A 72089-nucleotide genomic window follows, 5' to 3' on the forward strand; every position below is an offset into this window, starting at 1 on the left:
CATACCTGAATTTTTGTAGAATCTTGAAGCCTTTTCCATATTTCTCACAAGGTATATTGATCTGATCTTGTGTGTCCTCTTCAATGTCTTTGTAGAGCATTTTGTACAAACCTTCCTCTTCCAGTTCGCCCCATGTTTGAAAGGTAGTAGGATCCCATTTGAATACTATGATGGATATTTGCTTGTTAGGATGTGGCCTTCCGTATTCTTTTGGAGAGATCATGACTTGTCATAAATACATGGTCTGATTTAAAGTGTATTCTCCCATGCCTTTGTCCTGAAATTTACCTTTAAGTTCACCCTGTTTTGATGTCGAAGGTTTCAATGACTCAGGGTCAATATATGCCGAAGAAGGAACAGCTTCACGATTACTGGGAATGATGGTCTTAGTATGTGATCTCAGGTTATTGCAATATATGAATGGATTAGGATCACCGTTAACTGTTACCTCAACTCCATTGTGAGGAAACTTAATGCATTGTGATATGTCGACGGGACTGCCCTCATTTCATGAATCCAAGGCCGTCCTAGCAATATATTATAAGTGAGATCTAAATCCAGGACTTGACAAACCACATCCTTTGTAACTGGCCCAATTCTTAGAGGTAAGGTGACCATGCCCTTGGATGAGTACTCTTCATCGTCATATGCCTTGATGGTGATTTGATTTTTTGAATTCACAGCTTTATCGGAATATCCCAATTGTTTAATGGTGCTCAAAGTACAAATGTTTAGACCAGCTCCTCCATCTATCAGGACTCGCTTTATTCGATGTTTGTGTATGAAGGCTTCAATATGTAATGGTGCATTATGTGGCTGACTTACGGAGGCGTCATCGGCTTCTGTGAATGTAAGGGAATGTGGAATGGAAAGGTATCCCATCATGGCTTGAAACTGGTCCATGTTCAGATCAGTAGGAATGGCGGTGTCTCTCAAGATTTTGTCAAGAATAGCTTTATGAGCGGGGGATATGCGTAAGAGCTCAAGGATGGAGATGAGTGCGGGTGTCTTCCCTAATTGTTCTACAAGGTCATACTCAAGTTTGGTAGATGAAGAAGCGGTGTTTTTAGTTGAGGCACCTGGCAAAGTAATTTTACCTCGACGGGTTGTAACATGACATTTAGAAGTAGGTTCGGAAGAAGATCCAACACCTCTTAGGACAATCTTGGGCCGCTGAGGAGGATTCTCAGGGTTTTTGTTCTTGATGGTAATAGTAGAGATATGATTGTCCATCGAGATATGATTGATAGTTGAATCATAGTTGTAAGGTGCTCTAGTATAGTTGGCTTGATCATCTGTGACTTTAGCTTTTCCCTTGTCGTGCTTTGGGAATGGTTCCTTAAACATCTCATGTTCTTGATTGGATGAGTGTCCCTCAATCTCAATGTCACCTCTATCAATGAGATCTTGCACAATATTCTTCAGTCGATGACAATTACATGTTTTATGACCCTTGCTTTTATGAAATTCACAATACTCATCATCATTCCACCACTTTGGTTTAACCTCTGGTTCATATGGAGGAAAATCTAGAACTGTGGTCACCTTGTTTGCCACAAGCTTTTTGAAGACTGATTCAAGTGGTTCTCCCAATGGAGTGTATTTCCTTCATGATCTGGAAGTTGTTTGAGTATTCACTTGATTGTTCATAGAACTTGATCCTGAAAAGATGAATTTGGGTCGCACCGTGTTGGCATCAACAACACCATCATTGACTGTGTTCTTGTTTTTATTCCAAAATCTTGGCTTGTCTTTTCCTTTAAAGTCATCTTTGTTTTCCTTGAATAATTTAATGACTCCTTGTTCAATTAGGACCTTCTCTATTGCTAAGCCCTTTTCAATGACATCCTTGAAGGTAGACAAACAAGCTTTCCTTAGATCATAGCTAATGTCCTTGTTAACATTTTGTGTGAACATTTCTACCATTTGTTTTTGGGGAATTTCACAAGAGCATCTGCTGGCTAGATTTCTCCATCTTTGTAAGAATGATGCAAAAGATTCTCCCTCTTTTTGCTTAGTATTACACAAAGTAGTGACTGATATGTTTGTCTCTATGTTGTAGGAGAAATGTTGAATAAATGCCTCTGCTAGATCACCCCATGACTTAATACCAGGTGGGAGCTGGGAGAACCATTCCATAGCTTGATCACCTAAGCTTTGTGGGAATAATCTCATTAAATATGTCTCTTCTGCTGCTACCTCAATGCAAGCTGTGAAAAACTGTCTTATGTGTGCCTTAGGATCCCCTTTTCCTCTATACTTATCAAAGTTAGGCGTCACAAAGTGTGTGGGAAAAGGAGGCATTGGAATGCTCTTATCAAATGGATAAGGACATATGTCTCTCATTGTGTATGTTGGCTTCGATGCATTTATGTCCTCCATTTTCTTTTGTAAGTCTCTGATTTGTTGCTCCAAATTGCTCTTAGGTGGAGATCGACTTCTTGAACCATACCCCATGTTTGAGACACCAATTTGAGGAGGAGCTTGTTGCATATATGGATGATATTGATCATACACATGTTCATATGGAGGAGGTCTATATTGATGTGGCATATATGGAGCACTTGGTATAGATTCATGTTGAGGAACCCCATATCTATTTTGCGCATGTATACCATATTCTACAAGTATGTCATGTTCCATTGTGTTGCCCCCAAATTTGACATGAGGTTTCCTTGTGTCCAAATTTTGAGCATGCTTTTGAATATCCAATTGTTTTGGTGGTTGATCCTTAGCATTAATATGTGATTGAGCATATCTGTCTGCATAAGACTTCCATAATGGTCTACGAAGGTGAGTATCATATTCTTGACCATGTGTATGTGGGATCTCTGGTTTTTGAAGCAATGCTGATGGTGATTCAGGTACCATGTGTGGTCCTCTATTTCCTCCATTATTAGGTCTCCTTTGATCCATGTTGGAGTGAGTTTGTTGCAAAGGCCTATTTTCCATTATTTGAGACATGTCAAAATCATGAGGTATCTTGGCTCCACTTTGTGCCATCATTTGTAAGAAATATTGTCTATCCCTCCTCATGATTTCCTCAACCAATCGATTGAAATGGGGATTCATAATGGATTCTTCAACATCTACTGAATGTATTGATAAGTTGTCCAAATTGTCATTTTGTGTAGCATTGTTGTTTATAGTGTCCATGTTCTCCACATTTGGAATGTTTCTATAGACATCCATGTCCGGCAATGTAGTGTGATCAGTATTGAAAAATAAATCATTGTCATACTCATAAGAACTCATGTTTGCGGACTCTTGAGCCTCTTTAGTTTCTCTCCTAGATTTTTGAAGATGGGTTTCAACCATGAACTAGGTATTGACCAAGATGTGTAAGACTAGATGAAAAATGGAAAGAGTATGGAAGACCAAGAGTTGAATGGAATGTAAATGAATCTGAAGTTTACTTGCAATGTCCAAAGTGTAAGACCAAGTATGTATGTAGTAGAGTAGGTGTGACTTCCAAAGAGAGGATAGTTTCTCTTGATGAGAAAAGCTGACCTTGACCCTAAGTAAGACCAAATGAGACCCAAAGGTAAGAAATCTTGATGAGGGACCACTTAGCAAAGTGTTGTTGTATGTAGTGTGTTGACAAAGTATGATGAGGACAAGCAAGTGACCTTTTGACCCAAGTTTAGACAAGTATGAATGTAAAATGAGATGTGAAGCAATGATGGACTATGTGAGACCCAAAGATAGGTTGAATGCTAGATGAAACCTGGAGAAACAACCTAGGAAGCTCAAGTATTCCGAAACTGATTTCTTTTGTTTGCTGGACTGTGAAATTTTCTTGCAATTTTTGAACACAGCCGCGGCTGTATACTACACAGACGTGGTTATCCGACGCAGACGTGTTTCTATTCAACACAGACACTGTTATAAACATAGACGTTATTATGCCCTTCATAGACGCGTTTAGATGACCCAGACGCGGTTAAAACAGACACAGATGCATTTCTGTAAAATTTGTGCAATTTTTCCAATCTGTGAAGTCGTTTTGTTGTGACCAAATCTGACTGTTTGACTATTTTTCGTGACAAGAGGACACAATGTTGCTGAGGACTCAATGTTTGCAAGTGTTTAGACTCCAAAATGACTCCAAGAAAGTGTGTTGTTTGATGTAAAATTGTTTTGCATACACTTGAAGACACAAAAGACACAATGTTTTGTTGTTTAGTCTTGAATGTTTGAATGTTTAAAATAAGTCAAGCACAATTCTTATGGCTGGCCAAGACAATAGTTGTTGATCCCACATGGGGTTTTACCCCCGAGGCTACGCTATTCAGAGCGGATACTTAGATGCTTGACCTCACTGGCTCCTCCCTCGGCACTCACTTCTCGGGTCAGCCAAGCATCAGTCCCCATGAAAACTCCCCATGGCGAACTTTGTATCTCTACTAAGAACCGTATGTGTGTGGGCCGCTACCAGAGGTCCGACCTCCTACCCCAACAACTAGAAGGATTTGGGCTTCTAAAACAAAATGGTGCTAGTAAGGGCATCCTCTCATGTGGCCATACATGCGGCACTTTCAGCTCTGTAAATACAGAAGGCTCCTAGCCAGTAGGGGTTACGCCCTACAAATGATCAAATAAATTTGATCAAACGGGTTTATGGGGAGACATAATGTCGGTATGAACTAATCAGCACACGTTATTCATAGTTTTCACCATGAATACATTTGATTATAGTGGTTCAGATGAGGTGGGTTTTCCTCGCTACCACTTGGGTCGTTCTCTTCTCACTAGTAGTCCTAATGACCACATGGGAAGACAGGCTCTCTAAAGATTAAACAAAAAGAGCCTATTGCTCAAGACACAAAAGACAATGATTCAATTTTAGTGCACCAATGGAAGTGTTTGCTAGTCTATGAAAACAAGGCACACAATAAAAATCAAAACCCTTGCCAAGGACCTGCAACAAAGAGTTGTTAGTAGTTTGGATTTGTTTAAAATAATCACCCCTTCCTGCATGCACACAAGTTAGGTAAATTTTAAAACCCAAAAGACTTTGTGAAAATAGGGGCCTTCAACCAAACGATTTTGCTTCCAAAGCAAGCTGCACCAATTGTGTTAGTTAGATCTGAAAATGTTAGTCCAAAAATAAACCAGATCTGAAACCCTAAATGCAAAATCCGAAAACCGAATCAATAAAATTTCCAAAATTTTGAAACAGGCAATACACAGACATGATTACCGCCTATGCAGACGTGACTCTGCTATAGAAACGCAGTTCTGTGAGACACAGACACGATTAAAAATCACAGACGCAGGTAAAAATGACATAGACGCGCCTCCCTAGAATCTGCAAAATGAAATATTGCCAAAAACACAGACGCGGATCCAGTTGTCTTAGACGTGCCAGAAAATCAAAAACGCGATCCGAAAGTGCGCAGATGCGAAAATACCAAAAATGCTACCGAAAATGTCCAATCTGCAACTTCAAAAACACAAGATCTACAACAAAGGGGTTAAATGCAAAGGGACAAGTGTCCCACCGGGCGTGCCAAAATGTATATGGTGAAAATGGATAACAATAAAAACAATATTGAAAGGCTAAATGAATTCAACCACAAAACCCTAGCCTAACAATCAACAAAGATCCACCATAACATATGAAGATTACCTAAGATAATGCAAATCAAATGAAATCACAAAGATTATACCATCAAATGTCCAATAGGGTTTTGATCTCCATTCTTCCTATCTCCATTGATCTTGCTTGATATATTTGCTCTCAGATTTTATGTGCACAAGAGCTCAACAAAGAACGGAATGTGGTTGCAAGTAGGATCGTAGTGTAGCCAAGTCTTCAAGATTGTCGATTAGCCTGAGTGATTAGGGTTTGATAATGAAGGAAGCATCTCCTTATATAGAAGACACAATATGAAATGGAGGGATAAGATTGAGAGGTGTAAAAGGAGGTCGGCTATGATTAGAAGGTAGGTAAAAGAAATAGTAAAATAATGAAAGGGGTAGGTAGTGTATGAATTAAGAGATGAATGACATGTGTCATGGGTAGAAAAGGCTAATGAATTAATTAAATAAATAAAGATTTATTTAATTAATAGAAGAAGTAGGATAATTAAATAAATAAGAATATTTATTTAATTTAGGAAAAGGATAATTTAAATAAATAAATGTATTTATTTAAATGAGAAATAAGGCTAGAAGAGGATAAATGAATTAATTAAATAAATAAGAATTTATTTAATTAATAGAAGAATTAGGCTTAGATAATTAAATAAATAAAATATTTATTTAATTAGTCTAGACAATTTTGGGTGTCTACAATTTCAATGACCTTATAAGGTCATTCATGCTTTCTCGTGAACTATCTTCTCAACCACTTATTTGGGAATTCAGTTAACTATATTCCAACTATATACTAACAAAAACGCACTCACATGTTAATAAGATACTAACACATATACTAACTGATGCAGGAGCATCCTCATGCGATGAGCAATCTTGCATCAGGGTATGTGCAGGATCATGGTGTGCCAAAATAGGCCCTTAAGTGGCAATGAAATTTCAAAAAATCAGAGCTATGCAAATTGACATGAGAAATTGAATAAGTTATGAACATTATTTTTAAAATATGTAAGAAGAGAATCTATAGAAAATTGAATGTAGTTTCTAAGCTATTAGTTTTTTTGTTTTTTTTAATCCCTATTTGATGAAAATTTCAAATTTCAATGTAGTGGTACAAAAATTTCAGGAAAAAGTTAAGAAGTAGGTGTATGTCTGACCACTCTAATCACAATCAAATCATAATATTTTTTTATAAGATTTATAATATAAGTATTAGACTCATGTCCGGATGTGACACATATTTTTTTATAAAGTAAATAATTATTTATGATTTTTTTACTACAAGTTTTTAGAAATTTAGAAACTCCTAGGTCTGACCACCTTAACTTGGTCAAAACCTTATCTTTTTTATTTTATTTGCCCTATAGTAGACGAAGCATAGGATGTGACACATGTTTCAGATTCACAAAACGTTATGCGGTTTGAAAGTTATGAGTGTTTTTCAATCAATTTATCAATCAGGACTTTTGTTAGAATTCAATTAGAAAATAAATAATAATTATTTATTAAAGTTGAAATAAGACAAGGCTTATATTGTTGGAAAGCTGAGAATGTCCTTAAAAAACCCTTTTCATTTTATCAATTTTGGCTATAAAAAAAGTCGTTAACCACTAGTGTAAAGTCTAGAAAATCAAGGAATACTGAAAAACAAGTTTTTTCAATTGACTTTCCAAGCTTGTCACTTCCAAGTCAAATCCCAAAGCAAACCCGAACGAAAAGATGGAGGGAAAAATTTATGTTTTAAAATTGGATATCTGTTAAAATCATCAATTAGAGAAAAGATCATAGTTTTTAAACTCGGATTGAGTTTGTTAATGTAAATACAATGATATCATTGCTTACAGGCATACTATTCAATAAAATTGCATGTGCATGATTATTTTCTACTTTAAAGTTAATTTTGATGGAACATTAATTGATAGAAAACTACATTGAAAATAAAAATGAATGAGCACATAGAAATATGTTATGCCAGATTGTTTTGTACATTTATTTCAATAACCTTTCTAAGGCCATTCATACTTTCTCGTGAACTATCTTCTCAACTACTTATTTGCGAATTCAGTTAACTATCTCCCAACTATATACTAACATAAACTTACTCACATGTTAATAAAATACGAACACATCTACTAACTCTAAAGGGGTGCCCCACAAAGGAGAAGCATGCCTTCAGAATGCACATATAAATAAAACCCAAGGCCCAACAAAACCCCCTTGTTCCAAAGTGGTCTAGAAATGATCCAGAACATATGATTGTAAAGTTATCCAATAGTCTCTTTCATATTTGCATATTGGCGGGCACACACATCTTGTTATTGATCAATTGGTGCCACTTCACACAAAAGGCCATTACCCCATGAGTTGTGACATGAATGAGGAACATCCTACTAGCATGCTCATCCCTTTGACCATTTTGTGCCCATACTATTGTATAACTATATCAACCCACTAAGCTAGCGACAATTTAATATTGTATGTGGCACAACTAGCCGATTCCCTAATAACACTGACCTCACATTGCACAACACAGTTGGTGCTAGCAACTCTTGTCAACTTATACAATAATTGATGATTGAATGAATACCAATATAGTGTCTTGGCCCTGATCAATCAAGAGGCGAAGAGTCCTTTAGTGAAAAAAGATCCAAAGAATTCACAAAAAAAACAAGCCTTCAACAATACATGAAAAATAACACAACTCCTTATTTTGTCAAGAGAATCTAACTTTTCACCCTTTTTACCCACTCTAAAGAAGAGTTTCTACTTAAAAAGATTATTTCAATTAAGAAAAATATTTAAATTCTAAACCGCTTACTTTCAGATGGAAACTCTCACCAAATCTTCTACACGATGATGTTTGTATTATTTTCCAAAGCACTAGAATATATTACACTAACAATTCTTATCTTTTAATTCGAAACATATATAATCTTTAACCAACTCACTATCCTCAATATATAAGAATAAACTACCCTTCCCTATCACATAAACATTACCTACACCTGGTACACACCATTTACGGTCCCAAATACTTTATAATTATTTTAACTCGAACATTCTCTTAAACGTCCTTATCATGCCCTCAAACTAGTTAACTATCCAAATATTTTGAAAATATAAAGTTTTATGCCTATAGATGAAAGAGATTATGGTTGTTTTTGTGATAGCATTATTTTGTAAACAAACGAGATGACATGATCCAGATGGCATGTGGTTTGCACAAACATTTATATTGAATCAATCTGCATGTCGACAATGATATGGATCTACTAGTTGTGGCCTTCTGTTGTCTCAAACCAACAAGTAATACTCTTTGAAATGACCTTGTTCAATAGATGCAAAGAATCTGTGATATAAAAGGGCCATCTTGTTGCTATTGATTGCTTGAGCATCTGTTATCAATCAACACAATGCATTGTTCAATAGCTCCTCTTACCCCTATCTTCCTTTGGTACCTGCTTTGCTGTGGGAAGTGAGGATTTAATCCTTCACCCTACATTGCACTTGATAATTTGCTTCTTCTTACCAGGCACTTCTTGACAGGTTCACAAGATCAAAAGCTCTGATATCATTTGATGGAACAAAAATTGATAGAACTCTACATTACAAATAAGTATGAAAGAAAAATAAAATATATTATGCTGGATTTCTATGCACGTTGACTTGATTTGAGAAGCATAGCACTAACAAATATTACTATTATTTTGAAGTTTCATGATTATGAGATTGCAAGTGTTGGAATATTCACTTAGAGACCCTTCCAAATAGTAAAAATTTAATTCTAATAAACCACATGCATATGAGAAGCACACCAAAAACCAAGTTCAAATAGATAATAACTCTCACATAAAGTTATGTCACAATTGACAGTTATTTTATCTATTTTTAAGGTCGGTCAGTGCATATAATTGACGTAAAATGGAATGTATAAATGTGAGATAATTTCATTTATATGAAAATTTTACTACCACTATAAGATTTTCCTTCAAATTGAGTAGTGCTCATTCTTTTAAGTCCAGATGTATAATAAGAAATAATTATTCTGAACTAATTTTAGACTTAATATTTCTCATATAAATGATAAATTTTGATGCTTGCTTATTACATAAAGAATGTAAGGATATGTGACATATCTTGTTACAATTGAGTGAATAACATAGTTAGGAGAGCACTTAGAAGCGTAGACAACCCATGAAAAATATTATATGTATATATATATATATATATATATATAGTGAAGGTGGATTATCACTTGCATATAGATGTTAAGGCCACCTAAAAACACAACAATGATGATGTTTATTATTGTATTATATATCAATTATTGTGACAATTATTGCATGTGCATACTTCTAAGATGAGGATTGATGTTTAAAATTTATTGTAGCATTGAAGAAAATTTATGGTATTATTTGAACATGGATGCAATTTAATATGAAACACTTTATATTATTCTTAATAAAGCATTCCATAATTAACTCTTACATATAAAGAGGATCATTCAATTAAATATGTCATATGTTAAATAAATTGATGTCAAGTATCGTTGTGTCATGTTCTATGCATAATATCAGTAGTTGATATTAAATCATAAATATAAATAATTGTAATTCATCTTATATGCATTACTAGGAAGTGAAGTAAAATAAATTAAAGCTAGGAGTTATATCATGGTGTATAAATCATAGAAAGTTGAAAAAAGGTAGAAAAATCAATGTTCTCAATTATATAATTAGATGTTACAGATGTTACCTTTTAGGCTTTGAAGTAGCATGTATAAAAAGTGTAGTGTGTTTATGTTGCTAAGTAAAGGATTCCATTACAACCTATAATCATTACTAAGTTATCTAAGAAACTATTTTTATAGTTGTTTATATTACCATTTATCCCTTCACAATCATAACTAATATTAGAAATATAAATTGGGTCTTTCTATTGCTCTTCTAAGTATATGCTTTGTAAATTTTGTCATTATGTCTTGTTCTTTAACCATGTGCTTAATTCTTTCCTAGATAGTGTCATTCAATTTGATTACAAATTTTGAAAACATGAGCTTGTATGGTTTTCATTGATATCAAACTTGGTTGTTTACATGGATTTTGGTCTGGATACGTTCCTTCTTCTGTTTAGTGTTGCAGTTGAGTGTGATATTTTGGTGTTGGTAGTGACAAAATGCAGGAAAGAGTTTGGATTGTAGAAGTTAGTTGATACTATTCTTTGACAGTAAGAGTTTCTATCAAAATAGTTTGAAAAGTCTTTGGTGGCCTCTAGATATGCTGAAGTTGATGTTGTGGATTAGTGAACATGATTGTGTGACTCAAGTAGTATTTGTAGTTTGTTTCTCTAGTATTTTTTGTTTTGCAAGAGAGCAATGATGATTTGTATTTGGAATATTCAGCTATGTGTTGGTTCGGTGTGTCTGGATATATCATATTGTTTGAATCATGTTCTTTGGTCTAGATATGCATTATAGAATGAGTTAGAAAGTTGATATGGGTCTCACTATTGTGTGTGGAGACCTGCATGGCATAATTTGCATTGGAAGATGTCTTTTGGCCGATTGTTTGACAAGCTTTACTACCTATCTACATTATGTTAATGGTGACTTTGGAGGATGTGTTAACATAAGAAAATCATTGGATTTATCTTGAAAGGATGTGTTATGATGTATTTGGGTCCCCTCTTTCTCCTGGAGTGGACCACCTTGACTATTTTTGGTCAGGTGGCTTATTTTGTGCAATGTTATTTCTTCGCATTGTCACTAACCCTCAATTAGGTTTTTAATGATCTATCTTATATTTAAGGAGTGTGGTTGTATGAGTTGAGTACATGGATAGAGTTTTAATTGATGATTCTAAGCATATGTGAATGATATGCAAGAATATTTGAGAGTGCAAATGTGCAAAAGACAATAAAGAGCTAAGTTGAAGGTGACATATTCTGTGAGATAGTACATTAAGATAGTGATAGTGGTTAGATATGTTTCCCATGATGTTGGTCATTTGATACTAATGTTCAAGGATAATTTCATCATTAAAATATTCTTCTCATTTCAATTTTGCTATTACCTTTATTGCTGATTAATAGTGGGTCCTTCGAAAACACCTTGTATCTTTCCTTGAAGTAGCATGCCTCAATTGTGCATGTCCTTGTATTTTTCCCCAAGGTAGTGTGGGTTAGTTTTGCAATTCCATCAGTTGCATGTTGCCCCATTGGAAATAAGCCTAAAACATTATAATCATTTCTATTCATATTGTGAGTTTGGCTCCCACCATGGATTTTCCCTATTTGGGTTTTCCACATAAATCTAGTATTTATGTGTTGATGGTTGATGTGTTTTCCATTTTTTTTCAATATAGTTAATTGTTGTTTAAGATTGATTTGTTTTAACATTTTGTACTAATTCACCCACCCCTTAGTCTTTCCTTAGGTTCAATTTAATTTGTATCAGAGAAAGGTTCCTATTTGGGAAGCTTAACCTATTGAGGTAGATACAAAATGGTGTAGGAACTTCATATTAAAGCATTGTTGTTTGATAGAAAAAAATTCTCTTATTAGAAGGATAGGATGAAATCCTGGTTGGAAACTTTATAGAATGTAATCTAGGATACTATCAAGACTAGTTATACGTCTCCACATAATGGACCTCTGACTTCAGATGAAGTTAAGAATCATGATACTAATGCAAAAGCTAGGACAATAATATTGTGTTGCTTGAGTGATGTAGTATTTGGTAAGGTTAAGGGATTGAAGGAAGCTAAATAAATCTAGAACAAATTTTATTATTCATATGAGGTTGATCCCACTAAAAAGCAAGTCAGGTTAATGAATCTAAAATAAAAATATAAGTGTTTAAGGATGGCCAATGATAATGGTGTTGAGAACTACATACATAGATTGAATGTAATTACAAAAGTCATCAGAGGTGTAGGTGGAACATAAGTAGAAGAGAATTTTGGAAAAGGAAGGGCTTGTTTTCTAACTAGGTCTAGAATCTATGTTCTCATTTTTTATACTATATCTTGGGGTCTACTGGCTTTCTGTAGGGTGTTTATAGATAGAATTGTAGGCCCAACATGGGTTGTGACCAAAATAGAGCGGATCACACTTCATATGAAAATTGGAGAAACAAGATAGAGGTTTGGGATGAAGTGTTGGGGGAAGGAATTATGCCCTACATCAAAAGATGGAGTAATGACACCCTATAGGTTTATGGGTGTAATTTCATAGTGGATGAGAGCCTCATTGTTGAGGTTACTGGGATGCTTATGAACGGGAGGAAATTTAATAGAGACAGGAAAGCTATGGAGGAAGCTCTTGAAATATCTTTCTAGAAGAACGAGAAGGATAAAGTCTACCACACTAAAGATGGAGGATACAATTGTGAGGACCTTAAATCATTCTGGGTAGATGTTGTTGAAGTTATAATGAGGTACATAACCCTTGATGGTCCCTACAAAAACATTTAACCATTCTGAACCATTTTTGGAATTATAGGTGCATTTCAATTCCTTTTTATTTGCTTTCATCCCTATGCAAGAGTGTTAATGCCCACCTAAAGAAAAGGAGATCCCTTGTTATTCATTAGGGATCAATTATTTTAATTATTAAACATTCTAAATCCCTTGAAATTAAGCCTCACCCCTCATCCTCTAATAAGAACAATATCCACTATGCCCAAAATGTCCATTAGTACTACACTGATGAATCCATGGAGTCTGAATCTTCTTATGAAGATACTTTCCACCTAGGTAACCACAAAAAAAAGACCTCTACTAAGGGAAAGGGGTTTGATTCTAATAAGGAATTATCTAACAAGGAAGACTCTGATTTTTTCCCTTCTAATGAGTTTGTCCTAGATTCCCTAAGCCCTAGCTCTACCAAAAATGGCAAGGACCCTATGCCCATGTGATCCATTAGTAATAATAGGAATTTCAAGTTAGGCTCTATTCCCAGTGTGAAAAGGAAATACCCCCAGAGGCCTCTTAAGGCAACAAAGTTTCCAAGAAAAATGTAAAAGGAAATATAGATAGTTGTATTCCTCTCAGACTTGATGAATAATTTGGACTTCCATATTGAAATTCTAGTTGAAATGGATAAGACTACCCCCATTGGTAAATATACAGGTTCCTAGGACAATACAAACAACCTACTTGACCTTAGCAAGAAGTTGGTGATAGATATTAAAGCCATGAAGAATGATCATGAAGACAAAATTATGAACCTATAGGTGGCTTTGGATAAGGTTAGAGAGAAGATGAGAGTTGTTATTACAGTTAGCAGAATAGCCATGACTAATAGCATGAAGGGTCTTCAGAGACTTAATGAAAATGCCTAATCTCTCAATGTCTCCCCCTCGACTAATCATGATTCCCCCTCCATCTCACTCTATGACAAGGGTAAGGAGAAGGTGTCTATTCTAAAAGGTGATACCCAGATGAATTAGGGACCATCGACTCACACATGCAATAGTGGTGTAGTCATAGTTAGGAGGGTCCTCAATGAGATCTATCCGGACCATGCAACAAGAGTAAACACAATGAAAGAAAGAAAGGATAATGGAGGCAATGCATAAGTGAATGAATTAGATAATGAAAACTGATTACAAATAGTCGGTAACATTCAAACTACAAGATTCGTCTCACTAGCCTAATACATACATGCTCAATTACAAAATTGATCAACTCTAGACCTCTAAATCTTAGGATGTATCTTCTACTCTCTCCCTAATGAATTATGATGCTTAATTACATTGATTTATATGCTAAAGAGAGATCCGCATCAGCCCAAGAGGGATCAAATGCTGAAGAACAAGATCAAACGTGCAAAAAGCACTAGGTCAACCTCCACAAATGAAAATCCTTTGGAAACTCCAAATGAAGAAGTGCAGATCGGAGGGAAGGTCGGCCACACACCAAGGAGCATAGGAGTCAATGAAAAAATGCTTTGAAAGATATGAAAAGGATCCGCAAGATTCACCAATAGATCCAAGCAGTTTTGGTGTTCTAAGCTAGAAAACTGTCATGGAATCCAGAATCGATAACTTTCCGGAAAAAGATCCAAATGCCCTATGGTTCAGGAATAAGGAGGATAATCATGATTACAAGAGAAATCCAACTCTTCAAGATCTAGTGAGAAAATGCAGAAAGAAATGTTGAAATTGTAAAACAAAAAACAAAATGAAAAGAAATATTTTTAGTTGATGCAAGATTGCTAAGAACTAGGGATGCTCCTATATCAAGTACGGATAAAGGTAAGCAGGTCGATTCTAGTGATATGGAGGATCTTGTTGAGATTAATAGGATTTAATTGGTAAGAATGTCAAGACTATTCAAATGCTGAACAATATTGTACATAATCTCTGGATTGCTAGACCCTATTTTCTTTTGTTTTGTGGCTATTGGTCTATCATGGCTTGGCATCTGGTTTTTATTTGCTAAATGTTTATTTTATTTCAGTTTTGGGTCTTTGTAAAACATATTTTACTCTAATCAAACCATTCTTTGCCTTTGAAATCAGAGAGATAAAATAAATAAAAAGAGAAAAGAAAGAGGGAGCATTTAATGTTTCAAAGCTAGCAAAAGATGAACTAGAAGCAAGTGAGAAGATGGATGAGATTGAAGTGAACTTTGTAAGAAGACTTAAGAGAGGAACTATAAAGTACAAAGGTAAGTTGTAGTTCCTTGAAATTATTAAATTGTGGTAAAATTGGTCATTATGCTTCTAAATGTATGTATAAGGAGGATAACAAAAGATCTGATCATGATGAAAAGAATAGTTATAATATAGAAGACATGACTTTAAGAAAACGATAAATGATAAAGATAGAGGGAAAATAAGCCTATTTTCTATGGGGATACATTAATCTAAGGATGAAGAGATTGAATATGGTGATGACCGGTAGAATGGTAAGAGCTCCAAAACCACCAATAAAGGTTCCCAAAGAAGACTCTTCATTACTCATGATGACAACCCTTTAAATATCTCTACAAAACTTGTAAAGACATTCATTTAGCTTCTAATACCTTTTGTCCAACATGGACACCTATACTTACAAGATAAACATTGCATTAAATATAATATATGACTAGAAACCAAGAGGCACCTATTGCCTCTTCCATACTCCCACTTGGATAAGCCCATAGGTCACTCTTTTTCCAATTTCTTAAGTTATTAAATATCTTATTCTAGACATCACAAAGGAAAATTAATATTAAATATTTGTGTTCACAACCCACTTTTACCACTGCTATTGTAACCCATCACCTCCTATGAAAGTATTACAAACAATGGTGAGAATAAAATATTACACATTATATTCCAAACACATCTTATGTACCTTAGGATACTTTCCAAGGATGTTGGACGTATGTCATAAGTTTTTCAAGGTATATGGCACCTTAATTCTAATAGAGTCATCACAATCTCCTTCTTCAATGGAATAGGTCTCCATTGAACAAAAGATCCTTTTAGGCTTATCGAACTATCATTTTTGCTTTTGTTTTTGTAATCTCTCCTATAATTATCCTTTCTCTTGTTATCATCATCTAATCTATTATAGTTATCATTACTAAAAGTAAATCTAGTAGTCTAATGACGAATTCTTTCATAATTAAAACATTTGAAAGGAAATTTACCTTTCTATTTTTTAGATCCATTCTTTAATCTCCTCAAAAAAAGCTTCAGTATCATCTGGATCATCACTTTTTTTAGCTATGATCTTAAATATTCTTTGTGGCTTTGAGCACAACTTCCTTCTTATCACTGTGCAACTCCTCAAACTCTAAAATCTCAAAGGTGGAGAGTGGTCCATAAATCTGATCCAATATATATGTATCCATGTTATGACTTTCTTCAATAGGATAAAACTTAGGTTTGTAGGATCTAGTTAGTGTCCTTATATTTCTCACGAATTTATTTTTCTTCCATTCTCAACCAATACCTCTAATTGCATTTACTATTTCATTCAATTAGTGCAAGTAACCTTCAATGTTCTCATCTTCATACATCTTCAGTGTCTCAATTCTATACATTAGATTCTGCATCTTGACTTGCTTGGTCTTCTCATCTCCTTCATAAATGTTGCTCAACTTATCCCAAATTTTCTTTGCATTTTTGCATCCAATTATCTTGAAGAACTTCAAGTCACTCAAACTAACAGCAAGTATATTGCTTGCCTAAAGACATCATTTTCATGATTCTTGACCTCATCTAGAGTATTAGTAACACCAATCAAAGAAGTATAATCAAATTTAATAGTATCTCATATTCCAAGCAGTAGAGAATTGAAATGATCTTCCATCCATGTGTTCCAAGCAAAATAATTTGTTTCGATCAAACTTTGGTGCTTTGAAATTAATCTCCTACATCATCATGAACTTTCCTCAAGTGGTTAAGATTATCTTGGAATAAACTCACTCTAATGCTAATATTTAACAGACCACAATATTAAGAGGGGGATAGGTGAATTGGTCTAAACTTGAAACTAGTTTATCTTTAAGCTCTTAAACTTCAAACCACAATAATCTTATCATTGTAATAGTGAAACATGAAACCACAAAACACCATACATAAGAAAATGAGAGATTTGCGTGAAAAACCCTAACCAATGAAAAAACATAGTGAGAAATGCACTCACAATATGAATAATTTATTACAATGTTTTAGGCTCAAGGTTAAGGTAGCTCATTGATCCTGATATTGACTTGCAAGGCTAATGTGCACAACCTTGGATCAAGATATAGTGGACTTGCAAACTAACATACAATCCGAGGAGAAGATACAATTGACTTGTGTTACTAAAGCTCACTACTTGAAGGCAAGATACAAATCTACACAAGGTGCCAAAAGGACACACTATCTTCTGGTAGGTACATGGAAATGATAAATTTGTTGGCATTCTACACTCTAGTGAGAAATGATGGTGTTGTCATTGATGGAAACCTACCGGCAACCTACCAGCATCCATTTGGCAAACTACTGGTAGGCACCAGCAATGGTAGACACTTCACCGACAACGGTTACAATGCATACCGGCACTCCAACTAACAGGAATAAACTTTTGTTTATTGTATTTAATTGTAAATATCTTTTTGTAAATCCAACATGACATATTGTAATAGACTCATATATGTATGAGATCTTGTAAAATCATTTTTATATGAGAGAGGATATAGAAGATGAGATATATGCGAATGCATAGGACAAATTTTGTATAAGGTTTATGGTTATAGTATGAGCTTAAACCAGTACTAAACCTCGCATAGTTGATGTTGATTTGAAGCAGTACATTGTATTGGATTTTCATAATCCATTTAGTAAGTCAGTGAGACTTCCATATTGTACATTGAGCAGTGAGCTCTAGGCAGTTGGCCTTCCTGCATGTGCAAGCCCCTCATTGTAAGTAATATTTATTCATTGGCTAGTGAGTGAATATTGTGGGTCATAAATCCCACCGAGGTTTTTCCCACACCAGGTTTCCTCATTAAAGATCTTGTGTTATGGTGTGTTTTCTATGCTATCTTTATTGTTCATGTTTACTACATTAATTCTTGTTTACTGGTACATTGCTTTGGAATACAAAATACTTAATAAGGTTAAAAATTATGTTAACCGATTAGATATTGATTCACCCCCCCCCCTCTCAGTATCTTTGGGACTATCATTGATCCTAACAATTGGTATCAGAGCCTGGTCCTCTATTTCCAAAAGCCTAACAACTTGAGGAAGATTCTGACACCGGTACAGATGGAGAACTTAAGAAAGCAATTGGAAGGAGCTATTGTAGACTATGATTTAGAGAAGTTGAAGAATATCAAACTTGAAGATGATTTGAGGACTGCACAAGAATTCATTCAAGAACTTCAGGAAAATATTACTATTGCTAGAAATAAGAGAAAAGAACTTCATGAGAAGATGCAGAATGACAATGATGAAAAGGAAATTCTTAATGAGCTTGTTAACAATATGAGACAAGAAAACATGACTATGTGGAATGAAATGCAAGACATGACTATGAGATTTTGTAAAGACATTGAAGATAGAAAGAATAATGAAGATGACTTGACTAGGAGACTCAATGATGTTGGTAATGAAAATCTAAGACTCAGTCATGAAAATGATATGTTAAAGACAGATCCAATTCACATGCAACATGATCAAATTGAACTTATGAGGCAGATGGGAATTCTGGAAAATGAGTTAGCTACTGCAAATTAACACACAGAGAAATTCAAAAAAAGTTCAGAAGAACTTGATGATATGCTGAAAAGTCAAAAACCTAATGGAGATACTAATGGACTTGGTTTGAAATTGGTGAAAGTTTCGATACTGCAAACAATCATGATCACAGTAAACCAATAAGACAACCTAATGCTTACAAATTTAATGGGAAATTCTTTAACTGTAACAAATGTGGTCATAGAGAAAAACAGTGTATATCTAGAAACAGTCTGAACATTAATGCACCCACCAGTCAATATTTCAAATGCAACAAAGTTGGTCATAATTCAGAAAATTGTAGAATGAATGTGAGATGTTAGGTTTATGGAAGATTTGGGCACTTATCTAATCGATGTAGAACACAAACCGGCATAGGATATGGAAAGGCTATTCAGAAGAATAATGTGACTTGTTATGCTTGTAACAAGATTGGACATATTGCAAAATTTTGTAGAAGAAAGACTTCATCAGAAAACAATAAAGGACCCAGTTTGAAAGGCAAAGAAAAGATTGATGAGGTAAAGAAAGAATTTTCAAGACAATGGATTAGAAAGACAGATCAAAATGTTGATGAGATTATTTCTTTACTGGTAGAACAGAGTATTACTCCACCGGCAGGAAATTCTTCATCCAACTAAGAAGTAACCCTTTGGGGGTATTGCAGCAAGTTGAACATCATGCAGATTACCCTCGGTAGATGGTGAGAAGATATATTTCTTCTTTACCGGAAGATGTGTTAAGTTTTCACTTAACCGATGAGCATTTATTGTGGTTGTTGAATAAAATTTCATTATAAATCATCGGTTTTCCCTATTTTTTGAATCACCGAGCATTCAAACTAATAGAGAGCATGAAAATATGAGTGAAGGCATTAGAGGCGGAGAAGTGAAGCGATTCCTTTCAAGCACTCAAACATTATTAGGTAGCTTAAGGTATTTTTTAAATGGCTCCCAAATTTATTGCAAACCCTACTGTTGTGGAAATTGTAAAATGCCCTAGGCCCATTTTCAAAATTATTCCCAAGATAGCTAAGCAAGATGATTCCATAGGTGCATTCTCAAAAATTCTTAAAGGTGTAGCTTATGCTGAAGACCCTATAATTTATATTCACTACAATATTGAAGAGTTAGGTTCTGTGGAAATACTAAAGATGTTTGAAACAATAATTTGTGATGAAAATTAAAATGTCAAACCCGAACACAAGGTTATTGAGACCTTAGGTTTTGTAGAAATCTTGAACATCCCTCAATTTCCAGTGGAGGTAGTGAGAATTGTCCTAAGTAGGGCACATGGAGAATTTCTTTGCTTAGACTTTGTCTGCAAATTCACCCGACAAGCAATTAGGGTAGTGACAGGTTTACCCTCTACCGACAACAAACCAAACAAAACAAAGAAGGTACCTAACAACATAGTCATGACCTTAACCGGAGCAACATTTGATAGTAGATCTCCGAGAGTAAATGACATCAAGGATATCAATGTAAGATTCATAAGTATGATTTTAGGCTATAAGACCACACATGCAAACTGACTTAACTTAGTTTCTAGACTTTTCATTAAAAGTTCTTGTGATATGGTAAATAATGATGCAAAAATAGATGTATGTGAATGGCTTAAGGATGAACTAGTTGACAATTTGAAGAAGATAAAAGGAGACAAGAAAGGGATATTTCATTTTGGTAATCTTTTAGTATGCCTTATGTTGTATTTTTCAAAATAAATTCCTGGTATTGGACACAAAGATTTTGGATATGACATACCGGTAGGAAAACAGTTGCAAGAAGCCTTCACCGGCATGGGTACTACTAGGGAAAACAATATAACTAAATATTTCAAAGCTTTCCAAGCCAAAATGAAAACAAGAGAGAGACTACCACAAAGTATAGTAGACAAATATGATAAGGAAATCTGCTTTGTGATTAAGAAGGATGAAATATGGATGGAAGCAGTTCTTCCTAGAACTGTATGGGTAACTAAAATGGGGTATGAGGCTGATGTAAATATTATTGAAACTTATGCTAAATCCCTATTAGAAGCACCTAGAGAACCAATAGAAGAAGTTTTTGGCAGTGCAAAAACAATTGAGAGTGGTGTACAAAAATTGAAACAAAGGAAGAGAAGAGAAAAGTATATAAGAGATACATCAAAACAAGTAAAGGAAATAAAAGAAAACGTCATGAATCTTACTAGAATAAAGGAAAGTTAACTGGAAGGATTACAATCGGAGGCACATCATCTGACAATGAGATACCTGTTGAGTTTAAGAGAGTTGATAGGAAGAGAAAACCTTCACTGGTACCCTCTCCTTCACCCAAGAAAACAAGAACTCTGAGACAGAAGAAACAAGTGATAAGACAACCAGCAAAAAGTTGACACCCAAGAAGAAACAGAAATAGGTAATACCACCTTTAGATAATTTACTGAATGAAATTATTGATGAAGGTAACTTGGCTAATGTGAGCAAGTTGTATAACACATTCACTGATTCTAAAAAGGAAAGTGTTGAAAACAACATTATTCAACATCTGGACATCTACAACAAAGTGCTAATTGAAGTAGTAGATGGTTTACCAAATGACCTATACAGAAGGTTAGATGCAAAGAGGATTGTTGTAATGGAGTTAGACAAGAAACTTAAGATTGAAAAAATTATGGATGTTCATCCAATTAACTCGAAAGAGGAGATTGATGAATTAATCCGTGAAGCTAACAGATTAGTTTTTGCTAGTGGTCACCGACAAGTGAGCTTAATGGCTGGAAGAGTAAATGAAATTACAGAGGAAACAACTAACAAATGGGATATCTTTTTTGTAGAAAAGGAAAAACAGGAAGAATTGAACCGACCCAAGAAAACATTCAAAGTCTATCAAAAGGACAAGGACAAAGGGAAAGGTAAAGTTGGTGGAATACCAAACATCAAAATAACTAACAACTTATCACCACCCTTGGATAATACACTAGTACACACTGATGATACACTGGCTACTAAAAATGTGGACATAACACATGATGACACTAACCCTAAATCAGAAATTCTATTCACCATGAATGTTGATACTTGGGAAGTAAACATTATTGTGGACAAGGACAACACAAAGGTACAAGATGATATTGTTGGCAGTGGAAACATTGTTGAGCAACTGGCAGGAAATGTAGAGGTTGAAGTACAAATAGAGAAAATAGAGCATACAGAGCAACCTTTGGATAGTGGAATGAATATTGGTAGTGTAGATGCTGGCATGAAGAAACCGACAAAGACAGAGATACCGACAATTGATAACACAGAGATATCGGTAGCTGATAACACTGAGAAACCAACAGAGAAACTAACAAAGGCACAGGTACATGTCAAGATAGTAAAACCGGTAATCACTGAGAAACCCAAGCCACTACAGGTGGAAACACAAAATTGGACTGATCCACCAGAGGTTGAGACAAGAAAGTTGGTTACTAACATTGGAAGCACTGAAACAATAAAGGCATTTGGTCAAACATCTGAATTCAGACCTACTAATGTAATAGAGGTACTTTTGGACTCAATCAAGAAGATAATTGACGGTAATGCTCTGGCCTACAAGGCAATTGATGATACCATACCTATTCTTAAGATGATTGCACCAAAATGCAATGTAGATAATGTAAAGGAATCTTTAGGATAGTTAGACATATTGTCTATATTTATTATTGGAAATGTAATAATAGTGGATAAGGTAAATGAGGACACATTCAAAGAGAAAATGAAAAAAGAAAAAGAAAAATTATTTGAGGAGACAATAAACAAGTGCACTGAGTATATTAACACACTTCTATCGACACTAAATACAACAATTTTGGAGTATAAGGAACTGTATAGAGGAACTTGCAAGCCACATCTATTGACCCAGGACATTGAAAAAGAAATAAGCAGAGTACAAAAGGAAATTGATGATATAGCTAATAACATCATTGGTTCATCCGAACCTATATCAGTTATTGAGCAAGAGATAGCAAGATTTGAGAAAAAGTTGGAGAAATTTGAGAAGGAAAAAGAAAGGATCAAGGCAAATGCTAGAGAGCTGAAGTATAAACTTAGTCCTAAGTTGGATACTCTTATCTCTCTGAGAAATGAGATCTCTAAGGCATTAATTCAAGGAGAAATATCAGGGGAGGAGCATATTCATCATCTCACCGACACAATCCAATGAACTGAGGCAACCATGAATGACAACAACAGATTCACGCAGAGTTTAAACTTGGTTTTGGCTGATATATTTCAGATTGTAACCAACCGGTTACAAACCTTAAGGTAAAATTTTGCTCTCGTTCGACAATTTTTGACAACATTTGTCATTGATGTCAAAGGGGGAGTAGTGGATAGAGAAAAATGCCTATTCAGAGGAGATCATCTGCTCAGGGGGAGCACATACTTTTTGGCAAATTTTTGGACTTCATTTTTGGAAACAATTTTTGGATTTTTCTCATGAGTGTTTCCATCAATGCCAAAGGGGGAGATTGTTGGCATTCTACACTCTAGTGAGAAATGATGGTGTTTTCATTGATGGAAACCTACCGGCATTCATCTAGCAAACTACTGGCAGGCACAAACACCGATAGACACTTCACCGGTAGCGGCTACAATGCATATCGGCACTCCAGCCGACAGGAATAAACTTTTGTTTATTATATTTAATTGTAAATATCCTTTTGTAAAGTCGACATGACATATATGCATAGGACAATTTTTGTATAAGGTTTATGGTTATAGTATGAGCTTAAACTGGTACTGAACCTAGCATACTTGATGCTAATTTGAAGCAGTATATTGTATTGGATTTTTATAATCCATTTTGTAAGTTAGTGAGACTTCCATATTGTAGATTGAGCAGCGAGCTCTAAGCAATTGGCCTTCCTACATGTACAAGCCCCTCATTGTAAGTAATATTTATTCATTGGCCAGTGAGTAAATATTGTGGGTCACAAATCCCACCGAGGTTTTTCCCACACTGGGTTTCCTCATTAAACATCTTGTGTTATGGTGTGTTTTCTATGATGTCTTTATTGTTCATGTTTACTGCATTAATTCTTGTTTACCGGTACACTACTTTGAAATGCAAAATACTTAATAAGGTTAAATATTCTATTAACCGGTTAGATACTAATTCACACCCCCCCCCCCCTCTCTGTATCTTTGGGACTATCATTAATCCTAACAAAATTGAAATTAACAAGATCTCTTAATCATGAACCTACCCTTGAACAACTATGTCAAATGAACAATATCATGGAAAACACAACTCAGACATTCATTGTCTCAAAACTCTATCACACTAAAGGGCACGATCATCAAGGCTCAACACAAACTAAAATTTGCACTCTTTCTTCTCCACATATGCTTGCACATTATTCCCACTGAATCCACATCATTCCATGTCACAATTCACACATTCACATATCTTTATATACTAGCTTATTATTTGAAACCCTAAACTGGATTGGCCACAAATATAATATACATAAATTATACAAGGTCAACCACAAATAGAAAATACACTAGATGCAGTCCACTCTAGGATATAAAGGGGACCCAAATACATCACAATAAGTCTTACAAGGTCAATTCCAATGAACTACACACACTAAAACATCCTCCAAAGTTGAGATCAAATGTAACGCATAGACAAATGATAAAGCATACCAATTAGTCATCCTAAAAACATCACCCAATGCAAATTACTCAATGAAAATATTCCCACACAACAATAAGACCCATAAAAAAATCTTAATTCATTGGTATAGGAGCACCAAGTGAACCAAGTGTACCCCCTGATTCCAATGACCTATATGGGGTCAAATATGAACATTTTTAGTTCTAGATGGTTTCAAATAAGGTACCTAATGAGGCCAATAGCATTTCAATAAGGTCATTTTACCATTCATGTAATAAAGTTGTCCAGTTGGTCCTAGGAAGGTCTTGATTTGGCCAATATTGTGCAAATGAGTCAAAATGGGTCAAATTGATGTAATAATGTAAAAGTTGGTTCCAACAGTCCTTTCATGTCTATTTGGACCTATTTCATTGTGTTTAAGGTCATGGTTTAGCAAAATGTTGAAAGTAATCCAATCATTTTGGGGGACTATGATAGTCTAGAGTCTAAGTTGGTTGATTATTGAAAAAAAATATCATATTGTCAATTTCTTGTCATGACAATTTTGTACTTTTTGTAAGTCATGATTCTCTAATGGTCAGTTCAATTGGAGGAGGTTGTGTTAGTTTGGGGTGACACCTTTAAGGATCCCAAACCCCAAAATATGTAAGTGTGTGTTGATTTGATTATTTTGAGAAGGAAATTGAAGCATCAAAACTATTGGAAACATAGGAAATCATCTAATTTATGTTGATTGGATACTGAAGGTGGATTGCCAAGAATGATCATCACATAAATCCTGAAACTAGATTTTTTTACCTTTGTTTTGCATTTGTGGTGAACCCTTGAAGTTATCACTGCCCCATTCAACAAGCAAGTCTATATCGGGTAGCCTAAAACCCTTAAACCCCTAGGGTTTGATTGTAATAATGGGTTTTGGCCTATCAATCCTTAACTGAACACACTACTGTTATAGAAGATGATAGGCCATTGTATCATATGTCAATTCCAAGATCCATTAAGAGGACACAACAGCGCGAAGAGGATTGAGAACTAACCCTAGGTCTGACATCTTTATGTGACAAACCGGTTTGATGAGTGCAGTGTGAGAGAATTGAATGGCAGAGCATTGGAAAGGGGTTTAAATATGACAGATGAGTATTTTGGAGGTTGACACAACATTTCATGGTTAGGTATAGTCATCTTTTAGGAGAACCAAGCAAGTTTGTGATAGGTGTTCAATCAAATAGGCCTAATAGCCCTATTAGGTCTGTTGGTGTAGTATTTGTTGGGATATCTGCAAGTTGGTCTGGTATTGGAAATTGAGACATTGTTGAGAAATCCCAAAAGGGTATCTGAAAATATAATTTGTTTCCCTAGATCCTCAGGGTGTCAAAAGTTGTCACTCGATTCCTTCAAATGGAGGCCTAATTGCAACCGATTTTGTTTGTGGGCAAGTGAGTCAAAATTGATGTTTTGATGGGTCTAAACCATGAAATCTTGTTTCATTTGTGTTAAGGTCTTGAGAGAACACCCCTCCAAGAGTTGTTGTATTGAATTGGTCAAGTGGGCCATTCAAACCCCTAAAGCCTAATAGTAGCCCACTCATGTATGCAAAGGTGTGTATAGTCACACAAAACTTGATAGTGTTGGTTGTTTGTAAGTGGACATATTGGAGCTCTTGAGTCTCCCAAGGCATTGTTTAGTGTCATTGAACCATTGCTTGAGTTGGTGTTGTGTAAGGACCCTTTGGTAGTAGGGTTTTGGTTGAGTTTGCAAGCCTTTAGAGGTTGGTTGGTTCAAGGTTATCCTTCCATTCTATTGCCTCCTCATCATTCATCCTCCAAAGTATATCTAAACTAAAAGAGTATGATCTAAATAAGATAAATCAACTAAGTTGATGAGAGTCTCACAAAATTCAACACATGAAATATGAACTAGAACATTTTTTAAACCATATGAACATGTCCTCCAGGATGCAATACTTCAATCATCATAACGGAGCAATGCAAAGCATTCTCTAGACTAGTCCTAATAGACAACTTCGCTATCAGCAAACTACAACCACCACCTGAGTAACAAAGGATATGAAAATATGATCTAGTGCAACATACACATAACATAAACATTATATCAAAAAATGCAAGCCATTGTCATAAAAAACTAGAGGGAAGCAAAGGATCCTCTATGAAGACATTAAATACTCTTTCTTGCATATTGTACATTCCACTACTTGTCATCTTTCAGAAACACCTCATACTCACTCAACACCACCTCCAAACAACATAACAATATGTGAACACTCATTTTTGAACCACATACCACAATTGTACAACTACAGCTTCTTCACCTTTGTCACCACTACACACAACTACAAGCAACACAAACTTATCTTTACTTATGACATCAATGACAACACCAAACAAGTTTGACGTCAATGACAACACAACCACATTTGCAACACTATATGTATGTATATACACACACACATACATACACATATGCATCTATGTATACTTATATTTGAATATGTTCCATATAAAGTATATATATAGCTTTGTAGGTTCTCACATTCTCATACTTATTAGTTTTCCCTTTCTCATAATATAATTTATTTATTTTTAATTTAATTATGTGTGTATAATTTTTTTACTTTTCATATATAGAGATGTGTTTGCATATAAGATTTTTTCCTAGATCGTTACGTCATTATAATTATACTATTTAATTCCTTTTATACCTATACATATACACATACATATACATATACATATATATACACGTGCACACACACACACACACACACACACACACACACACACACCCACCATATATAATATAATATTTTCTGCAAATAATGTGTTGTGTCTCAAACCATGTGCAACCTTTCACTTCTCATCCTCCTAGCCCAACTTTTTAACTATTTTAGTCTACAAATAATCCATTTTTCAAGTCTAACACTTCTTTTTCCCAAATATAAATTGCATAACATTGCCCAAAACATTTATATGAAATTTATATTACATTGTAAATCCAAGAACTGCATAGTCCAACAAAAAAAAGGAAGAGAAAATTCATAGAAGATATATCAGCTTGGACTTGTGCTCCCATATAAATTTGAGATCAGCTCTTAACTTCTAATGGAAGAGATATTAGCCTAGATTTATGCTCCCATACCAAGTTAAGCTCAATCCTTAGCTCTAACTCGACAAGATATCAATTTAGACTTGTACTCTAATATTAAGTTGAGAAAATCACATGAGTTGAACATAGAACCCTACAATAGAAAACCAATTAAAAAATAAATTAATGATAGAAACAAATCATTGGACTTAAGTTCAAGCTTCCATATCAAATAATAAATTTAACATAACATATTATAAATAATACAATAAAAACAATGTAAACCAACTTATATATTTATGTCCGTTGTAGAATATTACTGAATTCAATAGTCAGAGATAATTTTTGACTAATAAAAACATGATAACTATACCTAACTATTTTTTATTGTAAATGATATGTAAAATTATGATTGAGTCTTCCGTGAAATGCTGCAATCATTTAGTATTTTCATTAGTAGCACACGTACCATTCTTGTTCGTTGAGAATGAAGATTTTGATAACAGAATGAAGTCCGTATTACGTACTTACTGGTAAGCATTTTCTAGACAAAAACTACATATTTACTACCATAAATGGAATTTTGTAGACAAACACTGAAGGTCGAGTACATATTTGCTACCATAAATGGAATTTTGTAGACAAACACTTAATGTCCAGTACATATTTACTACCATAAATGGAATTTTGTAGACAAACACTGAAAGTCCAGTACATATTTACTACCATAAATGGCTCTCTCAGTCGTCATGTCACTGTCATAATTCATTTTGACGTCATTTTGTGGACCATTCATTTTATGGTCTAGCCAGTCGCCATCCCATGATATAAAATAAAAGTTAATATCATAATATAAGAATCTGATTATCACAACCAAAAGCCTTGCAGCACTTAATTCTTGCTAAAGCATTGAAGGGGCATCACAATAGTAATTTTAGTAGCTATTATTAATGATCGTAATAGATTTCTATTTATAATGTTTAAGATTATTAAAAATGATTATGTACTTTGTATTTTTAGAGAAAAGTAATATTTTCTCTTGTTGTAACTTGGTTCTACACAAAATCTTTAGCTTTCAATTGTCATGGATGATTTTGTTTCTGTATGTAATGCTTTTTAGTTTTCAACCTGAGTTGCATCTCCCAATCTATTTGACTTTGGTGACTCTCCTTCACATTGCTTTCACTTTTTCTAATTAAAAGAAATAGCAATTATTATTTTTTCATTATGTTGAAGGCATATTACATTCATATATGAACGTAGAAATGTTCATCAATAAAAACTAGAAGCATTTAATTTGACGTGTTTGTGACACTTAAATGCATCAAAGGTAAAAGAAATAAAAATATTTATTTATAACTGATTAATCAATTCTTCTATCTCCATCACAAAATCAGTTAACTTTGTAATTATCTCAATCTAATATTATTAATTATAATATATACTAAATATAAATGATATAATGATATAATGATATAATAATATAGTAATAATTTGGAGCTGAAATCTTTTTTACTTTGGTAAAGAGTTTAATGAAAATATAAAAAATATGAATATATAAAACATAATATTTTCAAAATAAACACCACATAAAAACAAAGATATGTCTTAATTAAAATTATATATGTGTGTGTTTGTGTGTGTGTGTGTGCGTGTGTGTGTGTGTCTACACACACACACACGCACACACACATATACATATACATATACATATACATATATGTATATATATATATACATATACACATACACATACATATATACACACACAGACACACACACATATATATACACACATACACACACACACACACACACACACACACACGCACACACACATATATATATATATATACATATATACATATATGTGTGTAGATACATGTATGTATACATATATACATGTATGTATACATATATACATGTATGTATATATATATATATATATATATATACATACACATATATGTATATATATAATTTGAATCTACCATTTTATAATCACAACATATACCAATATTTTTTATTATTATTAGTAGACATTAAAATAATTAATTTAATTAAAATAATTTATTATAAATATATATATATATATATATTTAAATAATTTGATAAGAATTTTAAAACATAAATATAAAGCGATAGATATAAATAATTGGATTTTAAAAATTAGAATTAAAAATTTATATTAGAGAAGAAAAAAAATATAAAATCAAATAATTTGAAGCTAAATAAAATAGTTGATATCTCTCTACATTTTTTTAGATAGATGTATTTAAGATATCTATGCTAGTTTATGTAGAGGATGGGATTTGTAACCCTCAAGGTGATGAACCTCAAAGGACAAACCTACCTTCAATCTACCTCACTGACACTGGCGCTAAAGGTGATCCAGGGGATGCTAAGTACAAAATAAGATAGATGACCAATAAACAAAACTATCGGATGACCTTGCTAAGCCTATGTCTTGAGGACAAGAATGCAAAACTACCATCACAACACATTGTCATCCTGTACAGACAGAGTATAGAGACTATACGTAAACGACATATATGGCTACACTACTAAGTAAATGATATAAATGATAAACTAAGCTAAGGAATATATAATGCATGACATTGGAGCAAAGTGAGAGAAGGATAGGGAGAACATATTAAATTGGTCCACAATTGAAGCCTCCAATAAGATGAGTTTTTCCCTTCGATCACAAATCTGCACACAAATAAAGAGAGAAAATGTTGGAGGTTGTGTTTACAGGCTTGCTTCAATCAAACCCTTGTTTCAGTGTTTCCACCTCTATAGACAACCCAAATAGTAGCAACAATAAGAAATAAAATGATAAAGATAAGAAATTGATAATTAAGACAATAGATAAGTTGAAAATAAGAGATATAGATATGAAAAATGAACTAAGAAAGATAGTGAACTCCGCTCAAACACTTATGAAGATGACACCATAGGTTCTTCATGAAACTATGTAACAATGGTGGTCTTTAAATGCTAGAAAATATGTGTATGATAAATATAAGGTACACCCTAAGCTAAAGTTACTTCTCCAAAATGATCATGAATCCTTTCGCATTACAAAAATCCATGAGATATAGCCTCCAAAGTGAATCTCGATGTTGGTGGCCCTAGATAGAGGCATTACAAACTCTTCTGGGTGCAGGCATAATGCTCAAATGACCACCTACAGATTGATAAATTTGCCAGAAGATAGTGCGGTGTGCTGATGTCTCCACAGTGAGAGAGTTCGTAAGTCAACCAATCAATATGCTTGATAAAAGACAAGTTTTAAGCTAACAGGGGGTTCCATGTGGAAAAAATGACAAACAAGAGACGAGTGTTCCCAATCGGATTGTAGTGAAGATGCTTATGTGACATGGAATTGCATAGGGTGCAATTTATGACATTACATTTTGCCCCCACTTTAGCGAGCATATATTTATTGATAAATGTGAAGATAAAGTGGAGAGATGATATTAAGATTTGCAAAGAGGAATTAGAATTCATTGATTAGACAAATTTGCCCCTAGCGAGATAAAATTAAGATAGAGTTAGATTTCACAAGGATATTTCATGACAAACACATCAGTTGCAGTCTAACATATTAGACAAACAAGCGACTAGACATTGAATAGATGAGATAGATAAGATAGCTTAATAGAAACAAACCTTTCTTAATGGAGGAAAACCCCTATTACAAAAGATAAGGAATAGTAGTTTCCATGATAAAAGAGATAGTTCCAGTATGGGTAACAAGTTGTGTTATGCTAGATAGCCATATGATATTGCAAGACTTGGGCGGCCTGAATAGAAAAATGCTAGATAGTCATGCAATTGGGCAATCATAAATTGATTTAATAAGTAGTGGATTGGCCCCCACGAAAGGCAACAAAATAAATAAAATAGATCGAATGGTTTAACCCCCACCAAGGAAAACAAGAATGTTGAGCTATACATATACAAATGCCAAATACAAATTATGTAGATATGAGAGCCCACCCTTAGAATGGTATGCATAAAAGGATTGTCATTCTAAGGAGAAGAAACGTTGTGGCACGTCAACATAGTGAGATGTTTCCATGGAATGTCATCTTTGACAGATGAGACATAAGACCCACAACATCGACAAAGATGCAAGAGTACATGGGGATTTCATTATTTGGTGTCAGAACCCATAGAAGGGAGATAAAATATGTAATAGAGTTGTAGATGGATGTTTCATCATAATTCCTAAGTTCTCAGATCTGAAGAAGAGCACATGAAGATAAAGAGAAAATAAAAAAATTGGGTCAACATGGAAGAAGGCCTAAATGCCCCCAATGCTTTGCATCGTCCCCGAATGTCAAAAAGTAAGATACGATATATAGAAGAAATAGATAACAGATAGAAGAAGTTTTATGAGAGAAAATCTCATGTATCTGAGCACCTACGGAGTAACTCGGGTCCTCTAGGAGAGCACAACAGATAAAGACACTCAACCTCCCATTTTTAAGCACTAACAAAGTAACTTGGGTCCTCTGGGAGAGAACAAATAGGTAAAGAAAGCATGAGGGAACACAATCATGCACACATGTTATGCTACAAGATAAAGGAAGATAGTGCCGTAGAACCCCTCAATGATCAAGTCATCATCCTCACAATCTTGATCATATGATGAAGGAGGGCGAGACTAAAGCAGAGCAATCACAAGCACAACACTAGGTTCCTCACTAGTAGTGAGGGCAAGGGATGAGGATGCGATAACAACTGCATCCACAAGCTCAAAAGAAGCAAGGGTCAAAAACTGTATGAAGATTATAAACAACATTGGGATATCCTCTAAAGAGTCGAACAAGCATTCCTCCATAAAGGAAGCAGGTGACTAAGTTCGAGGAGGTGAGTTAGGAGTTGGACTTTCGGCCTTGGCAAGACGGGCAGTGACAAACTCTAGAGAAGGTGGGGCCTTCTTAACAACACAAACAAAGACATACATAGAAATAAGCATTGAATCAAACAAAGAGATAGATGATAAGCATACCTGAGTCGATTTGTGCCCACAAAACTTTGAAATGGAACCCTACTCAAACTTTCATTTAGGATGCATAGGAGGCACAGGTCATCTATCAACCATAGTATATTGGAGGACCCTGCAAAAGATTTGATGAAGAAGTGATTGTGAAATTAGAGGGTCAGACAAAGCTACACTTGGCACCACCTATGTGTGCAACATATCCAAATGCTGGGACAATGGAGGGACATCCAACAATGAAGTGATAAGAGGCAGCTCCAAGGAAGGAGCAATGAAGAAGTACACCCTTTTAGGGGGGTTCATTGATAGGCACCAGAACAACCAAAAGAAATACCAAAGATGATGCAGAAACTGGAAAATCCAAAGAGATAGGATCTTGTGTGATAAGAATGAGTGTTGAGGGTGCACTTCTAGACTACAAAGCAACATCACATTATTGAGCCATGGCCCATCGATAGCACTTACGCTCACACGCATGCTGATTGTGACGAAGATAAGGACCATGAGCCAAAGCTCAAGAAGGATCAGGAGCACCATGTTCCATAGGAGAGGTTTGTGAAACCTTGTCTGGGATAGGAGAAGGCCCAATCGATGGAATAGGAGGTGCATTTGAGATAAGCACTACATTCATAGTAACGGGCACCCTACCTCACTTACCTTGAGGAGAAGCTGGAGGAATAGAGGGTGCTGACATGGGTTGTGAAGGAGGAGAAAGTGGTGATGGATGAGCACAAGAGGAATGCTTCCCCTTCTCATATTGAGAAGGCCAAGGGATATTGCCCATGATTGGGAGCTCGAAGGGAGGGCAGGCTGCAAACTTTGACAGTGTAGGTGTCTTTCCCTTATCTGCACTAGGTGCAGTCGCACGAACATAAGACACCACCAAAGGTGCGCAGTCTTGGGTGGACAAGGGGGTCTATTCAAAGGAACAGGTTTAACCTCAACCCTCGATAATGAAGGGGAATAAGGCACTACTCGCTCCAACATAGGAATAGATGGAGAAAAAGTCAATGTAGGAAGAGGCAACGAATAACTAGGCTGAACTAATTTAGGGGATGACCCCCTCATCTTGTATTGATAATATGCTTGGTGTATCAAGTCCAAAGGAAAGCATGGGTTCCACTAGAGTTGGCCAAAAATGATCCAACAAAAAATCCCCATGGGCTACTAGGGGTTGATATCCAGTATCCTAGACAACATGTACCGAAATCTCATGACGAAACTTCAGACACTCATGAATCCATGAAGGAACTCCATCCATAGAAATCAACTAGGGAATACCTAGTTTAACTCAAAAAAGGTGTAATTCAGGAATGATCACAAACATGGATGACACAACCTTGGGTCCCACCAGGACTATCAAAAGTGATACTACCCAAAGGAGAAAGAGACAACCCATTATGCGTTCTCAAAGTTACACGAAAGTTGTTGTATCTCGACCTATGCCATCCATTGACAAATAAGGTTTCCTCTATTATGACATCAACTTTGCATGAAGGGTCAACCATCACACCTGTAATAGTTTGACCATTGATCTTTGTAGGGATGTATAGAGGAGTAAGCTCTCCACAATATGGGGTATCTAGAACGGTGAATGATATATCAGATACTTGTACCTTCTAGCTAGGAGGCAATGTTAGATTGATAGTAACCATATTAACATAAGAACCATCATCTGACATTGAATTTGATGCAGAGATAAAATTAGACAAATGAGGAGGGAACAAATTTGTATATATTTCCAACTCATTGATTGTTTTATCAATAGACTTGTTAGATTTATGCTTTTTGTCACCAACCTTTATAGCTCCACTAGCGATGTGATCTTGGACTATGTGTCTAATATGATAGCATATCTCAGTGTCATGACCAAGTACATGGTGATATTGTTAAAATTTTAAACCATCATACCAACAAGGGCGGTCTGTTATCAGGAAGAGGTCTGATCTCCAAAAGGGTTATGAGATTGCATTTTAATATCCTTTGTATTATGCTCAAATAGTCGTCATCCAATTTGGTGAATACCCTATTGCATTGTAGTTCCTATGCATCAACTATCATAAGAGTAGTTATGAAATTAGCCACTTTATTCTTTTGAGACCCTTTTGAGGACATTCCTACAAAAGTATCACTATGAGGGTTTGAAGAGGACTCTCCAAATTGAGTCAATATATGTTGGTAGTCAGTGAGCGTAGAACATAGATTGGCAAACTTTTTATACCGATTAAGGGATAATTTCTCCCTCAATGTCGGTTGCATATTTTTGATGAACATCCTTTACAAATCACTATCTAGTAGAGAAAATAGGATCTTGGTAGAGATAGATTGGTATCGTGAGATAAATTCTATAACCCTCTCATTTGGCTTTTGCTTGCAATGAACAAGGTTAGCAATGGTGACCCTGTTGCTAATGGTAGTTGGGAACCATCTGAGGAAGAGATCCATAAGCTGACCAAACATCTAGATAGAGTGGTCAAATAACAAACTATACCATTCTAATATAGTCTCCTTAAGAGTATGTGAGAATAGCTTGAGAAAGACAAAATCCAGACTATGCTAGTCACTACACATGGTCATTAACAAATCAATGTGTACATGGGGATCTGCATCACCATTAAATTGATCAAACTTTAATGACTCGCCCCCCTGGGGAAGGATGGTATTAAGAATGTTGATGTCAAGTGGGCTCTTGCGATAGTAGGCATGCATCGAAGACTGGCCAGAGGTGGATGCAAGGTTCGTGAGCTACAATTACAACTGCCCCATATTCAGCAATATGGTATTAATGATAGGATTATTAGGTGATGGAGGAGGAGGAGGAGCACCATGTGTGCCACCACCTGCACCAGCACTAACATGAGGACTGGTACTACCACTAGGGATAGCACCAGTACTTGAACCAACATTGGCAAAAGAAGTGTGTCCTATAGAAGAAATGAGAGTGGAACTACCTCTAGTATAACCCAGGGGAATGGTAGAAGCATTAATAGTAGAGATGGTTGGTGCGGGATTGACCATATGCACTTTTAAACTAGGTATGTTGACACCAAGCTAAGAACCACAAGTGTTGGACTTGCTATCCTGGGGAGAGGTACTAGCCAAGGGCATGTGACTCTTGACAATTATAGATAATGCCCTCAACATCTCTGGGTCTCTTCTATCTGAGATCAATATGTCTCTCAGAGTGCTTACAACATTTCTGGCTTGGGGGAGGACATTCTCCTAGTTTAGGAAACCTTCAAAGTCTCTTAGATTCTTCTCTTACATGTTAATCTGTTCAAAATCAATGGTGATAGAAGAATCATGATCAACAAAGAAAGGAAAAGACATAGGAGATTTCCTCAAGGTTTTATTCATAGAATTGGATTGTGAATCAGGTGGAGAAGGTACCCTTGTCAAAAATGGTCCTAATAGGGTGAGGCTAGAAAGTCACTAGGGTCAAGAAGAGGATTGTTAAATAATGTACCTAGCCTAGGAGGACTGTAACTATTCGTTGGAATACTCTTTCTAGCAATCCAAATTACAACAACTATTGTGGCAATCTGTGTCGTAAAGCTCATTGACAAGCTCCACAACACTTCAACCACACTATGAGGGTGTCTTTTATTTTTTTGCTCTTTACTTTTCTTGAATTATTTAAAGATTTTATAAAACAAAGATTAAAGAAAAAGATAATGCAACTAGTTCACATCTGGTTCACCAAAATGTAGAGGATAGGATTTATCACCCTCAAGGTGATGAACCTCGAAGAAAAAACCTACCTTCCCTCTAGCTCACTTAAACTGGCGCTAAAGGTGAGCTAGGGGATGCTAAGTACAGAATAAGATAAATGACAAACAAAACTCCTAGATGACCCTATTAAGCCTTTGTCTTAAGAATGAGCGTGCAAAAATGGGACACCATCGCGACGTGTTGTCATCCTGTACGAACAAAGTACATAGATTGTACGAAAAATGATAGATACAACTAAACTATTAAGTAAATGATATAAATGATAAACTAAGCTAAGGAATATCACTGGAACGAAGTGAGAGAAGGATAGGGAAAGCTTACAAATAGTCTACCATTGTAGCCTCCAACAAGATGATTTTTTCCCTTCGATCACAAACCTAGACACAAACAAAGAGAGAAAATGTGGGGGGTTGTGTTTAGAGGCCTGCCTCAGTCAAACCCCTGTTTCAGTGTTTCCACCTCCATGGACAACACAGATAGTGGCAATGACAAGAAATAAAATGATAAAGATAAGCATTTGACAATTAAGACAATAGATAAGTTGAAAATAAGAGATTATAGATATGCAAATGAACTAAGAAAGATAGTGAACTCCCCTTCAATTTATGAAGATGGCACCAAAAATTCTTCAAGAAGCTGCAACAATGGTGGTCTTCAAATGCTGGAAAATATGTGTATGACAAAGATAATGGACATCTAGAGTTCAAGCTACTTCTTCAAAATGATCAAGAATCCTTTCCCATTACAAAAATGCATGAGATATAGCCTCTGAAGTGAATCCCGACATGGGTAATAGCAGACAAAGGCTCTGCAAACTCTTCTGGGTGTAGGCGTAACTCTCAAACGCCCACCTGCAGATAGAAAGAGTCACGACGCGTTGATGTCTCTACAATGCGCTAGAGGCCATAAGTCAACCGGTCAATATGCTTGATAAAAGACAAGTTCTAAGCTGACACAGCAATCCATGTGGACAAAAAGACAAACAAGCGACAAGTGTTCTTGATCGGCTTGTAGAGAAGATGTTTATGTGACGTGGAATTGCACGGGGTGCAATTTACGACATTATAGTTTAATATCAATAATAATATAATAGTATAATAATTTTTAAGTGGAATAATGAACAAATATAATATCTTTCGATGTACTTCACTTATATTCCTCTAAAGATAAATATGCTAATTAATATATTTTACGTTGAATATCTTGAAAAATGAATTGTCTTATTAATATATTTTGTTTATCATAATTTTCCTTAATTAGAGTTCGAACATGGGGTTTTGCTCATTATTAAAACACGTCGAAAAGAAGATTTTCTTGACCTGAATTAATTTAGTATTTTCATTACTAGCCCACGTAATATTCTTGTTCGCTGAGATGTTAATAAATAACTCCATTTCCTTTTTCCAATATTTCTGTTAGATAACCTTCTGGACTAGTTTCCTAATAAAAGAAAATCTGTATTACCTAGTTACTGAAATTACGAGCTGTATAAGCATTTTGTAGACAAACACTGAAGGAAAAGTCCAGTACATATTTACTACCAGAAATGTGAAGGAAACAAGGGAAGTTATACAATAATCTTCCATTACATATAGCTCTCTTGCTCATTTTTAGTCATACAATAATCTACACTCTTCTACATTCTTCTACACTCTTCTACATTCTTCGATTTTCTTCTATACATACTAGCAACAAAAATGACCTCAGTTTTCCGTAAATGTTTTGTAGAAGAAAGAAGATTTGAAATTATTAAATGCAGTTTTCCGTATATCTCTTGGAGAAGAAAGAATATTTAAAACTATTAAATGCAGTTAATACTTCAGTATTACTCCCCAGCAAAATGCCTGTTCCAGTCGTCATGTTTTTGTCGTAATTCTTATGATTTGACGTCATTTTGTGGACAATTCATTTTATGGTCTTGCTAGTCGCCATCTCATGACATATAATTACCATTGAAATAAAAGTTGATATCATAATAGATACGTAAATTTAATATCATAATAGAAACATTCAAGCTACCTTTCTATATTTCAAACGACAGCAACACATGCCTAAATTAACTACAGATGTCAACTGTCCTTCCTCCTCTTTATTGTTATGGACACATCTATCTGATACATCTCAATCATCTTTATTGTTATGGACACATCTATCTGATACATCTCAATCAGTACCCATCCCTACAACGGAAGGGTAGCTCCATGATATGAACTCAAGGAAGTCACCTCTTTATTGTTGTGGACACATCTTTCTGATACATTTCAATCACTCCCTATCACTACAACGGAAGGGTAGCTCCATGATATTAACTCAAGGAAGTCACCTCTTTATTGTTGTGGACACATTTATATGATACATTTCAATCAGTCCCCATCCCTACTAAGGAAGGGTAGATCCATAATATTAGCTCAAGGAAGTCACTGTTGCTATGAAATAAACAACATTGTTTTCTAACATATACCACTTCACTTCAATACGGTGTCTGGCTTTCATGAAAACTGTGCAGATTCCAGTCTTCCTCGGATTCCAGGAGCAGTAGGCTTGGCCACTGTAGACTTGACGTGTGTGTATATTGTGATCTAACAAATGGTCCATCTTAGTAGTGGTACAAGCATCAAACTCTGGAGAAAATAGCTCGTTCATGTATAATATACTCTGGATTGTATTGACTCCACCATCTACGCAAGGCTCAAAATGTTGGCTTTGATAGTCGACTGAACTGGGTCTTTCACAATGTGCAAACTGCCTATCAATTTCCATGATATTCTTCTCGATTGGAAAATCGATGCTATCAGAATTATCCTTATTGATCAATGACTCGCAGGAGATCTGTCCAGCCTGCACAATCGCAGTACTAGAGGATCTCATTTCTTGATGATTAGAAATCCCAGAGGTACTACCATATTTGCTTTGGCCCTTCGTTAATCTCACTGCCATTACTTTAACTGGAGAAGCAGTTTCGGGAAGGTTTTCTTCTGTCGCAGTGACTGCCTCTTCCTGCTGAGACGAGTGTTCCAGTAATTTTTTATTTCGTTGTCTGTTCGACCTGGCAGCCGTCCAGCAATGAGTGACCATCTGAAAGATCAAAAACATTAAGTTTCTAATTGCTATCACAATCATAAATTATAAAGAATCACAATCATATGTTCTGTAAATAGTGACCATCTGTAATTATAAAAAATCACAATCATATGTTCTAATTACAGATGTTTATAATATAAAATTATTATCTTGCTAACGAAGATTAATGCCCATTTGATACCGGTTGCCAAGGAGCCCATGCAATCTAAGGATGAGATCCTCTTCATCAGGTGAAATGTCCCCCCGCTTAATATCAGGACAGAGATAGTTCAACCAACGCATTCTACAACTCTTTCCGCACCGCTTCAGACCTGCGTCAGGCAAGGTAGCATTATAATCAGAATTGCAATTGATGGGTCAGTTTAGAATATAGGAAAAATTATTATAAGCGCAATTAGTTTCTGAATTCAATTTTGGAATATCACATTTCATGGTGTAATAGAAGTCACACTTGTTATACAATTGAATTCAGAAATTTGGAATATCACATTTCATGGTGTAATAGAAGTCACACTTGTTATACAACTGAATTCAGAAATTACATAAGAACTGTTATCATGAATTATTTGGTACTCTGAAAACTTAAAATCCTTAATAAAATAATTATATCACCTGTATTCTGGGGGGTTGATCGCCATCTGCCCTCTCCATGAGTTTTGATGTATTCACTTAAAATGAAATCTTCTCGAGCAGTCCAAGTCCCGCGGTTGAGCGTGGAATCTTTAGAGCAGCGAGGAGTCCTGCCCATTCTGATCAAGAAAGAGCTCAATTCTTGCCACTCTCTCCTGAGTAAGCATCTTTATATAAAGCAGAGGGAAGGGGACCAGTAACTTCTTTATGAGTTCCATCAACTTCTTTTCCCTACTAATTCTGTGAGACGACAAAACTTTGAAATATGTATGGTCTACCTGCAGAACGATAGGCACCTGATAAACGGGCATCGATGGTTTGCCCAAAATCCACCGCTGTAACTTGTATGGAGTCTTCTATTCGACGTACATTTATGAGTTCCAACAACTTCCTTTCCCTAATCATTCTGTGCTAGACGACAGAACTTTTCAAAATATTATGTACATATATAACCTTCTATTTCAATGATTAATTAGGTTGAAAGACATTCAACTATAACAAAGATGGAATATAATGGAATGAGTATGTTAATGGAATGAGTATGTTAAGAAAAAATCTTACATTTTATCATTTACATATCAAATATTATTAAGACAAAAGAATTCTACATAATGATTAAGAAAAGCAAAACTACATTTAAAATAAATAGATTATGACATAAACTTTATTAGAATTTTATGAATATAAATATTTTATGATAATAGTCGACCCAAAAAAATTAGTTAGAGAACTGACAGCCTAGTTTACAACGAGCTTGCTTAATTTACTTTCCTTGCTAATAAAGTGAAGCAAGAATTTGTTTCATATTTCAATGGAATCTTAGTGTATGAAATTTAAAAATTAGCTTAATCGTTTGATTAACGATCATAGCTCAATGATTCAAGGATTCGAAATGTCGCATGGAATCACCATACCTAAATAACAAGAAAAAAATCTTTAAAAAGTTAAAAAATCCAACTACGATTCCCAAGCTAAAGGTCCAACTACTATTCTTAAGCGCACTAGCTCTACACATCTGTAAGGGTGTGTAGAAAGAAAGGAAGGATATCCACATGAAAGTGTGAACATTGTAGGGGAATTTTCTATGCAGCCAGTAGAATGCATATGATAAGACATTTGTTTTGCCTTTATAGAAAAAAAAAAAAATCGAAGTTTAATTGCATCCTGATTTTTAATTTATTTTATAAATACAAACAAAATGTCTTGTCAAGGACATTCTGCTAGCTGCATAGACATTGCCAACTGTAGGATGGAAGAGAAACACAAGGCTAACATGAAAGTGACCAATCTGTATAAGAAATCGAATTTCCAAAATTAATAACATGCACTTGTGTTTGTATGGTATGATATTAATAGTTTATTATATTTAAATGTCATTTGGTCTATTTGTCAAGCAACCAATAGAATTTTTACATTCTATCTACATAAAAAATTGTAAATATTGGTCCTATTTTGATCAATCAAAATTACCAACGGATTTGAACTTGTGACCTCTCTTTCAACAGTGCAAGTTCTCCAGCACTAGGCTAACTCGGGCTATAGTACATTACATTGTCTTTAGTTTAATAATACAACTAGTCATATTTTTAGGGAGATGAATAGGATTTTATTATATTATCTTAAAAAAGATAATGTACACTAAAAATGTTATATGTCAAAAATACTAGGTAAGGTAAAATCTTATAACAATCACACCATAAAGGCATTTATATCAGATTAATTGTAGGAAAACTAATAAATTTAAGTGATAAAGGTATTAAATTTAGTTAATATTAAATAAAAGAAGTAAAAAATATAGCGATTTATCAAAATTTTCCACATAGTCCGAAGAGGGAAAACTATTCAAACATGTATTCACTATACAAAAGAATAAATAGGCATATTATTGACATCTATATTTTTCTAATACACTATTATCTGAATAGACCAAATAATTACATCACCTAGTCAAATTAACTTTTACCAAACATCCCCTACCTAATTACACAATTGTATAATATTATTTAATCATCCCCTTTTTCATCTCATATAATTAGATAACTTTATTATTATTTACATCTATTTTTCACCTCTCACATGGATAAAATAATTAAATAATATATTATAATTTTATTATGGGTATATTTTCTCCACCAAATTCTTAGAATAGAGTGGTCCTAAGTACAATTATGCCCAACAACCATCATGGTTACAAAAACTTACTATTTTATGTAATTGTGCCCATTAACCTCCATTATAATTCTTCATTCCCTCATCAATCCTAGGAAGCTACTCTCAATCATCCTCCCTTGTGGATCCTTCTATCGAATGTCCACCAATTATTGTCTATCCTAAAAATCTGTAAATTGAGACACACTCTCATCTATTTGATCCATTCATCTTTGCTAACTATATGTACTATTAAGATCAATACTTTTATGATAAAATATCTATATTCTTAATCAATCACTGCAATAGAGTAAACCTAAGGTAAGGTAATCAAAATTGATTCCTCTTCTGCCCTGCTTCCGCATATGGATGTGAGAGTTCTTATCGCTCTCAACCCAAGCTCAACCCTTCCCTCTATAATTGATATATGCATTGAAAACCAAATCTTCTCTTGTCCTTTAGAGTATTTGGGTGGTATTAACGCCTATCATAAATGCAGATCAAGTGGACAGATACTTAAAAATTGCCCTCTATTAGTAGGAAAGAATAACACTCAGTCCAGGAACACCTCTGTTCGACACTCCAATCACTCTGCTTCCGAAGCCCTCTCAAACCCTAAACTAAAAGACTCTACTCCCCCCCATTACACACTGATCCCATGACTTCCGCCCCTTCCATCCACCCTTAGATTAACCCCTCCATTCCACCACCCCCACAAGCCACCGATCCCACACCCACTAGCCACCAACCTCATGGCTGCCCTAGCCCGCCCAGTGCTCCTCCCTCGATAGCTGAGTCTTTGGCCAAATATCAGAAGGCCATAAAAGAGGCCAACTTGGCTAACACTACTCCTAGTTCTATGGAGCCTGAAATTGTTGGTTTCCCCACTAAACTTGGAGGACACAGGACCCAAAATGCACAGCAAATTGTCCTTGAAAAGTTGAAAACTACTGCAGAATTTAGAAAACAACTTGAAGAGTCTCTAAATATTTAGAAGAAGGAAATTGAGGCTAGTACTATGCCCTTCCTCCATGACTTGATTGGAGGGGAGGATGGTGGTCTCCAAGATACCACCAATGCCAACTGCACTAAAATTTTGGGGGTTGAATGTAGGGGCAATTGGGACATCCTTGGGGAAACAAACATCCCCCCCACTGCTGTCGAACCAAATACTCCCTTGGAGGCCACGGTTGAGGGGGAGGAAACTCAAAATTCTATTACACCCCTTGAATTAGTGTCAGGTGACATTGATAGGGTAGTGGAACTGACCACCCCCCCTTCCGACCAAGCCATTGAGGTTGGTCATGGACCTGGACCCTATGGGAAGACTGATGAAGGTGAGGTTAACAACATTGGTGAAAATAAGCCTTTCTCCCCAGACCTTAGAATCTTTGACTTTGGGTCTTATAATGGGGAAGGAGATTTATCATGGAGTAAATCCAAGGAAAAAAGGAGGAAAAGATCCCCTTAAAGTCTCCAAAGAGCTAATAACAAGGAAGGAATCAATGGGGCCTGGACAACTCTCCCAATTAAGGAAAAAAAGAGGTAGACCTCTCTCAACAGTGGCCTTTGATGCCAGTCACCTCTTTAACCCTGAAGAATGGCCTAAATGCTTTGAGATGTTCAAGTCCCTGATAGACACTACTAAACAAACATCCTAATGATAAAAGCCATCTCATTGAACATAAGAGGCCTTGAGGCCCCTAATAGGAAATATGTGCTCAAAAGATTTCTAAACATGCACAAAGATGTTGACTGTGTTATACTCCAGGAGTTGAAATCAGTAGGGTTCACCTTGGAAGTTGGATTAAGATCTGTCTGGAGGGAGGCCACCCCCTTGTATACCAACCATCCTAAAGGAAGAGGAGGGGCTGCAATATTATTAAACCCTAATGGGGCTAGTAAGGTGGAAAAATGAGGGCAATCCTCCTGTGCTAGGGCAGTATGGGCTATTATTCAGAATGGCAACTCCACCTTTGGCATATGCTCAATTTATGCCTCTAATGATTATCGGGAAAGGGCAAATATGTGGGAATGGATCTCAAATTTAGAGGATATCCTCTGGATCCTGGGTGGAGACTTTAATATGGTAATGAATTCTCAAGATAAACAGGGCGGTAATAAGGTAGAATGTAAAGGTATTGAGTGAATATAGTGGGAAAGGATGACTAACAAGATGAATCTACTTGATCCTCTAGCAGGAAAGAAGGGTGAATATAAACCAATATGGTACACCTGGTGTAACCATCAACAATATAATAAAAGAGTTTACTATAGATTGGATAGATTTTACTTCAATAAAGACTTCTTTAAAATCAATACAAATGATGGGGGAATATAGTATGTTGTCCTACCTTATGCACTCGCAGATCATCATCCTACTATGATAAGACTAAAGTTAACTGGGAATAGGGTGTCCACATTCAACCCTAGATTGAACTTTAAGATGAATACCAGTTTGTTACAGGATGAGGACTTGAAATGTGCCATGTGTCTAGTCAGAATGTTTAACAAATATAGTAAACCCCAATGGTCCAACATAGATAGGTGGAATCAAAATATCCAAACATGGACCTCACTCTGCCAAGCCGTGGGTAAAAAGAAGGCAAAAGATGCCAGAGCATCCGAATTACAGTTGCATAATGACCTCCAATTGGCTAAACTTGAACTTCAAGGGGACCCTGAGAACATATCACTCACTAACCAACTAGTTAGGGTCAAGGCTGATCTTAGAAGACTGCAGAATCAAAAAATCAAAGGATGGAGAGCTAGGGAAAAATTGAACTAGTTAGATATTGGAGATCGAGGGTCTAAATTCTTCTTTCACATTCTCAAAATGAAACAAGCCAGAGAAGAAATTGATACTATTTGGGATCAGAATAAGAACCTATCTGAACCTGCTGAAATCCTTGAATGTTTTGCCCAATTTTACAAGAATCTATTCTCTACTGAACCAGTTAGGGAGGATCAGGAGAATGCCAAAAATATTATTATGTTCCTAGTCCCCAGGCTTATTGACAGAGAGGACAGTGAGTTTCTAGAAATGGATATTACAAAAGAAGAAATCAGGGGAGCTATCTTGGCTCTCAGCAACAACAAATCCCCCAGTCCTGATGGGTTCCCAGTAGAATTCTATAAAGAAAACATTGGGTGGATTGTTGATGATCTTTATTCCTTGTACTCTGAGGTGATACTTAGTGGCTCCTTAGGCAAGAATGTTAATCAAGGGCTAATAAAGATCATCCCCAAGGAAGGAGACAGAATCCTAATTAAAAATTGGAGGCCCATCACACTGTTGAATGTGTCTTGTAAAATCTTGGCTAAGTTGGTTGCATGCAGATTGGAAAAGATCTTACATAAGATTGTCAGCAATACTCATACTGGAAATCTTAATCACATGTTGGGATTCCTTGCACTAAGCGAAAGAATCAGGACATAGTGGAGTCATGTTGCTCATAGATTTTGAGAAGGCATATGATAGGATAGAATGGGACTACATCATTCAGATGCTCCACTCTTTAGGCTTCCCCCCTAGATTTTGTAATATGGTCAGAACCTTACTTTGTGATGCCAATGCTGTTGTTGAAGTCAATGGACTAAGATCCGCCAATTTTGAACTTACAAGGTCTATCAGACAGGGATGTCCTTTAGCTCCTACCTTATTTGTGCTAATTGTTGATGCAATGCTCTATCTACTTAAGGACTCCTCTATTACCCCCACTATTAGGGGTATTACACTACCTAACAGAGAGGAAGTCCATAATATCTAGCTTATTGATGACACTGCACTATTAATTAAGTTCGAGGAAGATAACCTTGTAGCCTTGATAAAAAATATTGATATTTTCTATTTGGCATCTGGTAGCAAAATTGCTCTTCACAAATCCAATCTTCTTGGATGGGATGACTACCCTCCAAGATGGCTTACAAATTTCTCTCTTAATTGGTTGGGCCCAACACATATTGTCAAATATTTAGGTATTCCTTTCTCTGTCCTCCCAAACCTAAAAGAAATGTGGGAATGGGTAAGGAACAAGATAGATAAGAAACTCTCAAAGTGGAATAAGAATTTTCTCTCCTTAGCCAAAAGATTCCAGGTCTGTCAAAAAAATTTAGCCTCATATAATATCTATTTTTCATCAACCTAGCTATTTAAGAACTACCAATTTAATCATGTCCAAAAGTAGATTAGGGAATTCCTCCGGTCAGATGGCAAGGGGACTAAGAAACAACATGTAGTCAAATGGGAATGGTGCACTATGAATAAACTACTTGGAGGGATGGGTTGAAAGACCTAAAACTACAAGGTATTGCTCTTTCTTCCAAATGGATCCTTAAAGCCATGGAAGGCAATGAACCAAGGAAAGTGCTTATAAGAAATAATATCAAATGCTCTGTTCCTAAGAAAGCCAGGAAATGGAAGGACCTCCCACTACTGGATAGTCTTATGGGGTAGTTTGAGGTAGCTCTGGCTGGGTCTGATATCTTCAAGTCACTAGGGAAGGCTTGGGAACAAGTGAGACACTTGGTGAATATCAAAAGTGATGGCATTGAATAGGGGAATATTGCTAAAAATATATCAATATGGTGGAACTTGATCCATAATGGAAAACTGTTGGCTACACTTCAAGGTTGCTCTGCATTGAAATGGCATAATTGGGGTATTAAAAAATTTGAATAGTTGTTTGCTAACAACCAACTCAGGTCGTGGGAGGAGCTGCAATCCACCTTCTCTATCCTAGATTCCCAGATCAAGACATACAACGTCCTTAGATTGGCACTAACCTCTTCTCTCCCCCCCTCACCTCCCTCTCCCTCACCCCCCCATGACTGTGCTTTGTTGGACTGATGACACACCTCTCCCTTCACTAAAAGCTAAATGTATTTACTCCACACTCACCAAATCAAATACCATCCTTCTACACCTTAATGCATTCTGGGACCTAGACTAGGAACCAAAGACCTGGAAAGACTATCTAAATAGGTTTTGGATGGCCCATAATGAACCTAAAAAGTAGTTCTTTGGGTGGCGAATAATGTTGAATAAACTCCCCATAAAAAATAAGGAAGGTGCCTTAATAAACTGTAGCATTTGCAGAGTACCCGAGTCTGTGAAACATGTATTCTTTGAATGCCATTTTGCTAAGGAAATATGGAGAATTTTTGGTTTTAACTTAGAGTCTGGTTCTCTTGAGTTCATAGATTTTGTTCTAGGCTATGTCAAGGGCCGTAAGAGGATTGCTAATATCTTTTGGTCTTGTTTTTCTTTAGAAGTTTTGTGGCTCATATGGAAGTATCGCAATGATGACATCTTTATTGCAATACCAGGCACCTCATTGAGTCTCCTAGGAGACTCATTGCTCATTCTATTTCTATGCAGGTCAACCAGCTTGATTAAAATCCCTTAACCAGGTAACTTAAGCCTAATGAGTTATGAGAAGCTAGAGAGCTTAGGAGATCCTTTCAACTATTGAGTTCTTGAAATCCTCTAACAAGGTGACCCTACCGGGTTTAACCCTTAACCAGGTGATCCCTAATAGGATCGGTTCCTACCTGAACCTATTGTAATGTCCTTAACTGGACAAGGCTCCTAACAGAGCGAACTTCTAAAGAGTTCAAAAAGCAGCTTGTGGGTATTCATCCCCACCGTGGTTTTTCCCAGTTGGGTTTCCACATGAAAAATATGTGTGTCATGTGAAATGCTTTTGTCTTGTGATGCTTTTTTTACCTGTTAAGAATATGAAGGTTCTATGTTTTATGCCTGCCTATAAAACATATTGAACTCACTGTTGTGAAGATTTGATGGTTAAATTTACCTCTTTAAACATGAGAATATAATGATACAGTAGTATTGAGCTAAGAGGGTAGCTTATTGAGTGACCAGTTCATGACTGAGTGAGCTGTACTGGATGTTACCGGTTGCACTCTGTTTACTGGTATCCCTGCTTGGTAGTCATTTGGGGTATTTGTTGTCAAAATTGTTTTGGACTGTATTTGTGTTTGTACTGATTCACCCCCCCCTCTCAGTACCAGTTTGGTACTCGTGGTTCATCATTGAGTTATCAATTGGTATCAGAGCACTCTAGGTCCTCTGTGTTGTAAGCTTAACTACTTAAGGAAAAGATCCTAGTCAAATGATGAAGAGGGAAGGTCCAAAGTTTAACAGGGAAAATTTTGGTATATGGAAAGACACGATGAAGATATTCATCAAAAGCATGGGTGTTCAACATTGGAGTTATGTTGAAAATGTATATGTTGTTCCTACTGGTACTCTAACCGATGACCAAAAAGAGAGAGGTACAAGAAAATGGGCAAGTCATGGAAGCCCTCATTAGTAGTCTATCTGACATTGAGTTTATTGATGTTCAGGACAAGGCAAATCCCAAAGAGGTATGGGATGCTCTTGAAAATATCTATGGTGGTGATGAGCATGTAAAACAGGCTAAGGAAGAGAGCTTGAGAGGGAAGTTTGAAGACATGCGGATGGTTGAAGGAGAGACCATTCAACAGTATGGAATAAGAATCAAAACAGTTGTTGGAGAAAAAAAGAGTGCAGGTGGCAAAATAGAAGATTCCACTATGGTAAGCAAAGTCCTGAGATCCCTGTTGTCGGTCTATGCAATAAGGGTTGCTGCTATTTAGGAGCTGAGATCAATAGACAAGTCTAAGGCATCCTTGGACTCCATCATAGCCAAGTTGACAGCCTATGAGCTAAATAGTTTTGATGGCAGTGTTCAAAAGACAGAATCAGCTTTTAGAGCCTCTGCTATACCTTCCAAAAAAGGAAAAGAGGCTAGCACTAGTGGGGAACCTAATCAAAGTAGAGAAATGAATGATGAAGAGTTTCTGATGGAATTTGAAGCACTTTTTGCTAGGAAATTCTCAAAAGGAACTGGTAAATACAAAGGTAAGCTACCTTTGAAATGTTTCTCTTGTAACTGGATAGGACATATTGCTATGAATTGTCCTATTAGTGACAACAACGATAAATTGGAAAGGTTCAAGAAATTCAAAGGAAGAAATTGGAGAAACTGTTTTGTGGCAGTTGATGAAGGTGTCAAAGATGAGGAATCAGAAGATGAAGAGAATCAAGACATTGTGTTTGTTGCTGTAAAGGAAGATGTGGCAGACAAGAAGGCTCTTGTCTCTTGATTTGATTATTCCAATGAGTGGATCATTGACAGTGGCTATTCTCACCATATGACTGGTGAGCGGAGCAAGTTTCTATCCTTAGAGGAGTATGATGGTGGTGTGGTTTGCTTTGGCAATGATGCACCATGCATGGTCAAAGGTAGAGGGTCCATCTTTTTGAATGGAAAGAGTAGTACTAACAATGTGTACTGGGTTGATGGTCTCAGACACAACCTTCTAAGTGTTGCCTAGCTAAATGACAGTGGCCTCACTCTGCAATTCAAGAATGGAGTTTGTAGAATCAAAGGAAAAGATGGCAAATTGGTAGCCACCGACATGCAGACTAAAGGTAACCTATTTCATCTGAATGCAAATATAAGTACATGTCTTATGGCTAAGCTTGATGATAGCTAGATATGGCATAGGAGATTCTGCCATGTGAACTTTAACAACATTGTGAAGGCTAGTAAGATCAAGGCAGTTAGAGGGTTGTCGGTGCTGAGCAAACCGGATAATACCTTGTGTAGAGAATGTCAATTGGGAAAAATGTCTTCCTCAACCTTTAAAGGTAAATCTTTCACTACTGACAACTTTCTTGATCTTGTGCATGCTGATTTATGTGGTCCTATGAAGACTAGAAGTGTGCAGGGTGATAGGTACTTCATGATTCTCACTGATGACTGCTCAAGAATGATGTGGGTCACATTCTTGAAAGACAAGTCTGAAGCTTTTGGGAAATTCAAAGCTTTCAGAGCATTAGTGGAGAAGGAAAGTGGTAAAAGGATCAAATGTCTCAGAACTGATCAAGGAGGGGAATTCACTTACAGTGAATTCAACAAGTATTGTGAAGAATTTGGCATCAAGAGATAGTTGTCTGCCCCCCGGACTCCATAGCAGAATTGCCTAGCAGAGAGGAATAACTGGAGTGTGGTTGAAGTAGCTAGAACCATGTTGATCCAAGGAAAGGTAGCTCACACCTTTTGGAGAGAAGCGCTGAGCACTGCCGTATACACTATGAACTGGGTACTCATCAAAAGGGATAAGGACAAAACTCCCTATGAGTATTGGATCGGTAAGACACCTGTGGTTAACTACTTTAAGGTATTTGGTAGCAAATGTTACATCAAGAGGAGTGAACATAAGGGCAAATTTGAAGCTAATTGTGATGAAGGAATATTTCTAGGATATTCCACCAAGAGTAAAGCTTTCAAGTGCTACAACAATAGGACTCAGAGAATTATGGAAAGCATCAATGTAAGAGTTGATGAATCCTCTGAGAAGACTGAGGAAACCAACAGTGAGCAAGCTGTAAATGAACCGGTTGCAACCTTCTAGGACCCAATTGTTAGCCAACCAAGTACCAGTAACAGTGTCCCTGAACCGGTGAATGCTGATACTGATGAAGAAGAAAAGCAAGAAGAACCAGTTAAGACCATTCCTCAGTATGTCAAGTTGAATCATGATCCCAAGAAAATCATAGGTGATAAGGATGCAGGAATCCTTACTAGAAGAAAGATTAGAGAAAACTCATGTATGATCTCTGAATTTGAGCCTAAGTCATTCAAAGAGGCTCATAAAGATGAAGACTGGATCAAGGCAATGGAAGAGGAACTTGATCAGATAGAGAAAAATGGTACATGGTCCTTGGTATCCAGACATGAGCATAAAAATGTCATTGGCACCAAATGGGTGTTCAGAAATAAGTTGAATGAGGATGGCACAGTGGTTAGGAATAAAGCCAGATTGGTATGCAAAGGATATGCTCAAGAAGAAGGAGAAGACTATGGAGAAACCTTTGCTCCTGTGGCCAGATTGGAAGGAGTTCATATGCTTCTTGCATATGCAGCTTTTAAGAGGTTCAAGGTATATCAAATGGATGTAAAATCTGCATTCCTAAATGGTGTACTTGAAGAGGAGGTGTATATTGAGCAACCAGATGGGTTTGCCCTATCTAAAGATAGTGACATGGTATGTAGGCTACATAAAGCATTATATGGTCTAAAGCAAGCACCTAGGGCAAGGTATGAGCACCTACATTCCCATCTTATGAAGATTGGATTTGAGAGAACAAGTGAAGATAGCAATATCTACTTGAAGTCTGAAGGAGATCAGATCCTGATCTGTGAAGTTTTTGTTGATGACATCATCTTTGGCGGAGATGACAAGATGAGTCATGAGTTTGCTGATGAGATGAAGAAAGAGTTTGAGATGTCACTCATAGGGGAGATTAAGTTCTTCATTGGACTGCAGATCCACTAGATGAAAGATGGAATCTTCATCACTCAGTCCAAATATGTCAAAGAGGTGTTGAAGATTTTTGGCATGGAAGATAGCAAACCAGTTGGTACACCAATAGTGACTGGTTGCAAATTGACAAAAGAGGATGATTCCACACTAGTTGATGAGAAGGAATACCGATCAATGATTGGTAAGTTGCATTATGTAGTGCATAGTAGACCGGATATTGCACATGCAATCGACATTACTGCAAGATTCCAAAAGAGTCCAAGAGAATCTCACTTGATTTCAGTCAAGCGGATTCTTAGGTATCTAAAGGGAATAGTTGACTATGGATTGTGGTACCCATACAACAATAATTTCAATCTGAAAGTGTTCATAGATGCTGATTGGGCAGGCAATGTGGATGACCGGAAAAGCACAACCGGTGGTGCATTCTTTCTTGGTGGTAGACTGGTCTCATGGATGAGTAAAAAGAAGAGTTGTATCTCTCAATCTACAGCGGAAGCAGAGTATGTTGCAGCTTTCATGAACTGCACTCAAACAATCTGGATGAAGCATGTACTAGAAGGCTTCAAGATCCCTGTATCTGAACCGGTAAGTATATTCTATGATAAGACAAGTGCTATCAATATATCAAAGAATCCAGTTTTACATTCTAGAACCAAGCATTTTGAGCTTAAGTATCATTTCTTGAGGGAAAAGGTTCAGAATAAAGAGATTGCACTGGAGCATGTGTCCAGTAAGGAGCAATTAGCAGGCATATTCACCAAGCCTCTCCCAAAGACAACATTTGTGCATTTGAGAGGTGAATTAGGGGTATTGCCCCTTCAGGAGGTGAACTAAAAGTGATTGTTCCACATCAGTCAGGTACTGGAAAGACAAATTTTTGGTTGATTGGTGTGTTGAAGGATGCTACTCCTCAGGGGGAGCAGCATGATGAAACAATGATGACTGTACCTCCACTTTGGCATTGTTGTCAAAGGTGGAGAAGGAGTGAAGCGAAAACATATCTGCAGCAAATGGGGAGAAGATGTGAAGCAGAGAAGATATCTTTTGTATATTGCCATCAATGCCAAAGGGGGAGATTGTTGGCATTATGTGAACCGGCATGGCATTACGTGAACCGACATGAAGACATAATGATATTGTATGTTGTCATTGATGTCAATATGAGACATGGTGTGAACCGACACATGTGATAGGTGAAGAGAGAGGAACTGGCATATGTATGAACCGGTTTATATGCCAAAGTGAACCGGCATATTTGTTCAAAGTGAACCGGCATGTAGTTATGGGAACTGGCACATGGAAGCATTATATGACTACCGGTTGGTAGGTAGCTTCCACTTCAGGGTTTCCGGTTGGAGTACCTCAAATCTGTGTGACTCAATTGGTGATCTTTGTGTGATGAGTTAGCAGTATGATGGAGGAAAGATCGTGTTGCCACGTAAGCTTTGTGCACGTGAAGGATCTTGCATGAAGAAGAGTATTCCTATCTACCTCAGGAATGAGCAAAGTCTGTCAAATGATGATAATGCGTAAAGGGTTATTAGTCACCATGAAATCGGTGGATAATGGACGATGGAGAATGTCTTGAGATCGATTCAAGATTGTTGCATTTAATGTAGTATGATTCAATGGTCAGGATCAAACCGTTTGAATTGTTTAACCTTACAGGTTTAGGGTTTAGGGTTTTTGCTACCGACCTGTATGTTTCCTATATGGTCGATGTTGTGTTTCTTTCTCAAGTTGTTGGCAAAAGTTGTGAGTGTGTATCCAAGAGAAGTGATACGTGAATCTTGCCAGACCAAAGGAGAGAAGAGATATCTGCAAAGTGAATGTGCACAAGGTGAAGAGGAGCCTAAACGGATCTGCATTAGCATTTAGTCTTGTTAACAGATCATTGTAATTCCTGTTGATCTCTAACCACTTCAATAGTTGTAAAATCCCCTAACAGGGTAGCCTTAACTGGCTTGACTCAAAATCCCTTAAATCGGGTGGTCTTAACCGACTTGATTAAAATCCCTTAACCGGGTAACTCAAGGCTAATGAGTTCTGAGAAGCTAGAGAGCTTAGGAGATCCTTTCAGCTATTGAGTTCTTGAAATCCTCTAACAAGGTGACCCTACCGGGTATCCCTTAACCAAGTGATCCCTAAAAGGATCGGTTCCTACTTGAACCTATTGTAATGTCCTTAACTAGACAAGGCTCCTAACAAAGCGTACTTCTAAAGAGTTCAAAAAGCAGCTTGTGGGTATTCATCCCCATCATGGTTTTTCCCAGTTGGGTTTCCACGTGAAAAATATGTGTGTCATGTGAAATGCTTTTGTCTTGTGATGCTTTGTTTTACCTGTTAAGCATATGAAGGTTCTATGTTTTATGCCTGTCTATAAAACATATTGAACTCACTGTTGTGAAGATCTGATGGTTAAGTTTACCTCTTTAAGCATGAGAATATAATGATATAGTAGTATTGAGCTAAGGGGGTAGCTTATTGAGTGACCAGTTCATGACTGAGTGAGTTGTACTGGATGTTATTGGTTGCACTCTATTTTACCGGTATCCCTGCTTGTCAGTCATTTGGGGTATTTGTTGTCAAACTAATTTTGGACTGTATTTGTGTTTGTACTGATTCAGCCCCCCACTCTCAGTACCGGTTTGGTACTCGTGGTTCATCATTGAGTTATCATAAGCTATGTTAAGGGTCGTAAGATGATTGCTAATATCTTTTGGTCTTGTTTTTCTTTAGAAGTTTTGTGGCTCATATGGAAGTATCGCAATGATGACATCTTTATTGCAATACCAAGCACCTCATTGAGCCTCTTAGGAGACTCATTGCTCATTCTATTTCTATGTAGGTCACTGTTGTGCTTAAACTTGACTCGGACAAGTTTGACAGATGAATCAAGGACGGGGCCCCTACTATGTACATCCGTGAACTATCACACGGGTTCACTTGGGAAAGAGATGAACCAAGAAAAGAAGCTTTTGAACAAGCTCTGGTAGCCTTCATGAGGCAATTGGATCATAGACAAATGCATATGGAGATCATCCAGGAGGAGGTCGATCTGATCACTGAGCACACTTCCCATCCTCATAAAAAATAACTACTAGATGGTCGAGTAGAAGTATGGCAGGAAGGAGCTATGGGTTGGGTGGCATGGCTCCCACCTATGGGCAACAATGACTAACCAGATGTTGAAATCCTACTTCCTTAACAACTGATTAATATGCTATGATATCATTTTGTTTATAAATATGTAATATGATATGATGTCATTTTGTTTATAAATATGTACATCAGTTGTAATCCCCTTTTACTTTGAGGTGCACGTTAATTGTGTATTTTGTATATGCACCTTCTATTGGTGCCCCGACTACTGTTGAACTCAGTCTTTTTGCTGAAGCTATGTAATTCTCTCTTGATATCTAATCCAAAAATAGAGTAAACCTATAATGGAGTTCACTAGTAAATTTATTTTAGTTATTTTTTAGTTTTCTCTATCTAAGTTTTTAATTGGTTTGATTGTGTTATGTCCTTAATACAATAGAATGCATAGCGTTGTGAATAATTAGTCTATGGATACTGATGCATGGAAAAGGGGACACAAGCAAGAAACACAAGTTCACATGTTAATAAGTTAGTTCCAACCAAAAACCAACACAAAGGAACTAAAATCCTTCACATACATATCAAAAGAGATAAAAGAATACAACGAAGCATACACAAGTGAAAGAGGAGTAGGAAGACTCCCTAAGATGTTCCCATGATACTTGATGTTTCTCCCTTGTTCTTCTCCTCTCCAAGATCCAAATGTGTGAGTGTAGCTCTCAGCTTTAACACTAACTATGGATGCCGAATGGAGATTTAAATGGTTGAATATGATAAACTTCCTATTGTTATGCAAATGCTAGAATGAGATTGCTCTAAGAAAAACTCTATGATAATGTAATTATAATAACAATTCTCAAAATGCTTCCTCCTTTGCTTGAGGAATGAGACTCTATTTATAGAAAAAATAGTAGATTGGATGGTCAAGATTGATCTGGTTTGTGAAGGGCTAGGATTCAATGATTCATGATCCATGTGATGGTTTTCAACCCAATCCTATGTTGACAAGTGTTAACATGAAATGGCTTGAGAGGAGAGGGAAAGAGCACTTAATAATTGAGGAGACATGAGGGTAACCACATGTGGTTGGGTTACTGAATAAAGCCTTTATCCAATGGATAAACTCTTGTGCAAGAGTTAAATGGATAACCATGGTCAAAGCAATGAATTCTTGAAGATACCCATGAGTTAAAAGGATGGTTAAGTTAGAGAGAAAGTCTCTAACCCAAGGTAGAATGTGAATTAACCATTAATGGTTATGAAGACTTTAGAGGTTAACCATTTGAAGACATAAAGCCTTTAATGGTTTTTGAAGACTTTGGAGGTTGTCTTGGGGTAAGTGCAAGAAGTTGTGTCCACTTAATGTGGAAGTTTTGGACTTAGTTAAAAAGTGGAAATCAGGCGGAGTGAATAGGAGACGAATCGGGATCCTGTTTACTCTCGAGATCCTGAGCCTAAAAACAAACAAGATCCCAAGCCTAGAACCCCAAATGGGATCTCGTGTTAAAACGAAACGGGATGCCATGTAGAAATGAAACAGGATCCCATTTCAAATATATAAAAAGAAATTAAATGAAATGGGGTTCATTTTTGCCATACGGGATCCCGATTGAAGGAGTGGAGCCCTCCTAGAAATTGCCAGCAACCCGCCTGCAAGTCTTCCATGTACGCCCAACACCCATTTTTATTCAATAATTCATATTTAGATTAATTTTTTAGTTAAAAAAATAGATTTTTAGTTTAAATATTATTTTTTTTGTTAATAATTTTTAGTTTAAAATTTATTAATTTTTAAGAAAAAAATGTTTTTTAGCTTAATAATTATTTTTTTCATTAGAAAAGTATGTTTTTAGTTTAAAAATTAGTTAAATTTAGTTTGAATTTTTTTTATGAATTGATTAGATTAGGATTTTTTTAAATGAATAAATTTAATATAAATGTTGAAAACCTTGAAATGAAACCAAAACCCCAAAAAAATCAAAACCAAAACATTTAATCTACAAGATCAAAAAAAATAAAAATGAAAACTAAAACCAAAAAATTACAACAAAAATGAAACTATTTAAACCATCTAAATTGTATACAACATACTCCCTATGACCACATAGGATCACATCACATCCAACCTCTTATGACCACATATGACCCCATAGGATCAGCCATAGTGTCCAAAGGGGTCATGTATGTGGTCCTAAGGGGTCACGCATGCACATTCTAATGTACATGTGTGACCCCTTAGGACCACATACATGACCCCTTAGGACACTATGCATGATCCTATGGGGTCATACATGTACATGGTCCTAAGGGGTTGAATGCATGTGTGACGAGCCTTTAGGACCACATTGTGTTCTAAGGAGTCATATATGTGATCCTAAGGAATCATGCATGTGTTAGAACACATGTGTGACCCCTTAGGACCACATATGAGCCATATTAACATCCTAAATTAGTTGGTGTATACAATTATACCCCAACTACCAGGATGCTAATTTAGCCCGCTCATATGTGGTCCTAATGGGTCACACATGTGTTCTAATACATGTGTGCTTGATCCCTTAGGATCACATATATGACGGTCCCTTAAAACATAATGTGGTCCTAGAAAGGCCTATCACACATGCACGCGTGAACTAACTCATGTGTTCAACCCCTTCTATGACCATGTATATGTGTAATATGACCTCATAGGATCACACAATTCACCCTAAGGGGTCACACAAGTACATTGTAGAACACATGCGTGTATCCCCTTAAGCCATCTCCTCTTTTCAAATTCATTCCCCTTTTAAGCCACATGTGTCCTATAATTTAGTTTGAGCCAAGTCCATATTATACCATGAGTTAGAATGCATGCATGTGTGTGGTGGGCCTTTACTAGGACCACATTGTATTCTAAGGGGTCATAATCTGGTCCTAAGGGGTCACACGTGTGTTAGAACACATGTGTGACCCCTTAGGACTGCAAATGACCCCTTTTACCATCCTAGTAGTTGGGGTATATTGTATACACTAAGTATAGGATGTTAAAAGGGCCCATATGTGGTCCTAAGGGGTCACACATGTGTTAGAACACATGTGTGACCCCTTAGGATCACACATGACCCCTTAGAACACAATGTGGTCCTAAAGGCCCATCACACACATGCACGCGCTCTGACTCATGCGTTCAACCCCTTCTAGGACCATGTACATGTATGACCCCATAGGATCACATGGTGTCCTAACGGGTCATATTATGTGCTCCTAGGGGTCATGCATGTACATTAGAACATGTATGTGTGTCCCCTTAAGCTATGTATCATTTCCCTTTTAAGCCACATGCCCTAATAAATAGTTTGATCCCCTTTCAAGTGCCACATGTCCCAATTAGGCCTGCATCCCCTTAAGACATATATATCTAGTTTGAACACATGTGTGGAAAGCCCCTTAGGACACAATGCCACCTTTTTAACATTTATGTACACAACATGTGGGTATGTGCAGGATTATGGTGTGCCAAAACAGGCCCTTAAGTGGCAATGAAATTTCAAAAAATCAGAGTTATACAACTTGACATAAAAAATTGAATAAGTTATGAACATTATTTTTAAAATATGTAAGAAGAGAATATATAGAAAATTGAGTGTAGTTTCTAAGCTACTAATTGTTTTTTGACAAAAAAAAATTCTATTTGATGAAAATTTCAAATTTCAATGTAGTGGTACAAAAATTTCAGGAAAAAGATAAGAAGTAGGTGTATGTCTGACCACCCTAATCATAACCAAATCATAATATTTTTTTATAAGATTTATAATATAAGTATTAGACTCATGTTCAGATGTGACACATATTTTTTAATAATTTTTTATAAAGTAAATAATTATTTATGAGTTTTTTACTACAGCTTTTTAGAAATTCAGAAACTCCTATGTCTGACCACCTTAACTTGGTCAAAACCTTATGAAATTCAATTTTTTTTAATTTTTCCCTATAGTAGATGAATCATAGAATGTGACGCATGTTTCAGATTCAAAAAATGTTATGTGGTTTGAAAGTTATGAGTATTTTTCAATCAGTCTATCAATCAGGACTTTTGTCAGAATTCAATTAGAAAATATATAATAATTATTTATTAAAGTCAAAATAAGACAAGCCTTATATTGGTGGAAATCTGAGAACATCCTTAAAAAACCCTTTTCGTTTTATCAATTTTGGCTATAAAAAAGTCGTCAACCACCAGTGTAAAGTCTAGAAAATCAAGGAATACTAAAAAACATGTTTTTTCAGTTGACTTTCCAGGCTTGTCACTTCCAAGCCAAATCCCAAAGCAAACCCGAACCAAAATATGGAGGGAAAAAATTATGTTTTAAAATCAGATATCGGATTTTATTGGATAAAATCGGATATCGGATTTTATTGGATAAAATCGGATATCGGATTTTATTGGATAAAATCGGATATCGGATTTTTGCAAAAATAAAAAAATATATTTTTGTAAATTGGGCATAACTTTTGCATTTTATATTGAGATTTTGATTTTTTACAAGCATTGGAAAGGTAATTAAGAGCTCTATGATATGGAATAGTTATATTTTCAATTATTTTTTTAAAAAAATAATTATAATTCATTTAAATTCACCCTTCATTTTTACAACATAAAAAACTCATGACTTTTTCATATGATTTCCCTATTGCATGAATTTTTGTAACAATCATCTCAAAATAAACTAAATAAGTAATTAATTAATAATAAAAAATTTATGAATTTTATTGAGTTCGATAAATTTTGATAAACCATGTTATTTATGTTTGTTCCTTTCTCCACCTCTCTGTCCTAAACCTATCACACCACCTATTTGTTTCTTCCTCCCTCTCTTTTGTCCATATTTATACATCTCTCTCTAGACCTATATCTCTAACTATCAATGAATACCTCATTAAATCTCTCAAGCTCTACAAGGTGCTTATATTTCTACCTCTTCATAATTTCCTCTTCTATGTCACTCTCTCTTCCCTAAGATCTAGACTAGTCTCTCTGCATTTCCTTCTCATCTCTAGCAACAAAATTCAGAGGGGACAAGGATAGGCATAGGGAAGTATCAAAAAAAGGAGAGGGGAAGAGAGGTGAGAAGGAGATATTAATTGGGGGGAAGAGAGAGTGTGAGAGAGAGAGCTATATGTAATTAGGTGGAAGGTGAAGAGAGAGATGGAGGGGGTGATTAGGGTGAAGAGAGAATGAGAGGGAGAGTTTGAGATTATTAGGGGGTAGGAGGAGAGGGGGAGAGGGGAAAGTATCAACAAAGAGAGAAGAGAGATGGGGATAGAGGTGAAGAGAGACATAGAGAGTAATTAGGGGGTAGGTAGAGGGGGAGAGGGAAGTATCTATAAACCCATAGGAGGAGAGAGGTGATCAAGGGTAATTGAGGAAAAGAAATAATGTGAGAGAGAATATGGTGTCCGAAAGGGTCATATGGTGTCTCATGAACCTTTAGGACACCATATGACACATTAGGACACCATATGATGTTTTTATAAGTCTTATGGTGTCCTAAGGGGTCATATGGTGTTCTATGAGCCTTTAGGACACCATATTGTGTCATTACAAGTCATATGGTGTGTTAAGGGGTCATATGGTATCCTATGACCCCTTAGGACACCATATGACCCCTTAGGTATTGTTAGGGGTCATATTGTGTCTGAACGGGTCATATGGTGTCGTTGGGGGTTGTATGGTGTGCTAAGGGGTCATATTCTATCATAAGGGGTCACAAGACATCGTATGACCCCTTAGACACCATGTGATCCATTAGGTATTGTTAAGGCTCATACTATGTCCTAAGAGGTCATATGGTGTCACATGACCCTTTAGGACACCATATGACCCCTTAGGACATCATATGGTGTCATTATGGGTCTTATGGTGTCCTAAGGGGTCATATGGTGTCCTAAAATGCCTTAGGACACCATATGGTGTCATTATGGGTCTTATGGTGTCCTAAGGGGTCATATGGTGTCCTAAAATGCCTTAGGACACCATATGACCCCTTAGGACATTATATGACCCCTTAGGATACCATATGATACCTTGGGAGACCATATGGTATCGCAAGGAGTCGTACGATGTCCTAAGGGATCATATGGTGTCTTATGAACCCCTACAACCATATATGACCCATTAGGTGTCATCAAGGGTCTTATTATGTCCTAATGGGTCATATGGTGTCGTATGACCCCTTAGGACACCATATGCTTGGAGACAATATGCTGCTATGGGTTGTATGGTGTCCTATGACACCTTAGGACACCATATGACCCCTTAGGATACCATTTAGTGTTGTTATGTGTCTTATGGTGTCCTATGACCCCTTAAGTGTCATTAGTGTTATTCTATGTCCTAAGGGGTCGTATTGTGTCCTAAGGGGTCATGCGGTGTCCTATGACCCCTTAGGACACTATATGACATCGTTAGGGGTCATATTATGTCCTAAGGGGTCATATTGTGTCTTATGACCCCTTAGGACACCACATGGTGTCGTTATGGGTCGTATGGTATTCTAAGGGGTCATATGGTGTTCTATGACCCCTTAGGACACCAATTTTATGTTGTTATGGGTCGTATGGTCTCCTAAGGGTTCATATGGTGTCCTATGACCCCTTAGGACACCATATGGTTTCATTATATGTTGTATGGTTTCCTAAGGGGTCATATAGTGTTCTACAACCCCTTAGGACACCATATGGTGTCATTAAGGGTGGTATGGTGTCCTAAGGGGTCATATGGTGTCATATGACCATTTATAACACCATATGACCCCTTAGGTATCGCTAGGTGTCATTTTGTGTCGTTAGGGGTCATATGATTTCCTATGACCCCTTAGGACACAATATGACCCCTTAGGTGTTGTTAGGGGTCATATTGTGTCCTAATGGGTCATATAGTGTCCTACGACCCCTTAGGACACCATATGGTGTCGTTTGGGATTGTATGGTGTGCTAAGGGGTCATATTGTGTCCTAAAGATTCCTAGGACATCATATAACCTCTCAGGACACCATATGACCCATTAGATATCATTAGGGGTCATATTGTGTCCTAAGGGGTCATATGGTGTCTCATGACACTATATGACCTCTTAGGACACCATATCATGTCGTTATGGGTCTTCTTATGTTCTAAGGGGTTATATGGTGTTCTAAGGGGTCATATGGTTTTATATGACCCCTTAGGATACCATATGACACCTTAGGACACCATATGGTGTCGTAAAGGGTTGTATGGTGTTCTAAGGGGTTATATGGTGTTCTATGGGATCATATGGTTTTGTATGACCCCTTAGGACACTATATAATGTTGTTAGGGGTCATATTATGTCCTAAGGGGTCATATTGTGTCTTATGACCCCTTAGGACACCACATTGTGTTGGTATATGTTGTATGGTGTTCTAAGGGGTCATATGGTGTTCTATGACCCTCTAGGACATCATATTATGTTGTTATGGGTTGTTAAGGAGTCATATAGTGTCCTATGACCCCTTAGGACACTATATGACCCTTTAGGACACCATATGGTGTCCTTATGCATCGTATGGTGTCCTAAGGGGTCATATGGTGTTATATGACCCCTTAGGACACCATATGATCCCTTAAGACACCATATGGTGTCGTTAGGGGTCGTATGGAGTGCTAAGGAGTCATATGGTGTCCTATGACCCCTTAGCACACAATATGACCCCTTAGTACACCATACAGTGTCCTTAGGGGTGATATGGTGTCCTATGACCCCTTAGGTGTTGTTAGGGGTCATATTATGTCCTAACAAGTTATATGGTGTCCTACAACCCCTTAGGACACCATATGTTGTTGTTAGGGGTTGTATGGTGTGATAATGGGTCATATTTTGTTCTAAAGATTCCTAGGACATCATATAACCCCTTAGGACACCATATGACCCCTTAGGTATCGTTAGGGGTCATATTGTGTCCTAAGGAGCCATATGGTGTCTGATGACACCATATGACCCCTTAGGACACCATATCATGTGGCTATGGATCTTCTTATGTTCTAAGGGGTCATATGGTGTTATATGACCCATTAGGATACCATATGACCCCTTAGGAAACCATATGGTTTTGTAAAGGGTGGTATGGTGTCGCAAGGGGTCGTATGGTGTCCTAAGGGGCCATATGGTGTCCTATGACCCCTTAGAACACTATATGATGTTGTTAGGGGTCATATTATGTCCTAAGGGGTAATATTATGTCTTATGACCCCTCAAGACACCACATGGTGTCGTTATGGGTCGTATGGTGTTCTAAAAGGTCATATGGTGTTCTATTACCCTCTAAGACACCATATTATGTTGTTATGGGTTGTATAGTCCTCTAAGGGGTCATATGGTGTCCTATGACCCCTTAGGACACCATATCATGTCATTATGCATTGAATGGTGTCCTAAGGGGTCATATGGTGTTCTATGACCCCTTAGGACACCATATGGTGTCATTACGGGTCATATGGTGTGCTAAGGGGTCAAATGGTGTCATATGACCCCTTAAGACAGCACATGGTGTTGTTATGGGTCGTATGGTGTTCTAAGGGGTCATATGGTGTTCTATGACCCTCTAAGATACCATATTATGTTGTTATGGGTTCTATGGTCCTCTAAGGGGTCATATGGTGTCCTATGACCCCTTACAACACCATATAGTGCCATTATGCATCGTATGGTGTCCTAAGGGGTCATATGGTGTTCTATGACCCCTTAGGACACCATATGACGCCTTAGGACACCATATGGTGTCATTAGGGGTCATATGGTGTGCTAAGGGGTCAAATGGTGTCCTATGACCCCTTAGGACACCATATGAACCCTTAGGTATCATTAGGTGTCATTTTGTGTCGTTAGGGGTCATATGGTGTCCTATGACCCCTTAGGACACAATATGACCCCTTAAGACACCATATAGTGTCGCTAGGGGTCATATGGTGTCCTATGACCCCTTACAACATAATATGACCCCTTAGGTGTTGTTAGGGGTCATATTGTGTCCTAACAGGTCATATGGTGTCCTACGACCCCTTAGGACACCATATGGTGTTGTTAGGGGTTGTATGGTGTGCTAAGGGGTCATATTGTGTCCTAAAGGTTCCTAGGACATCATATAACCCCTTAGGAGACCATATGACCCCTTTGGTATTGTTAGGGGTCATATTGTGTCCTAAGGGGTCATATGGTGTCTCCTGACACCATATGACCCCTTAGGACACCATATCATGTTGTTATGGGTCTTCTTGTGTTATAAGGGGTCATATGGTGTGATATGACCCCTTAGGTGTTGCTAGGGGTCATATTGTTTCCTAACGGGTTATATGGTGTCCGACGACCCCTTAAGACACCATATGGTGTCATTAGGGGTTGTATGGTATGCTAAGGGGTCATATTATGTACTAAAGGTTCCTAGGACATCATATAACCCCTTAGGACACCATATCATGTCGTTATGGGTCTTCTTGTGTTCTAAGGGGTCATGTGGTGTTATATGACCCCTTAGGATACCATATGACCCCTTAGGACACCATATGGTGTCGTAAAGGGTGGTATGATTTTGTATGGTGTCCTAAGGGATCATATGGTGTCTTATGACCCATTGGGATACTATATGATGTTGTTAGGGGTCATATTATGTCCTAAGGGGTAATATTGTGTCTTATGACCCCTTAAGACACTGGATGGTGTCGTTATAGGTTGTACGGTGTTCTAAGGGGTCATATGGTGTTCTATGACCCGTTAGGACACCATATTATGTTGTTATGGGTCATATGGTCTCCTAAGGGGTTATATGGTGTCCTATGACCCCTTAGGACACCATATAGTATTAGTATGCATCGTATGGTGTCCTAAGGGGTCATACGGTGTTCTATGACCCCTTAGGACACCATATGGTGTCATTAGGGGTTGTATGGTGTGCTAAGGGGTCATATGGTGTCCTATGACCCCTTAGAACACCATATGACCCCTTAGATATCATTAGGTTTCATTTTGTGTCATTAAAGGTCATATGGTCTCCTATGAACCCTTAGGACACAATATGACCCCTTAAGACACCATATAGTTTTATTAGGGGTCATATGGTATCCTATGACCCCTTAGGACACACAATGACCCCTTAGGTGTTGTTAGGGGTCATATTGTGTCCTAACGGGTCATATGGTGTCTTACGACCCCTTAGGACACCATATGGTGTCATTAGAGGTTGTATGGTGTGCTAAGGGGTCATATTATGCCCTAAAGGTTCCTAGGACATCATATAACCCCTTAGGACACCATATGACCCCTTAGGTATTGTTAGGGGTCATATTGTGTCCTAAGGGGTCATATGGTATCTCCTAACACCATATGACCCCTAAGGACACTATATCATGTCGTTATGGGTCTTCTTGTGTTATAAGGGGTCATATGGTGTCCTATGACCCCTTATGACACTATATGACCCCTTAGGTGTCATCATGGGTTGTATTGTGTCCTAATTGGTCATATGACATTCTTTGACCCCTTAAGACGCCATATGACCCCTTGGGACACTATATGATGCTATAGGTCGTATGGTGTCCTAAGGGGTCATATGGTGTCATATGACCCCTTAGGACACAATATGACCCTTTAGGATGCCACATTGTGTCATTAGGGGTTGTATGGTGTCCTAAGGGGTCATTTGGTGTCTTATGACCCCTTAGGACACCATATGGTGTCATTAGGGGTCTTATTGTGTCTTAAGGGGTCATATGGTGTTTTATGACCCCTTATGACACCATTTGATCCCTTAGGAGACCATATGGTGTCGTTAGGGGTCATATTGTGTCCTAAGGAGTCATATGATGTTCTATGACCCCTTAGGACACAATATAACCCCTTAGGAGACCATATATACTAATTTTTAAATAAGGAGAGATATAAAGGTGAAGAGAGATGAAGAACTAAAGAGAGGGAAAAGAACTAAAGGACAAGGACATAAATAGAGATATAGATATTAAGGAGTATGAAGTGAGAGGGAGAAAATCTAAAGGACAAGGATGGATAGAAAGAGGTAGACATATCTAGATATTGAAAAGGAGAGAGGAAGATAGAGATAAAAAATGAAGATAAAGGGAGAGGGAGGTGAATAGATATAGAGAAAGAGAGAGGTAAGGACAAAGACAAATATATGAAGAGATGGAGAAAAATAGATAGAGAGGGGTAAAGAGAGAGATTAAAAAAAGGAAGAGATAGAGAGATATAAAGGAAGAGAAATATCGATAGATAGAGATATATAGATAGTGCAAGAGAGTGAGAAAGAGAGATAGAGATTATAGATAGGGATGGATAGAGAGGGAGAGAGAAAAAGGGGAAGATATAGAGATATATAAAGGCACTATAGAGAAGGATGTGGGAAGAGAGAAAAATATATATAAATATGGAGTAAATAAAGAGATAAAAGTAGAGAAAGGGAAAGATACTTCAAGAGGGAGATAGAGGAAGAGACGGAGAAGTAGATTAATCATGTATAGAGGAATATATATAAAGATAGAGGAACATATAAAAAGAGAGATTGATATGGAAAGAGATGGAGATGTGAAGATGGAGATAGAGATAGATATGGATACAACGTGATAGAGAGAGCAAGACAAATGGAGGGAGAGATGGAGTGAATAAGTGAGATTTAGAGATGATGAGATATAAATATACATAAAGATAGATCTATAGGGATATATAGAGAGAGGGGACAAGATAGGGAGAGAAAGGAGGTGATAGAGACAAGTAATATATAAGTATAGGTAGGATAAGGTAAAGCAGGGAGATAAATAGAGAGAAGAGAGATTATTAGAGAGAAATATAGAAATAAGGAGTGACAATGATGGAGCGTGAGAGGGAGAGATATGAATAGAAAGATGGAGATATATGCAGAGATGCATGTAGCTTGGGAATTTATTTATCTACATGGAATGAGAAAATAAGTGACATAAGTAGAGAAGAAAGAGATATATAAAATATATTATATAAGTATATATAGACAAGTGATAGATAAAGGATGTGATAGGAAAAAAAAATGAGACTTTGTATGCAAAATTTGTGAGTATTTAAAGTTTTAAAATTGAAGGACTAAATTCAAATGATTATAATTAATTTTTGGTCTATAATATCATCAAAATACCTTATCCATTTGATAGGTCTATGAATTACCTTTCCAATGCCTGTAAAAAATCAAAATTTCGATTAGAAACGCAAAAGTTATGGCCATTTTACTAAACTATATTTTTTATGTTGATAATCGGATATCCGATTTGAATAGTATGATATCACATTAGTGACATCACAAATCGGATATCCGATTTGGTTTGGTATTACCAAACCAAATTCAAATTTCGCCTGACCCAAACAAAAAGTCAAAGTGGATTTTGGCGTGTTTGGAAAGGTTGAAAATGCATTTTTTTTGCCATTGCCACTTTTTGGCCCCCCTTGATCTTGCACATACCCATGTACCCCTTATGACCCAACTTGACCGCATAAGATCTCATATATTATGTGCATACGTCCATCCCCTTAAGTCATGTGTCTTAAATGATTAATTACAAAATTTGTAGATGTTAAATTTAAAATTCCTATTCTAAGTACATGAAATTAACTAATTAACTAATTACAACTATATCCCTCTTAAAAAATACTATTACGACCATACCCATTTTAATGTATACCAGGACCTATTAACTATACATATTATTAAATGCCATATATTAAATAGCATAATAGGTCCTATTAACTATATGTGAAATTAATTAATTACGATCAAATTAAATAGAATTACTTGACCAAGTCTGCTATTAAGACACATGTAATTAGGACATGCTTGTGTCTTAAGGGGATCCTAGTCATAATTATTTATTTAAAATGATCCCCTTAAGACACATGTGTGTCCTATAGTTAAAGTAGTTCTTATTTCCCTTATTTGCCACATACATCCTATAATCTAGGCCTATCCCCTTAAGCCACATACATCCTAATTAGGCCTATCATCTTAAGCCACATACATCCTAATTAGGCCAATCCCTTTAAGTCATGTGTCTTAAATGATTAATTACAAAATTTGTAGATGCTAAATTTGAAATTCCTATTCTAAGTACATGAAATTAACTAATTACAACCATACGGGACTCTTAAATAGTATGTAATAGGTCGTATTAACTTTATATTCAATTTATTAAACTTAATTATGATCAAATTAAATTAAATTTCGACCATGTCCCCTTAAGATACATGTAATTAGGAAATGCACGTACATCCTATAATTTAGGCATGTCCCCTTAAGCCACATACATCCTATAATTTAGGCATATCCCCTTAAGCCACATACATCCTAATTAGGCCAATCCCTTTAAGTCATGTGTCTTAAATGATTAATTACAAAATTTCTAGATGCTAAATTTGAAATTCCTATTCTAAGTACATTAAATTAACTAATTACAACCATATGGGACTCTTAACATACTATTACGACAATTCCCCTTTTAACATACTAGGACCTATTAACTATATATATTATTAAATGCCATATATTAAATAGCATGTAATAGGTCCTATTAACTATATATTCAATTTATTAAGTAATTATGATCAAATTTAATTTAATTTCGACCATGTCCCCTTAAGACACATGTAATTAGGAAATGCATGTACATCCTATAATATAGGCCTGTCCCTTTAAGCCGCATACATCCTATAATTTAGGCCTATCCCCTTAAGCCACATACATCCTAATTAGGCCAATCCCTTTAAGTCATGTGTCTTAAATGATTAATTACAAAATATGTAGATGCTAAATTTGAAATTTCTATTCTAAGTACATTAAATTAACTAATTACAACCATGCGGGCCTCTTAACATACTATTATGACAATTCCCCTTTTAACATACTAGGACCTATTAACTATATATATTATTAAATTCCATATATTAAATAGCATGTAATAGGTTCTATTAACTATATATTCAATTTATTAAGTAATTATGGTCAAATTAAATTAAATTTTGACCATGTCCCCTTAAGACACATGTAATTTTAGGAAATGCACATACATCCTATAATTTAGGCATGTCCTCTTAAGCCACATACATCCTATAATTTAGGCCTATCCCCTTAAGCCACATACATCCTAATTAGGCCTATAGATCATCTTAACCCACATACATCCTAATTAGGCCAATCCCTTTAAGACGTGTCTTATTTATGATTAATTATAAAATCTGTAGATGCTTAAATTTGAAATTCCTATTCTAAGTATGTACATGAAATTACAAGGTCATGTACACCCCTTTTAACATGTATATTATTATGAACATACCCCTTAAGCCACATGTGTCTCCTATTTAAAGTTTCTTCCCCTTAAGCCACATACATCGTAATTAGGCCTAGATCCCCTTAAGCCGCATACATTCTAATTAGGCCTATCCCCTTAAGCTACTTGTCCTAGTTAGGCCAATCCCATTAAGTCGTGTATCTTAAATGATTAATTACAAAATTTGTAGATGCTAAATTTAATTACGACCTATTCAGGCCTATCCCCTTAAGCCAAAATTATCCTATTTCTAGTTTGATCCCCTTAAGCCACGTGTCCTAACTTTAGGCCAATCCCCTTAAGTCATGTGTGTCACTTGATGATTAAATACAAAAAATTTCATAGATGTTAAATTTTAAATTCTTATACATTATCATATTATATGTAAAAACGTGCACATTCTTCATTTCATGTGTAAACATTAAATTTTTTATCATTTATCTGTCTGTAGAGCTTCTATATGTATATATGTTTACAATGTATATATATATATATATATATATATATATATATATATATATATATATATATATATATATATATATATATATATATATATATATATATATATATATATATATATATATATATATATATATATATATGTAGATTGGACACATGTTTTAAAATTATTTTTAATTTAAATTCATGTTTTAGTTTCAAAAGTCAGATTTTAAATTTTTATTTGATTTTTAGTTAAATGTATGTGTACACACACACACACACACACACAAATATATATATATATATATGTAGAGCTCAGATTACATACACATCATCACATGGATGAGTTTGATATAGAAGATTTGCTTAATGCAACAGGGCCTCAAATCCCCCAGATGGCCCTGCCCATGGTGCACGACCTCCACCCCCACCTCCACCCCCACCTCCACCCCCACCCCCTCCTCCACCTCCACCCCCACCTGATCATCATCCTCCACCTCCTGATTCTGTTGAGGCTCGATTTCAAGCTATTATTGATGAGAATGTTGTTTTCATATAGGGAAAAGTTAATGAGATCCTTAGAGCACCACATATATCCCCACACATGCACTGTTTTGCATCAAAGATGCAAAATGTTATTGATGCAGTTAGGTCTATAGATGTAGAGCTCGATTCACATCGAGCATGGAGAGAGGAGAGATGATAGTTTTACTCTAATAGCCTCTCCTATAAGGATATTTTGAGCCTAAGAATAGACAAATCTCACCTTGTTCCATATTTTTCAAACCCCATCACAGGTGAACCCATTCCACCAAACAAATCCCGCTTAACCATGGGGTGGTATACACATTGGGGCATGACCAATAATTTTTGGGATCTATGGTAGATGGTATTTGACACCCCACCACATGCCGACTTAGAGTGTCATTTATACTTCTTGAGAAAATTATATGCAGAGTTTTTGGGGGGTTTAAAGACCAATTATTTTGATATTAGAGCATTCCAGGATGTTGGTGGTGGCATGCCTCAAGATAGGTTGGGGGCATGTATTGACCCCAATAGACCTTCCCGTCACTGGGCCATTGTGGCTCCTATGCTTATTATACCTATGCTTGTTCATCAACGTTCTGTTATCTCCATATTGGGCTCATTAACCACACTCATTGGTAGTCTTAGTTAGCAAATAGCTGATTTGTTGGACTGTGGCAACATTGACACTAGTGAGGATGATGTTGACATGAGTACAGCCATTCCATGTACATCGACACCTCATTTTTGTATGATTTTCCATCGACTATGCTATGGGCCTTGTGATGGTCCAGACCTTGCTTCAAGTTCACATCATGGTCCATCCTCTTCAGTTGCACGGGGAGCATCCACTAATCATGATAATAGTGGTTCATATGTCAATTTTCTTTGTGTCGATGATCATCCCATAGATCATGATTTACATGGTAAACATGTATGGGGAGATCTAGTACATACATACAGTTTGCACTATATATATATATATATATATATATATATATATATATATATATATATATATATATATATATATATATATATATATATATATATATATCTTTATCTATATGTCTTCACTATTTACACATGTACATGTCTCCAGCCCATGTGTGGGGCCACTACGACATTGGCTTCCACGTCGGATTATCCACCTGCCACTGAGGTGAGTGCAGCTCCTCCAACATCGGTTGTTGCGGATGAGTAGAGAGATTCAGTGCGTTGACACTCTATCTTAATTTATATATATTTAGAGATTTAATTAATTTTGTTCATCAAACTTACATGATATTTTAAATAAATAAATAAACATCATACAGTTGATTTAATATCTAGATTTAATTAATTTTGTTGTACAGGTGGACATGACCATTAGGATGAGTTTACATTCAGATGGGCCATATGATCAACCTGACCCTCTTGTTAGTTTTTTGCAGACATCGTCTGCATTTCAGGTATTTAATGTTTATTTAAATTTAAAAAAATTAAAAAATTTAATACAAGTTTCAGAGTTTTTATTTAAAAATTAAATTAGGTTGTATATATAATATATGTACATGCGTGCATATAATTGACACGTGCAACTCTTTTTTAAATACCTTGTAGGATCTTGTTGATAGTGGAGTTTTTGTTGATGTTGCTCAGGATACATTACGTAGAGGAGATGATCTGAGTCAGGTAAATGCGTGTGAACATTAAATTATCTCTAGTTCAAATTGAACATTTTAAATATAAATTTAATTTAAATTTCTATTTTAAATCATTGATCTTGATCTATTTATATATGTGTGTATGTACTATATAGCCTGAGATACCAGTGCCATCGACTGCCCCTATAGCACCAACAGATTCAGAGCCCTCAATGGAGTCTAGAGGAGATGAGCCTACTCATGTACACATATGTGCTACTAAACTTATAATTGAAATTTTTAAATTGTTTTTAAATATATATATGAACATGAACTATGAAGAAATATCACAAACTTGAACATTTTTGTCTTGCAGAGTGGATCTTCTTGTTCTCTTCTTCCACGTGGCTTGAAGATGAATCTATAATGATTTAGGGCATTTTATTTCCTCTTCATTTTAGGGGCTAGATTTGTTACATGTTT

The 72089-nt window shown here is 36.2% G+C and overlaps 1 protein-coding gene across 1 annotated transcript; it reads right to left on the reverse strand.

The window, feature by feature from the left end:
* Positions 1-39254: 39254 nt before the first annotated feature.
* On the reverse strand, positions 39255-40147 carry LOC131028274 (transcription factor MYB1-like). The gene is made up of 3 exons (XM_059208650.1): positions 40012-40147; positions 39581-39710; positions 39255-39393 (listed from the first exon to the last, which is right to left on the reverse strand). The coding sequence occupies exons 1-3, from the start codon at positions 40145-40147 to the stop codon at positions 39255-39257; spliced, it is 405 nt and encodes a 134-aa protein (XP_059064633.1).
* Positions 40148-72089: the final 31942 nt, after the last annotated feature.

Source organism: Cryptomeria japonica, chromosome 1 (assembly GCF_030272615.1).
Source record: "Cryptomeria japonica chromosome 1, Sugi_1.0, whole genome shotgun sequence".
NCBI classification, from domain to species: domain Eukaryota; kingdom Viridiplantae; phylum Streptophyta; class Pinopsida; order Cupressales; family Cupressaceae; genus Cryptomeria; species Cryptomeria japonica.

Bases quoted from the DNA above. Each gene is read 5' to 3' on its own strand.
- LOC131028274 (XM_059208650.1), bottom strand. From the start codon at position 40,147: ATGGGCAGGACTCCTCGCTGCTCTAAAGATTCCACGCTCAACCGCGGG. The intron at 39,711-40,011 runs GTGATATAATTA...TGCCTGACGCAG, and splicing joins ATCAACCCCCCAGAATACAG to GTCTGAAGCGGTGCGGAAAG. The intron at 39,394-39,580 runs GTATCAAATGGG...TTGATCTTTCAG, and splicing joins CATGGGCTCCTTGGCAACCG to ATGGTCACTCATTGCTGGAC.